This window comes from Hippopotamus amphibius, chromosome 14 (genome assembly GCF_030028045.1).
Source record: "Hippopotamus amphibius kiboko isolate mHipAmp2 chromosome 14, mHipAmp2.hap2, whole genome shotgun sequence".
In the NCBI taxonomy this organism is placed as follows: Eukaryota; Metazoa; Chordata; class Mammalia; order Artiodactyla; family Hippopotamidae; genus Hippopotamus; species Hippopotamus amphibius.
Window position 1 is genome coordinate 38163385 of NC_080199.1, and position 72089 is coordinate 38235473.

Genomic DNA, 72089 nt, shown 5'->3' on the forward strand with positions numbered 1-72089 from the left:
CATACCACAACTAGAGAGAAACCCATGCACCACAACAAAAGATCCCGCATGCTGCAACGAAGATCCCTTGTGCTGCAATGAAGATTCCTCCTGCCTCAATGAAGACCCAGTGCAGCCCCCCCAAAAAAAAAGTTAAAAAAATTTTTACTAGAAGAAAGTCCTTCAGAGAATTTCTCTAATTATGAACACTTATCACTAGTAATATTATTTACCTGTGAAATTTCCTTTCTTAATCTGCTATAGTATGTGAATTTCATTTTCACTTGAATCAAGGTGCATTCTTGAATTGTTTGGCTAAATTCTCATAGTGCATAAATATGCTTGTTCATTTTAAAAATCTTATTTACCAATTTTTAGTCTGATATATATATATAAACAAATGATAAATTTATATTAAAATACCACACCATTGTTATGGCTTTAAAACTTTTCCTTAATAATATTCTTGAGTTTTGGTTTTGCTTTGCATTTTATTAGGCTTGTTAGTAGATGCACCAAAGTTCAGAATTGTTTTTGATACACAGTCAATTCTCCCTTTTATCAGTATGAAGTAACTGTCTTCATTTCTAATAGTAATTTATACCTTAACATATATTTAGTTTGATGCTTGCCTGTATATATCATTTGCCTGATTCCATTTTCACATCCTTTTTTGTATTCCTTTGTGTTGTAGGAGTGTCCCTATGTATTATTTATGTTTATTATAACTATTATATTTATTTCTATTTCTCATCTGAAGTTTTTTCATTTAACTAAATTAACTTATTTTTCTTAATAATCATTGTATGCAGGCTTTTGAATGCAATGTAAGTACAAATTTCCTTTCTTATATGCGCCAAGGCTACTAAATGTACACTGGTAAATATTTAACAGCAACCTCTCAAAAAAAAAGAAAAAGAAAAAAATGAGAAAAGTAAAAAAAGAAAAGAAATTTCCCCAATTTGTAGTGTTTACCATTTATTGCAATGTAAACTCACCCACATGACTGATTTGAAACTGCTATCACTGAAATGTTGCATACTACTGACTCATAAGCCTGTATGGACCAGTATCTGTTTTGTCCACAACCATCTATCTAGTACATAGTACAGTAATGGACATAGAGTGAAAAATTGGTAAAAAATTTGTTGAACAATAGAAAAAAATTGTGGAATAATGTGAGAAGCAGGATAAAAGTGTAAAATTACTTACAAGTAGACATATTCCTTTGCATATCATCAAATTCCATTCCAAAGAAGAGAAGTGTCATTTTAAAGAATGCCAGTTGCAAAGTATCTAAAAATTTGTTTTAAAATTATTATATATTTACCCATTTAACATCTACTTATTCTTAGGACCGTGTATTATAATTCTGATATAATAAACATAAACTTTACCATCACATCGGTATGCTATCATTTAACCCCTTTTTAAACTATATGTACTGTGTGAGCTATGTTATCTCTCCAACCCTAAATTTTAATATCTGTAAAACAGGTTTTTTAACAACTACTCCATATATTTGTGACAGGGAGTAAGTGGATCAAAATGAAACTATACACACCTTACTTAGCATACTACAGATTCTCAAAGAAGTCCACTCTCTTTGTTTATTATTGCCAGCTAGTTTATGAATGTGTTGGAGTCAGCTTTAAGCATAATATAGAATGCATTCATTCAATCCTCATTAAGTTTTGAACATGTGCAAAGTACTGTGAGGCTGCTGTGATTTTGTTCCAGCAATAGTGTATCAGTTTTCTAACTGCATAATAATTCTGTGTAACAAACTATGTCAATACTCAGTGGCTCAAAACAATAAACATTTGAATCACAAAATTGCAGTTCAATAATTTAAGCTGGATTATCCTGGTCTTGGCAGTTCTCACTCATGTAAGGGAGCAGACTCGCTGTAGAATAGAGTTCTTGGCTCTGCTCTCATATCCTTCCAACTGGCTAGATATTTATGTTCTTATGTAAGGTAGCTGGAATCCAGTATGATCAAACTACTCTATTGGCTACTGCTCCATTGGTCAAAATAGACACAATTCCAAGTCCAGAGTCAGTGTGGGAGGGCACTAATGAAAGGCTTAGATGCAAGTAGATGTGAACAATTGTGGCCATTAATGCTATCTATATCCTGAATGGATTAAAAAATAAAGTCTTACTTATGACCTTTAGGGATTCAAATACCCTTAATACATGGGACATATGTGCAGATAATTAAAACACAAAGGGATGAAAAGAACATAAAAAGAGGGGAAAAATCACTCCACCCAGAAAGAATCAAGAAAACATTTTAAACAGGAATTGCAGCTTGATGTGAAAAGTGGAACAAGGGAAGAAACTCTCATTGGATGAAAATAATAAATTAACAAAATCATGAAGCAAGAAAGAGTATGGTATTTGGAGAAAGGAGTGGGAAGCATGGTTAAAGCGGATTTGTGTTAGAGTTTATAAAAACTATGGCTTCTATAAATGCTTTGGTTATGGTACCTATAAATGCCTTGTATCCAACCACAATTTATTGCTTTTTCTTTCAAGATAAATATAAATATGTAGGAAATATTTCAAGTACCTAAGATATTTGTAGAAGGTAAGAAAATGAACAAAAATAACATTTGGGAATGAACCCATAAACAAATTATTTATGACACATTAATAAATGCTTAAGATAATTATAAAGAAAATAGTATCATACAATTAATTCTATAAGATCTCAAACATAGTAGGTTGAAATGTACCTAGATATGCTATTTTCAGGGAATACTGAATAATTGATATCATATTTATGGTATCAAAATCAGGATAAGTTAGATCAAGATTAATTTTTGAGTGAAGTACTCAACGTAAAGATACATTAAGGACACATGATGTCTAGCTCTTTACCTCAACTCTCTGTTTTACTTTTGAATATAGATATAATATTAGAAAATTTGTTGAAATAATTTCTTATTTTATTTTAGTGCGTTCTTTAGAATAATTTTAAATGTTTTTCAGAAGTTCCATGAGATTGGTAAAATTTTCACCTAACAGATATTTTTCCTGTCACTGAGGCAATTTTTGTCTAATGGAGACAGGAGGAGTGAGGTACCAAAAGGTGTTATATCAATTTTTTTCCAAATTCATTCATATTGTCTGAAGTTTCTCACAAGTATTGAATTTATACACTTTACTTTTAAGTACACTCTAACGCAAGTTAGAAATTATCTTAAGGCTCAGGGTTTAACCTAAGCAAAATTATCAATCCTATTCTCTGATGGGACCCAAATGTAGTATTTCACTGTAATAGTAAATTTTATTTAGTCTTTATTTTACATTAATTAATTTCCCTCTTTAATATACAAATTAGTTTCTCCTGTGCAATGTATTCACATAAATAGTCACTGGTAAAGTAATAGATTTCTACCTGTAAAGTGATCACATTTTTATTAAGTCAGTGCTCTAGGGCAAAAGGAAGCAATATGAAGTTTTGGGGAATTAAATTCAAAACCATGTAGTAATAAAATTCAGTTGGAAGTACCACATTATTTGTGACAATATGAAGCATTAAGAGAAGCTTCATTCTGAAATATTAAATAATTGTTTTTCTTTATATTAATTTATTAGATCTACCTAAAATAGTATATGCATATTCTGGTGTGCATTTAGAGCACCCTAAATATATTCTCACAAAGCTAGGAACATTAGAGAGAGATGAAACATTATGATCAGGGATGATATTTCAGGATCAGTGAATAAATTCCATCAAACACCAGTCATTTATTTTTGAGTTACTTCATGTACCTTGACCTTGACTCTACACAGCTTCTTAGATCTGCTCGCATCTGTGACTTAAACCACAGTTTGCTCTAGCTAATACGTATTATTATTTTAAAGTTAGTCTTTTGCAGCATATTTTCTGCCTTCAATTCTATGTTGCAAATGAATCGGCCCTGTTTAAATAATCTTTGGAAGCAATTCTCAAATGTTTAGTCTGAGGACCTCTTTATACACTTAAAATTCATCAACGACCTTGAAGAACTTTTGTGTGTGTAATATATACATATATGTATATATGTATATATAAGCATATATATATTTCCCATAATAGAAATTAAAACTGAAGTTTAAAAATACATATTTATTATTTTAAAGAAAAACAAACCCACTAGATGTTAATATAAATAACATACTTTAATGAATAACAATATTTTCTAAAAAAGTTGGTGAAAAAAGTAGCATTCCTTGGCAAATCCCTTTTAAAATCAATCTTAATACAAGACAACTAGAATAGGCCTGTCCTTTTGCTTACAACTTATTGAGATTTCTCCCTCTTTCTTTTTCTTTCTTTCTTTTTTTTTGAGGTTTGAAGTATATGAAGAGAATCCAACCTCACACCAATATATATGAATATGGAGAAAGGAGACTTACTTTGTCTTTTCTGAAAATAGTAGATATTCTTATTTGATACTACACCAAACTACATCAAACTCCATAAATGGTAATTTATTAAAAGTTGATTATAACCTGGAATCTGAAATAATATTAATGAACTTTATATGCTTACATTGAAGTCTATGGGTCCGTTTTGTACTTGGGACAGATATTTGCTCAAGCATAATTTGTAAACTACGCTTTGGTGTTTTGGAAAATGTTGGTTTATAGAGTTACACATATCTTCCAAATGTTGAAACATCTCATAATATAATGTAGATAAATACTATTTATTAATAGCAATAGTAATAGCATCACTTCTGAATCTGGTAAGCTCTAGGTAACAGGTACAAGTTTCTCAAATTTCTACTTTCACTTAAAAACTTGAATTTTGTCATATGCAACAAATATCATCATTTGTTTGCCATTTGTTTTTGCTCATTGTCAAGAAACTATCAAATACCCAAGTGTGAATAGCCATAGATTCCTTCTCAGTTCCTCTTTCAATTAAAAATAATGTTCTATGATAAAAGTGGCTAGTTCAGGTAATAACTCAGGCAATTAAACAGGTGTTCTTTTCCTCAAAACAATAATCATACTTTGGAATGCAGTAAAAGTATTTTAAGTGTATTTTTCATTTTGTCACATGGAATATTAAAAATGTAATTCAAGGGCATTTAACAAAATTAAGAATATTTACTACTTTATTAAGAAATTGTTAGGTACAACAGGATTTTTCTTTCCTGCAAGTTTGTGGCAGTGAAGAAAAGAGTGAAGTACTTACTATTGGAGTTTGGTGCCACTGCCTTGATTCATACTAAGGGGCCAGCAATTTAATCCACCATTATTTTGACATAATCTACACAAATATCAACATGGTTAAAAGGCAAGTAACATTATACTATTATTACAAAAACATTTTTGACCTCCAAGTCTCCCTGAAAGGGTTTCAGATGTGTCCTCCTACACTCTCAGGTGTACCAGGAAGTCCACAGACCATACTTTAAAAAATGTTGATATATAATGGAAAATTATTTATTTGTGAGCACAGATTCAATAATGAAATCAACACTATCCCAAACTCAAATTCACTGCATAGTAAAGTTTTCAAATATGAAAAATGTATGAATCAATAACATTTTCTATCAATTCAAAAATTAAAATCATCAAGTAAATATACATTATTAAATATAGATTTAAAAAACAGCATAACCAAACTAATCCAACAAAATATCCATACATTTTGCAAACTCTTAATATTCAAAAATCATAAAAACTTAAGAAAAAGAGGAAAAACAAAATCTAATTTACCATCTCTGCAGGTGTGTTTTCATAAATTTGGACAATCTTCTTGGATCTCTAACATATATATAATACATGTAATATAAATATATGTATTATACATATAATTATAGATATAGACATAGATAAATAGAGTTCTCAGTCACATCATTGAGGAATTTGAATTCCAGTCAAATAAGATTTTTCTCTGAAGTTTGCGTTGAAATGCACATTGGAAAATAACAGTATTTCAGTTGGCTTTTATTGCTTCGAATTATCCCTTTTAAACCCAAGAAGTTTTTCAATATTCAAAATTTAGTGAACTTTTTTTTTCAGTTATCTCTTTCACTTATGATATTAAAGCTTTTGTCATATGTCTATTACCTTACCTCTCAAGACAAGTGTCAGTGATAGTATTTATTCTCCTTAGGAAGGTTCCCCATTCTCATGTCATTTTATTTATAATTTTGTGACTCTTTTATAAAATTATTTTACATGCTATCATTGATGGGGTGTCTTCATAAATTCCATTAATGATTAAAACATTATTTATTGAGTACACACTATATGTCAGGCACAGTGTAGGGACCAGGAGATCAAGTGGCAAACAGTTCAGTCATGGTCTCTCTTCTCACAGAATTTACAGTCTAGCATCAGAGAAAACCAAGTAACAGGTAAGTCTTTTTTGTATGAAGAGGTAAAGCCTAATTCTCTTCCCCTTGAGTTTGGCTGCATGAGTACTCATTTCCAAACGAGAATAAAGTACAGCTGACCCTTCAATAATGAGGGGGTTAGGTTCTCTGATCCTCTGCACAGTTGAAAATCTACATATAACTTCACAGTTTGGGCCTCAATATCTGCTGTACCACATCTGTGGATTCAACCAAACTTAGATTGTGTAGTCCTACAGTATGTAGGGTAATGTAAGTCAGGATGAAAAAGCAAATACCATATGATATCACTTATATGTGGAATCTAAACTATGACATAAATGAAACTATCTATGAGACAGAAACAGACTCATAGACACAGAGAATAGACTTGTGGTTGGCAAGGGGGTTGGGGCAGGGGAGGATTGGATTGGGAGTTTGGGACTAGCAGATGCAAACTATTATGTGTAGAATGGATGAACAACAAGGTCCTACTGTATAGCACAGGGAACAATATTCAATATCCTGTGGTAAATTATACTGGAAAGGAGTATGAAAAAAAGTATATATATATATATATATATATATATGTATATATTATATGTAAAAATCACTTTGCTGTACACAAGAAACTAATACAATGTTGTAAATTATCTATTAAGATAACAACAAAAACCCTAAAAAACAATTCTACGTATAGGTGGATCTGTGCAGTTCAAATCTCTGTTGTTCAAGGGTCAACCGTATAGGTGATGGTGTGAGACTTTGGAGAGTTGGTGATCAAAGGCCAAGCAGCTTCATTTTTGCTCTCTTTCTGGGCTTGATACCCTAGGGAAGCTAATGGCTAAATCAAGAGAACACTCAAGCAACCCAAGAGATCCATGTAGCAAGGACCTGAAGTCTCCCACCACCGACTCTGTGAGTAAGCCATTTTGGAAGCAGATGCTGCAGCCCCAGATTCTTTGAGCCAAAACTTTTAACTACTACCAAATTCCTGACCTACAGTAATTGTGAGATGATAACTGTTTGTTGTTTTAAGCCATTGAAATATGGAGGGTTTTTTTTGTTGTTGTTTTGCAAACAGTAGATAACTAATACACTATTATAGAGTGGATAAGTTCTGTTGGAAAGGTAAGCATTGGATGCAATGAGAGCTTGGAAATACAGCATCTACACCAGTCTAATAAGGTTTCCAACTGGAAGTAACGTTTAAGCTGAGACTTGCTGAAAGAACAGAAATTACACAGTATGACTGATTTTTCCCTTTTGCCTCAGGTTCTTATATGGCCCAGTTTATCCTGTGTCCAAAATTTTGATACATTTGTCATGGATTTTTGCATTAATTTTGATTTTTGAAAAGGCTTTATTTAAATATTATTAGTCTCAACTTTTGTTTTGGATTGCCATTAAGCTTTGTATCTGGGCAAGTGCTTTACTTGCCTCATTCTAGGCTCAGCAGCCCTGCTGGCAGCAGAGTAATGTTTCTGGCAATGAAAATGCATATGCAAAAATTGGGAAGCAAGAGAGAACATGGAGTTTGTAGTATTTTCCTAAGCAGTTATAACTACATATTTCAAAGGATTCCCTAAGTACTGGTGACATTCTGTTACCCTGAGGAATAGCTGGAATTATTACAATGTAGATGAAATAAAATTCCACATTAACCCTAGATTTGCTACTTCTAAATTTATGATCACTGACAAGTCTCTTAAGCAATTTGAGCCTCAGTTTTCTGCGAGGTGGGAGCCATAATGCCGGTGTCACAGGTTGTTATAACGTCGAAGTAGGATAATGAATATGATCCCACCTAGCTCATTAGAGCTAGGTCAGCATTTAATTGTTGACAGTTCATTTAGTGACTCTTGGTTTGACATTTTTTGCTATTATAATTGAAAGCTGGGTACAAACACTTTGTGTTGGAAAACATTTTGGTTCTTCTGTTACAGATTTTTCTAATCATGGTCTGTATTTTTTTGTGTACACAGACAATATTATAAAGCTATCTTGTAGCTTATTTCTATTTTAATATCTCACATAGTATTTTTAACATCTTAAGCAATAATATGAGAGGTAAAAAGTTAACACTGGTTTGTGCTTCTTGCACACCAAGCACAGTGCTTAGCACATTAAAGACACCCCTTTTCATTCTCACAAAAGAAATGCTATTATTAACCCAATTACACAGCTGTGAAAACTGAGATCCTGAGAGGTCAGTAAATCACCCAGGATTTGCAGCTGGGACATGATAGAACTTGGATTTGCATGCAGGCACTCTGAGGGGAGAAACTCTACCACTCTGGTCCACTGCCTCATAACATGTACCTGTTCAACCACTATTTCATCTGATTTAGAAAGCTCTTAATAGACAGACACTGATTTCGTCTAGAAAATGCCTATTTTTATTTACTTTTTAAAGTCAGTTTTTTTCACCATGTTAAATTTTCCTTTGTAATTCTATGTTAACTAATGTTTTGAAAAGTCTTTTTGGAAGTAATTTTATTATAGAGGCTTCAAAATTTCTAAATGTATGAAATTTACTGGTGTTCATTTAACATCATTATTCATTTACTTCAAAGAAATTGATTAGATGTGCAAGACGCATTTGCAAGTTTTAAGGTAGAATAAGTACCCTTTGGATATTTGCAAAAAAATAGATTTTAGAGGACAGCACACTGGCTGGTGTTTGGCTATTCTCTGTGGTAGGAGTTATTCTGTAACTGTATCATCTGACCATTCTCCTTAAAAGTAATTTTAGTAAACTTTTCTACATTGTAAGAGCAAAGATAATTAATTTTGATTTCTCATATTTTAAGATAACACTTTTTGTATCACTTCTACTTTTCTTTAGCCCACTTCTATTGTTATAAATATATAAATGTTTATATATTTATAAACATTTATATATTTCCATAGGTAATCTTTTCTTTATTGAAAATTTTTAAATTACAATTTTGTATTTAGAGCTTCTGCTTAAGTTAGCCAAAATCCATTAATTTTTCATTATATGCTATGTTGGAACCATATAATAATTTACATATTGCACTGAAATGCTGTCAAAGGAATATATCTTTGGTTTACAACATCCTTAACTATTGACCTGGCCTATATTCAGCTGGTGACCTAAGGTTGATGGCCTCCACACATTGTTACCAGAATAATTAATGATGAATATGTGAACATAAAGAAATTTTACAGATATTGACATTTCCTCATAATCAAGAGTGCTTGCTGTAATCATTGCTAGAGATATTTAGGGGAACTTCCTTAATCAAAGTCAGCATTTACTCTTATTTTTTATGATGTTGCTTTTCCTTAAACTTGGATCTAAATTATATTTAATAACTCTTAAACTCTTCAAAGGTATCCATAATAGCCATGTTTTCTTATTTATTATTTTTTATTTTCAATTGCTATCTGCAAGAAATTGTATTAACCAGGCTGTTTCAAAGTTTTCTATATTCCCATAAAAATTTAAATTTGTTATGTCTGTAACTAACTTTCTTAACAGATCCTATCAATTTTTCTTTCAATACACTGCATTTTCCCTAGAGCTGTAATGCCCTTTTGTGGAGTGGTAGCTAATACTGTACTATGCAGAATGAGAAGAACTGATTAATTGCTTTTAGAATAGTAAATGAAGCCTTTTAATTTAATGAATATTTCAACAGAATCAATTCACTTTGTCTCTCTGAAGGCAAAATCCCATAGGGAGAATTTCTTTGGGGTGACCTAGAGAGCAAATTGGAACCTCTGTGAGGTTGGCATACAACCATATGTTTTCACAAGCACTTATATTATCTGTATATTTCTAATAGATTACCCCTAACCTAAAATGCTTTCAGTTTCAAGAGTTTAGATTTACAAATTATCCTTGGGTATTGTGATTTGTGAGGCCAGGGCATAAGCTCTCTCTATCTGAGATTTGTCTGTTCTAAGTGTATTGCTGAAACTGGATTGCTTAAAAGGCAGGAGAGTGTAATGGATAGGATGGTAGGCTAAGAGCATGTGTGTGTGTGGTAAAGGGAATGAACTGCAGCTTAAATCCTGTGAGCTTGACATGTTACAACTCATTTATATGACATAGCCATTTGAATCTTTGAACTAGCTTGATCTTATAATTGTAGTCTTAGATTTTAAGCCAAACATCAAGGCATTTTCTTTCTACTTGCTTAAACATTTACTTATTCCTTTAACTTCGTCTGTCATGCCTACTTTCTATTCATTTGAAAATGTAGTAACCACAATTGATTATTAAGCAGCTTTCTATGAACTTTCTTTTTCTCTGATGGAAAATTGCATGATGATAATTGTTGATAATTATTTAATTTGAATAAAATATAATTTTCATGAATGTATGTACATAAATATATATTCAAGAGAATTTTAAGAGAGTAAAGTATCACCCTTAGAGGTAAGGTCAGTGTTTACTGGAAGTAGATGCACAATTGGTCTTTCTGATGCTCTCGGCAATTTAGTTTTGCTGATTTTTACAGAAACTCCAGACACACACCTTATAATTGCTTAATACAAATGTACTGAGAGTAAAGTATAACAATGTAAAAATTGTAAGATAATGGATGCTAGCATTCTGCTACTCGAAAACAAGCCTTTTATATCCACATCATGTTAAAATAGATTGTAATTTCTTCATTTGCATATATTTATTTTAATATTTGCTTATGATTATATCTCTTCTTTGACTGTCTGGTTTGAAATTAACCAATTCAATAAAGTGTTCTAAATATATTCATTAAATTCAAATCAATGGAGATTTATAAAATGTAGTGAAGTACTTAAATTAAGAGGACTAGCCAACAGGGTATAAACTTGAATGATAAAACACAGTAGAAAAAGAAATTGCAAAAATCACCTCCAGAAAACCTGTTTACACAAGTCAAACTGCAAAGATGTGAAAACTAGAAAGGAAGACATTATATACAACTAATAAGCTGTTTGAGTCTTCATACATTGGTTTCAATGAAATTGGGATATTATATCTTACTCCTAATATTTAGATATACGAAAGCTAGAACTTCAGAAGATATTTTCTTAAGGATAAGTACTGATATTTTTTCAATTTTTTGGACCCAGAACCTATATTTAGAAGTAATTTTATAATACATTTCAGTTTAGTATATTAAAAAAACTTTCCTATATTTGAAGCTTGAATGGGGTATTAGAGCCTGTATAGTTGGGTTCCCTTCATCTTCACTTTCCCTCCTAAAAAATCTTTGGGAGATTTCCCAGACTGTCCGTTCAGAACACCTGAAAAAAATTTACTGAATAGAGATAGAAAAAAATTAAAAGATCTAGTTAACATTGTTTACAAGTCAAGTTTACTTTCAACGTAGCAATTTGATGACATTAGGAAGTGTTTATTCTCTACTGAGTTGTTTTACATTTAACTTCATCTCAAAATCTCTCTAGATTCTTTCACTACACTTTCAAACACTCATTTTACAAGAGTCATCATTACCCATGAACTGTTCTAAGTTGGACAATTCATATTTTCTCTTTGGAAGGTAATTTGAACAGCTTGGATCAGAAGATTTATGGAGGACATGAATATACTAAGATACTGAAGAAGACTAATGCACCACATTTATGTAGTCTGAAGTTTATAGCTGTCCTCATTAAACAGCTGGCCGGAACTAAGCTGAAAGAGAGTTTGTGACTGCTGTGAAAATGTGTTTGACCCTTTAGGGTCAATCCCAAACCTGGTTGGGAAGCATCATTCTATGTCACTGTTTCTCATATTTAATAACACACAGAACTCAATTAAAAATGTTAGCTTCTGCAATGTTGACTCTTACTTTGGGCTGCTATAAGAAAATACCACAAATTGGGTAGTTTATAAGTAGAAAGGCTGGGAGGTGGGTGGGATGAACTGGGAGATTTAGATTGCAATATGTATACATTACTAATAAGAAAAAATATCAAATCATACACTTTAAATATATGTAGTCTATTGTATGTCAATTATCTCAATAAAAGTTCTTAAAAAACAAATAAAAGATAGCAAGGCTTTCCTTCTCTCTCATTTGCTGGTCTGTATAGCCAAAGGTATATTAATTTTGTTGATTATTTTGTTGTTTATTTTCAAATAAACAGCTTTGGGTTTTATTGATTCTCTTTTTTGCTTATCTCTTTGTCACTTATCCCTTTTTCTATTTAATTGATTTCCAGTGTTTATTATTTTCTTTTCTCATGCTTTAATCTTAAATTGCTCTTCTACTTCCAGACTCCTGAGGTATAAGCATAGATTTTTAGTTTTAGACTTTTTTCTTTCTAGTAAAAACATTTAAAATTGTAAACTACCACTTAAGAATTTCTTCAGCTTCATACCACAAATTTTGATACGTTCTGAATTTTTATATCATTTGAGATTTTGTCTAATTTTCCTTGGCCTTTTCTACTTGACTCATGAGTTATTTAGAAGGTCTTGATTAATTTCTTTTTTTATCCTTAGGAATTTTATTGAGATACAGTTGACATACAATAAACTGCATATACTTAAAGCGTAAAACTTGATTTTTTTTCTTAGTAGTAATGTATATATGGCAACCCCAATCTCCCAATTAATTCCCCCCAACCCCCCCCCCCACTTTCCCCACTTGGTGTCCATATGTTTGCTCTCTACATCTGTGTCTCTATTTCTGCCTTGCAAACCAGTTTATTTGTACCATTTTTCTATATTCTGCATATATGTGTTACTATATGATATTTGTTTTTCTCTTTCTGATTCACTTCATTCTATATGACAGTCTGTAGGTCCATCCATTTCTCTACAAAAGTCCGTTTTGTAGAAGGTCTTGATTAATTTCTAAATATTTAGAACTGTTTTCAAATTGTTGCTAATCTCAAAATTAATTCTGCTTTGCTCAAAGAACATATTCCACATTATTTCTATCTTTTTAAATGTATTAAAACTTATTTATGGACTAAAATATATTCTATATTGGTTAATATCTGATGTGCATTTAAAAGTAATGCATATCATGCAATTTATATGGCAGTTAGGTGAAGGCATATTGTATATTCCTCTAGATTTTTTTTGGCATAGTTTTTCTATCAATTACTGGACCAAGTGTGTTAAAATTTCCAACTCTAATTATGTATGTCTCCCTCAGTTCCATCAGTTTTTGTCTTATGTATTTTAAAGCTCAGATGTAAGATATATCTATATTTATAATTATCTTATCTTTGGGATATGTAGAAATTGTATCATGATTAAGTGTTACTGTCCCTAATAATATCCTTGAATTTACGTTTTACTTTTCTTTTTTTTTTTTTTTTGTGGGGGGAGGTGGTGGTGAAATAGAAAAGGATAGCTTTATTGCTATGCCAGCAAAGGGAGACACATCAGGCTTCTGCCTCAAAAAACTTTGCATCTCAACCCCAGATGGTTTGGTGAAGGGTTTTATAACAGTAGTTCAAAGGTAGGGTCTGACAAGATTAGGGTGTGAGCAGTGCTTACACTCCCTTAATCTCAGGTGGTCATCTCCTCTCAGGTGGTCTTCTAGTCTCTTAATCTTCATGAGCTTCTCTGGTCCCTTTAATCTTGCCTCAGGTGGTTTCTGGGCTGCTCCTCCCCAGATTAGCAACTGCTCAAATCAGAACTCAGGGAAGGTCATGGAGGCTGGAGTCTTGCTGATAGAAATGGTGGACAAAAGGAGGCCTCTGTGCCCAGGCTCCACTCAGTTTCAGTGCCTGGGTGTCCCATAGGGCCCCACTCTGTTCCACTCCCCCTTGTTCTTTAATACACCTCAGTCTTGAGGAGAACAGATGTTGGGCATGAAAGGGAATAATCAGAGAAAGGGAATAATCATTTTGGATAGAGATGTTAATCATAAACTCAGCAGAGGAAATAGGTTTTAAAGGGGATTGAGTTTTAATCCCCACTTCAGTTTTATCTTTCCCCAAATCTTTTAGGGATGGGGCGATGACCCCTCTGGCTACTTCCTGCTGAAAAGGGACATACTCCTGCCTAAATTTGGGGGAATAAATACTGAATTAAAAATATTTGAGTTCCAAGTCCTGGATCTGAGTCTTATATGATTAAAATCTCAATCCCTTGGTCTGCCATCTTGGTGCAACAGACCCAGTTAAAGATAAGAGGAGTGAGAGCTGGAATGTTCTACTTTTCTGATATCTATTTAACCACTCCACATTTTTTATGCTTTTTTTCTTTGTTTGGTATTTCCCCCCATTTACATTCAACTTACTTAAGTATGTATATACTTAAGAAGTGTATATCCTGTAAACAGTATATTATGTTCTTGCTTTTCTTAAACCTCATCTCAGCCTTTTGAGTGGAATGTCTAGTCCATTTACATTAATGCAATCAATGATACTGTTGTATTTATTTATATCTATCATTTTGATATTTGTTTTCCCTTTTGCCTTCAGTTTTTTTTATTGCTCCTCTGCTGCTTCTTTTTTAATTTATTTTGTGTTAATCAAAAAAATGTAATGTACATCTTTAATTCCTTATTGGCATTCTAGCTCTAGTGACTCAGATTCTGTTATCCTTTTCAAAGGATTCTCAATTTTTTGTTCTGGTAGGCTTTGACTTCCTAGACTCAGACTATAGACTATTTTTCTTCCACTGTTTATGGTAGGTGATCTGCCTGCTGCTTGTTTTAGACTATTATATTTTCATTCTGGCTCTCTAGAATTTTTCTCTGTAGCTGCAGAGTGTAGTGTTTAGCTAAGTATTTGGGTACTGTTTATACACAGTCTTTGGAGATTACCCTCTCTTTGGTCTCTTTGTTTCTATGCAATGCTTCACAAATTTCTAGCTACTTGCCTTCTTGTTCTGTCTTCTCTTACCTCAAAGAGTGAGAGTCTGGCTTCCTGCAGCTGAAGCTCTGCAGAGATTGGAAATGTACTCATTTAAAAAACAAAAAATATTAACAACAAATTAAAAAATCTCACTCAGTGAAGTTTTGTCTTGCAGAAATGCATTCTTCTTTGATCCCTGACTATGGAGGAAGGCCTTCATAGTTGATAGTGAAAATATTTCAAGCCTATCGTTACATGGAAAGGTGCTCTCTCTATTAAATATAAGTTTAGCTAAATACCATTTTCAGACATTCAAGATCTCAAAAAATATCCTTCCCATGCACCCCACCTTAGAAAGCTACTGAAAGAGGCATTCCCCCAAATGAGGAAGTAAATCAGGAGAAACAGTAAAAAGAGGATCTATTTCAAGAAAGTGGCAGAATAAGCACCACCCCACTCAAGATGATAATGAAGGAAGTATCTATACTGTATGCTGTGCATCAAAAATGGCAAAGAAGGCACATCTGTAAGAAAGAAAAAATGATGGACAACTTGAGGCATGTGAAGGAACTGATAAGATTTAGGCTATTAAGGAAAGTTTGGCTGTAAAATAGGTTTAAAATCTACACAAAATACAAAAGTTTCAGAGAAAAATTTCAGAGAAAACAAAAATGTGCAAGAAAGCTTATAGTAATCATTGTAAATATAAGACATTTGTGAATACAGGGTTACAGTTGCATTCCCAATAAATGATGATCTCATCAAACTTTTATATAATGATAATTGTAAAGACTGTAGAGGGATAGGGCTGCCAAACACAATACAGGATGCCCAGTTAAATTTGAATTTCACATAAACAACATTTTTTGTGTATAAATAAACAAGGTTTAAGATATTTCAGATTTATAGAATTTTCACACAAATTCTATTAAATGGGTTTCATTTTGCTCCTTTAGCAGATTGGAAAATAGAGTCAAATAATTTAAGTATCTTGTAGTTAAATAATCTGTAGGAGTCAAACATCTAGCCAGAGACAGATAGTTATACCCCAAAGTGTCTGACTCTACTTTGTTCTGTTATGCTAGTTTGTTCCCTCTGTTCTATTAAGGATGGTTGCTTTCAATCTAATCACCTTTTAATAAAAGTTTACTGCTGCATATCTCCTTTTGCTCAGTGGCAATTTTGTTAATTTCAGTACATTCAATACTATTTTTAATGAAAGTTTATCCTATGAAATTTTAAACAAAAATAAAAATATTTTAGTGGAAAAATACAAGTACATATAGTGAAATGTGTATTTAATGTTCAATGTTTGGTAACATCATCACCATCAGTTTAAGTACCCCGAGGAAGTACGGAGTTTTGGGCCAATCTCTTCCAATTATGTTTGTTTTGAATTTAACATTATTCTAAAAGTGGTTTCTTGGAGACGATTTTTTTCATATCTCCATTGAAATTTCCAAAGCTTTTAGCTTGCATAGGAGAGAATGTAGGAAGGTTAACTGCATATACATTTATCATTTTTAAAACAACATCACATCCTGCAAAAGACACATGGTGAAGTACCAAGTCCTACATACCATGAGATTATCCACTTCCAGGATGATAACCAAAAATGAATCAGTGTTGTATGTATGGTTTACATCTGCCTTTTAAGTATTAGGGAATACTTACTTCTCTCAACCACTCCTATTTACTTCATCTTTTCAGATGGGAAAACACTTTTCTCTGAATTGATGACTACTTATTTTTCAGCTAAAGTAAATACAGGTCTATATCTCTTTTCATTTGTGTGAGAAGCTGACACATTCTGTCACAACATTGCTTGAGTAAATGGGAAAGTGACAGCTTCCTGGCAAAATTTTAAAGAGATAAACATCTATTTTTGTTTAAACAGCCACTAAAAAATCAGATAGAAGCTTTCCATGTTGAAAGGATAAAGAATGCACAAGTGGTACAAAGTGGTAAATAAATGCATGCTGGAAAACTTCTGATGTTTGCCTCTATGTTTTTAACCACAGCTCAGTATTTTCTGGGATTAAAGAATAAGTCTTCAAAGAATAAATTCTATAAAGATGATAGAATTATCAACAAACTAAATTAACAGAATTTTTACAAATCAAAAAGCAATATTCATAGAAAAAATTTCTTGTAAATTGAAGTATCAAATTTTGCTTTTTCCTGCATTTGAAGTGTTCCAGTTTTAGTCAAATACTTTATTTCCAAAAGTCATATTATTTGGTTTAAAAACAAATTTTCTAAAATTAAGTACTTAGTTTTTACATATCACTTTTAAAATAACACATTTAAAAATATTTAATAGCTATTCTACAATTATATAAACATTACTACTTTCATCTGGCTTATTTATCTTAAAATCTGTTCATGTAGTATGTCAAATTGTTGCTCAAATAACAATGTTACTTATGAAATTTGTACTTTTCTTCTATTTGCCACTGTCTTTAAACACAGAGTTGTATGATTCATTATTAATGTATGTAAAATATGGTAAGTGAATATCTTATGCTAAATTTAATGTAAAGAATTTAGTAAATAAGAAAGCTTGTTTTAATTACTGAGACATAAGGCCACATGAATGTCAGAGGTAGGTATTTAATGTACCATTTTTTATTTTATGGCTCTCATATTTATAATTCCTATTGACATTAATCCCTTTAATATTACTGTATGACTTTCTTTGGAATTACCTGGGGCAAATAAACTGATGTTTAATCTTGTGAATTCTATGTTGTTCCAGTAACACTCAATGAGCCCAGCATTGAAACAATTATAATGTAGTTCTGCATTTCTGTCTCATCTCTTTCCACACCTTCCCAGCCAAACCACTTCACATTCCTTGGAAGATGAGAATGACAGGGGATTTTAATTTACTTTTCAGTTACAAATCAGGGGTCAAGGGCACTAAATGTTACTTGTAGAGACTGCTACTGATTAAGTAGAATCATATATTGATAACTGATAAGTTATATGATTAATACAGTGATTGGCAAGTAAGCAAACAATAATAAGGTTCAAACTATTCCTACAGTTCAGCCCAAAATGGATTTTTTGTAAAAGATAATTGAAGAAGAGTTACAGATTATCAAATGCAGTTGCTTTATCTCAGATAATTTTATTGAACTATCAGGTAAACTTGAAATACTTTATTCCTGTCTTCCAAAATAAAAGTTCTATAACATTTACAAACTTCCTTTGAATCTTACTGTTAGGAACCTTTGAGAACATGTGTTGTCAAAGTTTCTGTGAGAGAAAAAAAAATGTTATTAGTTTACATGTAAATAAGCATCTAAACTTGAACTTCATCTCAGACTTTATCACTTGCCTCTGCTCTGACAGTCTTTCTGATTTACATGCACAGGGAGAACTTGAGCATTCAGTCAAGATGTTCAGGAAAAAGCAGAAGTGAAAGAGCTAAAAATACTCTCCACTCTCTATGGTGACCAGAATCTCCAAAACTCAGACCTTGGTTAGTATCAAGCCACTCTGAAGCAAGAAGTGAGAGAAGTGGGTTGGGATTTAAATAAACAGTGTATTCATTTTACATTAATGTCTCTTGATTAACAGTAGAAGACATCACTCCTGAAAGCATCTGCAGTGTCAGTAATTCCATTAACAAAGAAGCCACTTTATTATCAACATACTGTAGATTCATTTTAATGTGTCATTTGCACTTCAAAGTCACATAACTTTTATTATGGTAAATCAATTAAAACTATTTCTCATGATAATTTATCTTCTACGGAGTTTATCATCTCAGAGAATGCAATATTTCCCAATTTAACTTCCAAGACAAAAGTGATGTAATTTGAATGCCTTTTACTGAGCTTATTAAGCATAAAGATCACAGAAATTTCAAACCCTGAAAGATAACTGTTTCATCTATGTGATAAAATGGAAGCCACATTTTTTTGTAGTGTATTATAGGTAGTGGAGACAGTATGCTAATTAGTAATATAACCTCATTTACTGATTTTCTATGTCTCCCATTTTAAAATATAATCTAGTAAGAGCAGATAGTTTCTCTCATATTACTTTTAAAGAGAACGTAAAGATTTATATAAAAAACATGTTATCAAAGAATTGCAAATGAACTAAATTTCAGGATGATGCAGTCACCTGTTTTGTTAGTTTTAATGACTTTGCAAGAACATGCTTCAAAGATTTACATCCATTTCTTATCTTTGAAAACTGCCAGTAATTTTTGACCTTTGCTGAATATTTCTAAAATAAACAGTTTTAATATCCATTTGCAGCCTGAAGATGTTTGTGTGGAAATGAGAAATTTTATACTTTTCTAAATTGAGTATTTAAACTTAGAGGGTATTTTCAAACATTTGCCATATTTTTTTCTTTATTGTCCAATTGAATTTAACTCAAAACTTCTGTCAGTAGAGACAAAAAAAATGTGTAATTACTTTATGAATGGCAATCAGAATGTGTAATATAAGTACTATATGAAGAAGTACAGGGTTGTTTAGTAATGCAATATTAGGTAAGTTTTGGTTTATTTTATGACAAAATTAAGCACTTTCAATGGAATTTTTTCTGAGATTATATTTTTTGGAAAACCTCATTAGAAATGTATGCAATACTCATTTTCCTATCAATATTTTTAATTTCTCAGTTTCTACATACTGAGAAATTTATTCCTAACAAACACATTTTTTTAATACATTCATTTAATTTTTGCAAGGAAATTGTTCCTGGTGTATAAAGGAGGATTAGGACTTAGAAATAATTGTTATTACACACTATCAGAACTAGTACCCTTGATTTCAGCACTAGTAACATAGAAATTGCAATCTAATATGAAAGAGATTTATGCTTCTAAAAATGACAAGAGAGTAAAATCAAGTTAATTATAATAAACTTACTTCCCCCCACCATCATAGCAGTACCTAAAGGATTTCCTGAGGATAATTGGGTCTTGGCAGAATAGTTCAAAAACTGGCTGGTGTTGTTGAAAATCATAAGGATTGAAGGTGGAGAGACTTAGTTTAAAACCCTGTGTATGTCATTTATTTCTATTACTTTAGAAATTTCACAGTATGCCATACCTATTTTGTTGTTGGTGGTGGCCATGGTAGTGGTCATGGTGGTGATAGTGAAGTGATATTAATACCAGTTATTGTAAGGATAGTATATATAAAGCATTTGGAATCCAGTAGCTGCATGCAAATCAAAGAAAACATTGCCAGCTGTGGCTCTGATCCCTTTATCCAGTCTACAGCACCAACCTAGAGGCTGTTTGCATTCCAGAACCTCATGGCTATGTATTCCAAATTGCAATTAGGTTTCTGCACCTAAGTGATCTTGAGTTTGATCAGCTCACCCATTTTTTTTCTCTTATTGCCTTATAGTGTGACTATAATAATGGACCTATACAGTTCAGAGGAAAGTTTGCAAATGAACTAAATTTCAAGATGATGCAGTCACGTTTTCTGAAAGTTTTAATAACTTCATAATGAATTGTTCTAGGACTTACATCCATCTCTTATCTTTGGAAACTGCCAGTACTTTTTCCCCCCTTCTTTATTGAATCTTTCTGAAATAAGTAATTTAATATCCATTTGTAGCCTGAAAATATTTGTGTGGAAATGAGAAATTTTATGCTTTTCTACACTGAGTCTAAATATTCTAAATAGGTATCCACACTTTTAGATTACATACCTCCAAAGTATTATGTGTGTATAGTAACATATGACATTTTTAGGAGAGCCCTCCCATATGTATGAGTTGGTAAGATGTCTTCCTAATAATAATGGCTTAATATTGTCAATGACTAATATCTTAAGAGAAAACACACACTTTGGGCAAAGCTATTACTGTCTATGGATGTAGACCTACTTTTCAGTTGGTATTCCTGATAATTTTGAATTATTTTGAGCAACTTGTTAGATATGGTTATGTCACAAATGCTTTTTCTCAGAATGAGACAGATGAAGAGAGCATTGGGCAGTAAGTTGTCAACTCTCCTGTGACCCCATTGCCCTCCTGTGCTTAAATCACTGGGACTATCATCAACCCATATCATGTAGAAAACTTGTTTAACCCAGTTGTCCCTTGTGCTTGGGTTAGTTCAGTTAAAACTGGATGATTAGTAGCAAATCCATTTAATCATAGAAATATCCATGAAATATGCTGCAGTACACCAAACCCATGAGCATAGTTCCTCTAACTCTTCTGCTTTGTGGAAATCCTTCTCTTCTCTCATAATTTCCATTATAAATGCAAAACTGACATGAAATAAGACCTGATAATGTTTGCCATGTCAATCAGTGCACTAAAACCTTAACACCTAAATGTGTTCATTAATTTTAAAATAAAAAGTTAAAAAAGAGAAATTTTAACATGTTCTTTATAGATTTGTCATTTGTCTTCTACAGTTCCTGGAATGTTTTAACTCTGATTTGAAACTAAAGCATCAGATGCTGCTATTAATCTGCTGTGATTCAGTTTTCTTCCTCCAGATACCAGAACATATTACAGGAATTCTTCCCTCTGGGAGAATGATCTTACTCCTTCACTATTTTTTTTAAGAAATTTTATTGAGATACAGTTGACATACAATAAACTGCATATACTAATGTGTACAATTTGATATTTTTTTCTTATTAGTAATGTATATATGGCAATCCCAATCTCCCAATTCATTCCCCACTACCCCCCCCATCCCGCTTTCCCCACTTGGTGTCCGTATGTTTATTCTCTACATCTGTGTCTGCATTTCCACCCTGCAAACCAGTTGATTTGTACTACCTTTCTATATTCCGCATATATGCACCAATATACAATATCTGTTTTTCTCTTTCCGACCCACCCCACTCTGCACGACAGTCTCTAGGTCCATCCATGTCTCTACAAATGTCCTTCACTATTAAACATGGTCAAGAGTCTTAGGATTTCAGCTTCCTGTGTTCAGCAATATCCATTCTCACTGTAACAATCTTCCAGAGAGTTTCCCAACTAGAGGATGTCTAAGTTAGAATTAGCTTCTATTTGGAACCTTAAAAATATCTTTTTCTCCCTTTGAGATCCACATCCAATGCTTTGACAAGTTTTGTTTTAAAACCAAGGAAAAGCAAACGTCTTTTATCTTCAGTTCCACGTCCATCCAGAACTGTGTGAAGACTCATTAAGCACCAAAATCATGCTTCTAGTGTTTTTTCCACTTCTCTCCTCAAGAGACTCCATTCTATAAACTCAATGCTTGTTTTTATTGTTGTTACTGTTCTAAGGAAAATCTTGTAAATGACTTTGAGATGCCAAATCTATTCTATCTTGTCATTCTAAGGTACTCTTTGTATGTCCTCCCTGAGGGAAAGTGCCTTCAGTGAGGACAAAGTTATATTTAGCATATTCTTAATAATCAAGGACAAGTGCAATTTCTAGGGGAATAGGATTCCAAAAAAAAAAAAATAAACAACAAAAATGTTTTAAAACACTTCTAATTATTTTTCTATTATCTGTTTCTTTCCCCTCTATTATGAAAATAGAAAATAATTGAAAAATTATTGAGAACAATTTCTCCCTTTCTTATTGACATATTCTGAAATTCTTGTTATCCTACAAAAATGTCACCATTAGTTTCTCTTTCTTGGGAGATGAAACTAACCACACATCTTAATAACATTAAGGACCAAGAGAATGTCTTTATTTATATGATTTTAATATTCAACTGTTAATTAATTATTGATAAATGATTGATATGACTATTACAGGAAACATGGCTATATTTATGTTACAGATAACTTTATTGTTTATCTCAGGAACTTCCTGAAAATCCATTTATCTAACAATAGAACTAGTCCTCATCAAGGATACTTACCAGAGCAATAGATTGTTCAAAGGAGTTCAGAGATAGAATGCTTCAAGCGTTCTTCAAAACACTTCATCAAAACCCCCTTACTTCATACTGTGCACAATCCTACCATCATCTAAAAAATATTTCCCAACTTTGATCAAACCCCTGAGTTAAAAGATCTACCTTATACTAGACCATAAATATCCTGCCCTTCTCTTCCCACTTCCAAAAAGGCACTAAAACTCTAAGTTAGCAGTTTCTTCTACTCTAGGAAGCAATGACATCAGCTTTCCTTTATTGATAAATTATTTGATGGGTTTTGTTTGTTTTTTAGGGATTTGTATTTTCACTTGCTCATCTGTCATCTGTTTAATTTGTTGTGATATTTTAAAAACAAGGGTATACATAATGTGTCTGTACATTCTAAAGAATAGTATTAATAATTAAATGTGCTTGTGCTTCCTGATTATTTATGGTGGGATGTGGCAGCCCAATGTTCCTGCTGAAAACAATTACAAAAACTGCTATTAATTGCAAAAACTTTAAAAGCATTGCAGAGAAATGAGGCTGGAGTACAAGATGGACTAACATTCCACAGAAGGGAGATTCATTCCAAAGGTAATGCACAGTTGCCTCTTCTGGCTTAAAATAAAAATTAAGGATAACCTGGTCCAGGTGGAAACTCTTTAGGGGAGAGTAAAACCAAGAAAATTTTTTGTGGTCACATGGCACTAGAGTGACAGACTAGAGAACCAAGTGTCCTCAAATGTCTGGTCTCTTCCTCCACAAGACATTTTATATATTCTAAGGCTATTCAGAGGGTTAAAATCCTAGGTAGAAAGAAAGCTTCTGAAAATTAGAGCAAAAATTTTATCAAGTTCACTGGCATTTAAAAAACAAAGATCCATGGTGAGGGATAGAGTTGGGGTGGGTGAAGACCTTCAACAAAAAAGAGATTAAAGTCTTATAAGGAGAGTTGAATGGACTCTGAGGTTCTTCATTAATATGATAAACATTAATTTTTTTTTGACCAAACTAAATATAAACTTTTTTGGGGTAGTTAAATGCAGTGGAGTTTTTTCCATCCCTTTCCTCCATAGTGTGTAAAGCTCACTGGCCTGGGAGCAGCCCCTAATCTGGCAACTTCTGGCCAGTGAAGAGGATTCAGAGAAAACAGTACAACTATCAATCATAAAAAGGAGGGATGACAAAGGAAAGCAATACAGCTATGGCCTAAATCATACATTCCTGTGCAAGCTGCTCTTGCCACATTTCCCTTGGTGGAACTTCCTGATTCTGGGTGTAGATGGAGACTAAGAATCTGGGCTTGGCCTCTAACAGATGACTGTTGTTGAAGAACACAGGAAATTGGCAGAGATTTTACATTCTATCTGGCTTACACAGGTGAAATGGGGCTGAAATATGTGGTTTATCTATACATTAACGTATTTGCAAAGTTTTGAAGTTGTATGGCACGAGAAAATGAAGAGCTAAACTAAAATCTTTTGAAAGACACAACTGAGTCCCTTATTGTTACAAAATCCTACTGCTCATCACATGACAGAACAATAACTTGAGAGATGAGGTTTTGGGGAAAGGAACAGCAATTTTATTAGGAAAGTCAGCAGACTGAGAAGATGTTGGACTAGTGTCCCAAAAAACCATCTTACCCCGAGTTAGAATTCAGGTTTCTTTTATACAAAAAGGGGAGGCAGTAGCTGATTGTTGCAGACTTCTAGGTGCCTGCCAGAACCCTGAGGGGATGTGATAATCCTTTGTTCTTACAGCTGCTCGCATAGATCTGGTCACAATATTCCTGTAAACCTCCAACAAGATAAATGTTATTTTTGTTCTGCATTTTTTTTTTTATCTCTATAGGAGTAATGGTCAAACCTGAGAGAAAGAGCCTTGAGAAAGGGCTATAATGTATATTTCAGGCTATAGGCAAAATGTTTTTTTTCTTTTTTTACAAATGCACAGAGCCAGCATGAATAAGCACATGCAACAGAGCACAAAGTTAGAGCTAAAGGAATAGATCCAATATGGAGTCAAGTTTTTTTCTTCTATTTTACATTATTGCCTTTCCAGGCTGAAGAAACTAAGAATGATCATGGTCTAGAAACAAGGATGAACTAATGATTGACTACGAAAACTGCAATCCAGTCCCAATCCAACAAAATTTTTGATTGAATTGAGGATTCAATTAAGATTTTAAAAAGTCTTAACCTAGAGGGATAAGAATGGACTGGACATTTCTTTGCTGATTTTAGTCTACTGCCTGAGCTACATGGGAGATTGAATTGGAGACTCTTTAAAAGAGCTCAATAGCTCAAATAGAAAAAAAAAAAAAAAAATCACCTGCATGGTAGTCATTGGAGATATTTGCCGGCTCACCCTTGAGTATAGGAGGACATATTTTAGAAAAATTCTATAATTTTAAACAAGTGAAAGCATAGTTAAATAGCTTCACCAAAAGTATCCATTTATCACCTTTTTTAAAGACCAGTTTTTGTTTACATATGTGAAATTTTTCAATGTGGGACTGTTTACTTTCTGCTTAAATGTTTCCTTTAGAATTTCCTTATTCCTTTATTTATTTTTCCTGGATGATAATATCTTCACTTCACCCTCATTCTTAAACAATGTTTTTACTGGGTATAAAATTCTGTGTTGATATTTATCTCTAACTTCTTTAAAGATATGAATTCCTTTTCTTCTCTCATTGTTGCTGATAAGATTTCAGCAACAAGTATAATCACCATTCCTTTCAGGTGGTTTGCTTTTTATTCTCTCTACTTTTAAGATATTCTATTTTTCTTCAGTGTCTTCACTGAAGATACTTTATCTAGGCATGAGTTTCTTTTTATATTTCATGCTTTAAAAAAGGTAGGTCTTCCATAGTTGATATCTTTTAACAATAATGGAAAGTTATCATCCATTGTCTCTGGATACTGGTATTTTCCTTCTTTGTGTTAGATGCTTTGGAATTTTTTACAGACCTCTTGATGTTTTAGTAAATGTTTAACAACTGGCTTTTCAAAATAAAAACCTTGATTGTAGCATCTGCAAATTTCCATGGTGTGAATATCCTCATCATGGTCAGTTTCAAGTTACCACAGTGATGCTCCTGAACCCAGAGTTGGAAAAATATGTGTACAATCAGCTTTCATAAGCTAATCAGAGTTGGTCCTAGCACACCATTGTGTGGACTTAGATATTCTCTCTTACTCTGTCTTCCATGTTACATATTTGATATTTATTCTTCCAAGTTTCTAACATTCTCCTTAGGTGTAGTTAATCTGCTTGCTAATGCAAGCCTAGAATTTTACATTTCAATTAAAAAATTATCCATTTTGAGGTTGTGTTGAATGTTTTTTAAATGTGCTAGTTTTCTGCTCTTATTGTTAAGATTTTATTATATTTATTTCAATAAATATATATGTTACATATAACTAATATATACATTTATAAAATTTTATTTTTGTCTAATAATTTCAGTAATAACATAGGTCTGTTTATCCTGCTTTTGACTCTGAGAGTCTTCTTTTCTCTCATATTTTGTGATTTTTGACTATGAACTAATCATTCCCCTTGAAACATTATTTTTGGAAACTTGAGTTGAAGTTAAATTTCCCCAAAAGGATATGCATTTACTTATACCAGTTACATTTCTAAATTCTCTCTCAAGGTTTTAGACTCATGTAGCTATTATAATTTCATAAAACAAATATGTATAAAAGCCAGCTTGTGGCTACAGATTTTCCAGAGTTTTGTCCCTTTCCACCTTGTTCCAGAATTAAAAATTGTGAATTCTTCTGCTGCTCTTTTTAGCAAAAATAGTTTTTATCTTTCATTAATCATTATTCAGGGATATAGCCCTCCAATGTCCTAGTTTTATACTGATGTCTCCTGTTAAGAATTTTCATGCTATGTGGGCCTAGGGATTTTTTTCTTGTTACTTACAGTCTTTAAAATAGTCTTCAAACAGAAGCTCAAGGTCTCCAGCATTTAGCAGATATCCTCAGCGTGAATCTTCAGATAAAAAATGGATTTGATTCTTTTTTGACTTGTAGGGTTCCGGGTTCCATGTCAAGTTCGCAATGAAATTTATTTATGTTTAACTACTTCTTACTACTCTTTCAGGATTTTATTTGTTTCAGTGTGGAAAGTAACATGAGATATCTAATCTCTCAAACTAGATTTCAAAACCTAAAGCTGAGTCACATTCAGTAAAAATCTAGAGAACAAAATACAACAGACTACATCAACACAAAGAAAAAAAAATGTACTTTTAATCTCAATCAATGCATTTTAAATTTTACCCCGATCTTTTTTAAGAAGCATTTTCAACTTCTCCATAATAATTCAAATTTAGTAAAATAACAGATTGTTAAATTAGACTCCATTTAGCTAATTAAATTTCCTTACCTCACTTGTTTTACACACAAAGGTTTTTCCAAGTATGCAGTGTAACAAGCCAGTCAAATTCCTGTTAGCTACAGATAAATGCATTTAACATGTATTAATCACATCAAAATAACTTCCAAAACAGAATTTTACATTTTAGTTAAAGTATTTAAGAACCATCTGTTTTGGGGTCCTTTTTCTGGTACCTAAATTTTATTTCTCTGTTGTCTATGATTTGTGGTAAACCAGGCTATGTCTCTACTTAATAAAAATAATTGTCTTCATTCATCAATAGATTTGGATTATAAAACATTTAAAATTGAACAATCACATTTTACTATTATGCTTTTATTGTGCTTCCAAAATCATCTACTAACACACTGGTAATTTTCTTCTTTAGATATAGGTTATAAGAATCAGGAGAGAAATGTTGGTCATTAATAATGTTACAGCAGACATCTTCAGCTCTCTGCCCTCTGGACATGTGGTTAGGATTGCATTTCCTTGTCTCCTTCCATGGATGGAGAATTTTACATAGTTTTGGTGAATGAATTTTGAGCAGACATAATATGTGTCACTTCTGAGACAGAGTTTTCATTTCCTGGTGTGAGAAACTCTCTCAGCTCCCAAGTAATTTTTTATTCTTGCCATGGCAACAAGCAAAGGGTGAAATAATAACTGCTTTGTCAGACTGAGTCATAGAATGATGTAGCATTAGAATGAAATAACCCCTTATTTTTGTTGTTTCTTTGGGATGACAGCATATCTGGCTGATACAGTGGGCATCACAGATTTTGAGATCAAATTGCAAATCAAACAAATGGTTTTACTATTTTTGTTTGTGGTAGGCAGAAAAATGTCCCTCCCTCCCCTCCCTCCCCCAGTGGCAAAAAAAAAAAAAAAATTGTTCATATCCAATTCCATGCAACCTCTGTATCTGGAAATTTAACCTTTTTAGGTTACATAGTAAATGGGAATTAAGGTAGCATAGGTGATTACTTTTGCTAATCCACTGACCTTAAAAAAATAGAATACCCTGAATTAACAAAGTGGGCCCAAGGCATTCTCAAAAATGGAATTTTTTAAAGTGGAAGAGTAAAGCAGAAGAGAATCAAAGAGAGTTGTGACCACAGGAGATGCAATGTTGGCTTTGAAGATGGAGGAAAGGCACTGCTGTCCAAGGAATTGCTGCTAGAAGCTGGAAAAATTGGGAAATGGAATCTCCTCTAGAGCTTCCAGAAAGGAAAGCAGATCTGTGGACATTTTGTGTTTAAGCCCTTGATACCTGAGATAGACTAGTGACCTCTAGACAGGTGAGATAACACATTTAAATTGGGGTTGTTACAAGCCACTTATTTTGTGGTGATTTGTGTATGTCTTTTCTTAAAATTTCCAGTTTTATTGATGTATAATTGACATATAACATTGTATAAGTTTAAGGTGTATAATGTGATGATTTGATATGCATACGTATTACAAAATGGTTAAAGTTTGTGGTGATTTATTACAGAGAAAACTAATGCAGTGGTATTTGTCAGTGTATTATGTGAAATGTATAGCGTCAGTGTTTGCCATGTTTCATCAGCATTACCTAGAAATGTATTAATAAACATTGAGCAACTATCTGATACAAGATTCAAAACACTTCACTAGAAATTCAAGGTGCAATAGTAAGACAGAAATGCTACTGACGCTCACTGAATACATAAGAACATAGAATTTCCAGCATATTAACTTTATTATTAACCATAAAAGCAAGTTCGTTGGATATAATACTTTATGTAAAAGAATGAAAGTAAGGTGCTCAAAATGTCACTTAATTTTGAAAATTTTGTTGATGTAGAGGAAGATTTACTGAAGCAAATCTGAGGATGTTGGGCAGAAGAATCTTTCAGTCACACTAAATTTCAATTGAAAAATTGACCTATTTGAATATCTTTCACTCTACTACGTTTTATTCTATGTTCAAGCCAGGTTCTCCCAATAAATGATGCTCCTTTGTGCCTCTTTACATGTACTATTCCTTTTGTGTGATGTGCTCTTACCTGTGCTTTTCACTTGGCAAACTCTTATGCATTCTTCTTTTTCATTTCCCTTCAGATTTTACTGCATCAAGGAAGCTTCCCTTATCCTCTTGTTAGCCTAGTTTATCCAGGTGTGTTTATGCTCCCAGTACTTCCAGGGCTTATTGCTATCATATTTTAAACATATTAAAATGAAAAATTTCATGAGACAGATGCAAAAGTAAGTGTGAGGCAGATATTTAGAATGTAAAAAGGAAATATCTGAGAACTAGTTCATAACTGTCAAATATAAATAACATATAACTTTTTTAAAGTATCCTAACATAGTGGAAAATATATTCGTATGACCAAGTGGGATAATTAGATACCAGAATTCCCTTGAGAGAGCAGTTGCCATTCTCTGAGGATGGAAGTTCCTGTCTCCCTAGCTCAAGAGCAGTGAGAAGTCGTGTGCCTACGCTGTGGCCAAATGAGTGGGTAGATGCTAAGTTAACCGAGAGTACATTTCTATCAAATGATGAGGCAAGGGATATGACTGTTTCCCAGGGGTCAGGAGGGCTGCTCTGGAGCCATTGCAGGTTCTTCCCATACGTGACAATATTTACTGTCTTTATGTCACACTCTCTTGACTATAGGATCCTGTACATATTGCACATTTATAGCTCTCACACATGGCTGGCATGTTGTGAATATGTAGCAAATTGGACACTGAGTGATGAATGAATATATGAGAAGTTGAGAGAGAGATTGATTTTTTATATTTATTTTTATTTATTTTTTTGTTGGCAGGAATTGTTTTTATTTTTTTAGCCCTTTATTGGAATATAATTTCTTTACACTGTTGTGCCAGTTTTTGCTATACAACAAAGTGAATGAGCTGCATCTACACCTAGATCCCCATATCCCCTCCCTCACTTGACTTCTTCCTGCCTTCCCTATCCCAGCCCTCTAAGTCATCACCCATCATCAAATTGATCTCCCTGTGTTATGCCACAGCTTCCCAGTAGGTATCTATTTCACATTTGGTAATGTATATATGTCAATTGTACTCTCTCACTTTGTCCCAGCTTCCTCTTCACCACCCCCTGCCATGTCCTCAAGTCTGTTCTCTACATCTGTGTCTTTATTTTTGCCCTGTCACTGGGTTCATCAGTACCATTTTTTTAGATTTAGATTCAGAGGAACAACAACCTAAAATAAGCTAATCCAAAAAAGGTGGTTTTAAAAAAAGGGCAAGGGTATTTGCAAAGCAATAATAGATAATAACTTTTTCTCTAATTTTCCTAATATTTACCTTATTTAGATAAGATATATTATTAGCTCTATCTTTCAGATTAGGTAATCAGCTCAGCAAGAAAGAACTAAATACATAGCCAGTAAGAATAGGGTTTTCTTTTCAAAATCTTTGCCTTTTCCTCTCTTATTACACAATGTTGACTTAAATTGTCGATTGAATTAAAATGATAAAAAGGTCACTATTTTGTATACATGGAAACACCAGATGAATTTTCATTGAAAATTTGCATTTTATCTTAATCATGATTATAATCAACCAATATGTTATAATCTATTGGTTGCAAGTTGAAACCAGTGAGCAAAAAAGTGAGAACTTAATTTACCAGTCATCACAAAAAATACACATCAATGATAAAATATCCCATTTCATGTATTGTTTCACATTTCTTTCATTAGTAACATTGCTAATTTAATAACCACCCCTTGACCATGCAGCTTTTCTTTATAGAATCTACTTTCATTACTAGTCACAGTTTTGCCAAGTAAGCTTCAGGGGGAAGTAATTAAATTTAATAGAAGCCACCTTCATTTTGAGTCTGCCGTCAATTTAAAGCCATGGGGAAAGGTAATTACATTTAATAGACACCATAGTTTCTAGACGAAGATGTACGGTATGTGACGTTAATCATTAGCCCAACAGTCTGAAAAGTAAAATCTTACTTAGAACAAACTCCCTACAAGTAAACTAGACCCTCCTTTTTCCTTTCAACTTAATAGAAGTAAAAAATGATGCTTATTTGGCTCTTAAATATGTTATTGAAATTTTACTCAGACGATTCAGTTCATTGATTTCAAGCAATGAAACGTAGGTAGAAGGCATTTATGAATCCGACAGCACTGTTATTAACTCTTAAGGAAATATATATTGATAATATTCTTTATTAAATATTCCTTAGGCTCAATAACATCTCTCTTTTTCTAATTGCTGAGGTTGGTGCAATAAACCACTGCTTTTTGAATTCATTCTTATATTAGTTTTTTTTTTTTTTATGTTGTGGTTTATGTAAATTAAAGATGTTTACTGAGTTTCAGTATATCAGAGTTTTAAATCAGTGAATGATCATAATAAATATGAAAGCAGAACATTCCTTTTTGGTAAACACATCTACAAGCCTGACTGCATTTCACTAAGCATTTTATAGGTTCATTATGCCATTTGGCTCACATTGAAGTCACCTTAGATTTAATTTTTATTTTTTCTTCATGGTGTATGAATAATTTTTGGCTTCTGTTTAGACATTTGATTTTAGAAATAGTTTTTGAATCAGGTTTAGATAATGAGCTCATATACAGTTCCCATAAAATCAAAGGAATTTCCCAAGGGTTCATGAAATTAAAAGTGCATATACAATTGGTAAAATTTACAACACTACTTTAGGAATCTAGGATTATTACCCTTCAGTGAAGTTTCTATTCAAAACTTTTTTACTTGTACATATTCTGGATAGCATACCCATACTATCCAGAGAGACAAGGAGAGAAGGAGAGTATGGATAAAAATGGATTGGAGACAACAAAAAATTTCTCAATCAAAAATGAAGTTGTTCCAAATAATATTTTGCCACTTAATCTAAAGGACAGTAATAATGGGAAATCTATATCTGTGACTAAAGTAAGACACAAAAGCATTTGTCTGTGAAGCTAAAAACACTATAGAAAGCATTTTGTAAGGAAATTTTAAGAAATTATGCATTTATCATTTGTGTTAAGAAATGAAAGCACAATGGTCTTTTTGTTTTTCTGTTTACTTCATTACTTTCCAGTGATACTTTAGCTAGCAATCTTTTAAGAAATATCATTGTTGAGTTTGTTCATTTTTCAAGTATATATTTAGGCTCTATTGGTTCACTTTCCTTAATAATATCATTCACAATTCTCAAGGGATACCTTGGTCTTTCTTCTCTAAGACTAAGAAGTACTTAGTTATTGGGGGCAGATTTAACTGGATTTTTTAAAGATTCATCATGAAGTTTAGTGAAATAAAAAGTCTAAACAGTTAATCACATTAGGTACATTGGTTGGGTGCCTAGTGACATTGCTCACATTTTTGAAGACAATTTGTTTAATTTTTTCAAAAATTTTAGATTTGCAGTAATTATTTATAGTTTATCTGAAAAAAAAAAAAAAAACCCTAAACAATTGAAAACAAACTCTATGGCTTTTTTTTTTTTTTTTTAATTTAAACATTGCTTACCTTACATGTTTGCAGCAGGCCAAAGAACAGTTAGAAATTTTTAATATTAGTAAAATTTTCTGCTTAGCAACTTTTCTAAAAGTCATGTCATATAGTCTATTTAAATGTAAAGAATTTTACACCACTAAAGTTTTTATAAACTTTAAAACTCTTCAGTATTAAAAAAAAAAAACCTTGCATAAATCAAGAATTTTGAAAGGATATTGAAAAATATAATTGCATATTTTTATTAAGTAAATCCACATTAACCACAAATGGACTAATCTAAGTGCACCTGTTTACACAGACTGCTCTAATGCTCAAGTATTAAAAAATAATACTCTTTGGTCAAATAATAAATAATTTAAAATGACCTTTTAAAACTTTGTCGACATTTTTTTTCTTTCTGATTTTGTTTTTGTCAAATACAGTATGTGAAGAGATACCATAACAGCTACTAAAGCAAATAAATAACCAAAAAAGCCAATTTGTAAGTCCCTTGCATTTTTGAAATCTCTTTGATTTAGAATAAGGATAACAAAACAGAGTAGCCCTACTAAAATTACACTACCATGATTTAGGAATAATATAGTAATATTTTTGAATAGTGTTGTTGATAATTATTTGTGGGTATTGATAGATGTTGCTTAAAAACTAACATTCAAATAAGGCACCTATTATTATCATATAATAATGATACATTTTACTTCTAATACATTGTGTAGATCCATATTACACCTAAAGACAGTACATCCAAGAATATATTATACATTTCTAAGTTATAGTGTATATTGGGGTGGAATAATAGAGAAGTATAAATTTACTAATGTGTATATCACACAAGTAGACAAACATTTATTGATGTTTCCTGCTAATGCTTCACTATTTCTCTGTAGAAACTTCCATATGAAATATTTTCTGCCTTTCTAAGAGTTCTGCTTACTATCATGAAATTATAATGTTTCATTAGTTAATATGTGGCTTCAACTGATACAACAAAGAGCTCTAAGAATATACAGCAATGTCAAATAAGACAGAGGCTTATTTCTCTGTTAAGTAACAGAGAGGAAGATGGGAAATTCCTGGCAAATAGGAGATTTTGCTCCACAAGTTTGCCCAGAGACCCAGGTTCTACTCATATTGTCCTCACGTCATTCTTGTGAGCAGCATTTCCCATTAGAAATGTAATGCAAGCCCTAAATGAAAACCAAAGAAATTTTAACATTTTCTAGTTTACATATTTTTAAAAATTAAAGAAAAAGAGATAAAATTAATTTAATAGTGTATCTTATTTATCTTAATATATTTAATACACTATAATTTCAACATGTAACAGATAAAAACTAGTTATTAAAGAGATACTTAACATTTTTTCCATCCAATATCTTCAAAACTGGGTATATATTGTGTCCTTACCCCTCAGGTCAATTTGGACTAGCCATTCAATTTGAATGGTCTGCTATACTGGACTGTGCAGCTAGAGAGTGCTGTACTCATCTGAGTGGTGTAAGTTGGCTCATAACCACTGTATTTAGTGCCATTCTGAGACCTGGGCAAGAGAGACTGCTTTCTCAGGTTCCATGCTTCAAAGGGTCCTGCCCTGGACCTCATCCTCTATGCTTCTCAGCATACAGAGGCAAACCCCAAAACAAGGGTAATATGCTGGCTTGAAATCTGTGCTCCTACTTTTAGACTACAGTCAGAGTACCAGGAACCTCAGAATTCCCTGTCCCCAAATCCCTTGCCTCCAGGTCAAGATGGGCTTCTGAAGGTTGACAAGACACCAGTATGGGCACCCATGAACCCAAAGGATGACTATTTGCTTAGAGTATAGATGGGGCTTGGACTTGTGATCAGAGATATCCATGCTTGTTTGCAGCTGATCTCACTGCACAGAATAGACTATAAGGCTGGAATAGAATGGTAATCAGTTATGGGCCTTGAGATAGGTGCCAGGTTTCTAATGTTCCCAAGTTCTCCCACAGAACTTAGATGAGTATGAAAATTTTGGATTTAAACCTGGCCTTCCAGGTTGTTAGGAAGGTGAAATTGTCAAGTTAGAAGGATAGAGCCCACTTTATGTAACTGTTATCTTGATATGTATCTTTTAGTTATATATGTGGTATGTGAATCTCCATATTCACTCTTACTTCAGTCCTCACAAATGTGAAGTGTTTGACTGCATCTGCATTCAGCATGTAAGAGAGGGAGAGGAAAAGACAAAAATGTATCCTTGATTATGTTAAGCATAATATTCAGAAATTCAGTTGGTATTATTACCGACTCACAATGCATGATAAGAGTATAATTACATAGATGCACTTTGTGCAAGAAACTACAAAATATAGTGTTGAGCAGAGAAGCCATTTGCCCAGTTAAATATTTGTAAATGTATCACTAAGTGTGTAAAAAGGCAACTGAATACAGGGGACAATTAGAAGTATCAGCCACAGCTCATCATTCACTTTACGCAGCACTGGGTAAACTGGGGTGGAAGAGGTATCTCCCATGGCTTCAGAGTTTAGAGTACAGTGTGGAACAACACAATTATATAAGCTGTTCTATTACAGTGTGATGAATTTTGTAATAGAGTTAACCTAATCCAAGGTGCTTCAAAGGGCCGATAAGTGTGGGAGCCAATATGTTTTCTAGTGGAGGGAAAAACTTGTCTAACCATACAATAACACATAAATGTATTCAGTGAGTACTTGATGGATGATTTACCTCTGAATAGACCCATTCACAAGCATGCCATCCCTCTTTGCTTTTACACTGAGTCATTTAATCCTAGATTCTCAGAACATGTAGAAAATTTAAGATATATCCATTCAACTTCTAAACCAAAACATAATTCTTCTTTATGTTATATGTCCATTAAATTCCTCAACTATTTTAAAAAAAAACACATTCTTTTTATTGATTATTCTAAGTCCCTAGGGCATTTTGTATGTTCTTCTAAAAGAGACACATGATATTGTGATAAACTTAGCTCTCTGCATATCTGTTTACTGTATGTTGTCTATCGGCATATATGCTAGGAAAATAAAGATGAATATGATATGGCTCTGGCCTCAAGAAAACAAAACTCACAAAGCAATGTTAGGAGCACCATTTCCTCTAATTCTTCAGGGAGCAACACGATGAGGGCTTGATGTCACCTACATGCGCAGGGCTGCAAACGGAGAGGAACCCCAAATTTAGGAAACTAAAGAGCTTATATGGGGTGGCTAGCTTATCAGATCCTGTGACCCTCAGGAGAGTGAGAGATCATTGCTCTGGAATTTAAAGAAATCATCTGTGGAGAGGGGAAGAGAACATACTTCCAGCTTTCCTTCACCACCCCGGAATGTAAAAAATGGGTTCGGGGGCAAGGATGCTTTAAATCCCTCCAGAGAAATACACAATATCTGACTTCTAAGGAATGCTTGCCATTCAATCATCCTCTAACCCAGGTACTGGTGCTCTTTGCTTGGAAAGTATTGACGGTGCAGAAATGTGAAAAATATTAGTTCCCCAACCTAGTCTTTAAAGGTTCTAAATTTTATTTTTTTGAACTTTCATAAAATGTTTTGTGTTTGTTTTCTGAAGCTCCAGAAATTACATCGAATTAATCATACATATTTGGGCTCTTAATTGATTAGAAAATATGTTCAAATTCTCCTATTTCTGGCTTAAAGATCTACAGTTCCTTCCTCTACTTTCCACTTAAAGTGGTATCCAAGGTGCTCTCTATTTTTATAGTACTCCCTCTTATTTTTGAGTTGTCAATATACAGGTAAAAAATAATTAGCTCATATCTACATACCTTTAACTTATCCTCAGAAAAATAAATGTATTAACTCACATGATATAGACAAGAGCTGGTATTAAAATCGATTCAGACTGTTGTAGCAACTGGTTTACTGGCATCAAAATTATCTAGTTAGATTCTTTTCAACTTATATACTTATAATCTTTCTTTGAGAGAGCGAGCAATTATAATTTATTCCTCTTTATATTATTTTTAAATTTACTTCCATTATTGCAAGAATGTTAAGCTCCTTATCATCTTTTTTTTTTAATCTTATTATGTTACACACTATTCTTCCCAATCTTAGGTTTTGATCTAAGTAGTTTACAACAGAGATGGATAATGCAAATAAATCAGTGGTACATTGCAATGTGATAAATGCTATTAAAACATGGAAAAGGGGCTTCCCTATCAGACTGCAAGGTCATGGGTGGCTTCCTAGAAAGGGTGATGCTTGAGTAGAAGTTAGAAGATAAATTAGGGTTTAACATTAGGACACAAAAACAATCCAACTAAGCTCTGTGCCACTGTATCACAAGGGTTGCCTTTCCTCTGGCTTCTACTAGCATGTTTCTCATTGTCACCTGAGGTTGCATCAGAATGACTTTTACTATCCATATTTCTACCAACATTCTGTTCATTATTATGTAGGTATTTTCTGAGAAGACTGAGGCTTTCTCTACTGTTCTCCGTTTTTCTTACTGAGCCCTCATCAGAATCACCCATTGTGGTCCATTCAAGGCCATGTGGCCTTTTTTCAGTAAGCATCTCAAAACTCTTCCAGCCTCTACCCATTATCATTTCTACATTTTTAGGTATTTGTTACAGCAACACCCCTACTTCTTAGTATCAATTTCTGTATAGTCCATTCAAGCTGCAATCACAGAATACTATTGACTGGGTGGCTTAAAAACAACACATTTATTTCTCATAGTTCTAGAGATTGGGAAGTACAAGACCAATGTGCCAGCAGAGGTAGTGTCTGCTGAGAGCCTGCTTCTTGGTTCATAGATCGCTGTTTTCTCACTGTGTCCTCATAGGGTAGATGAGGTGAGGGACCCCTCTGGAGTCTCCTTTCTAAGGTACTAATCCCATTCATGTGAGCTCTGCCCTTATGATCGACCTAATCACCTCCCAAAGGCCCTATCTCAAAATACCACCACACTGGGGATTACATTTGAGGGGCGCACAAGCATTGTCTAGAACAATGACAAATTAGGGTAGTTTTGAATTTAAATGAAGTTTTTTCATCAATTTTTACTTTTTTCTTTAAAAACCTCCTAACAATAGCAGAGTACAATAGGTACAATATTACAATTATATTGTATAGTTGTTGCCATGTATGGAATTAGTAAGTAATGCATTTTTAAAAATGAATGTATTATTGCATTATGATATCATGATTCTACATCTTAATTTTTATGTTTGGGTCAAGAGGTCATTACATGAACCATGGCTTAAAAATACAACGATTATTCAAAACAGACTCTAAATTGTATCTGGAAAACATAGTTATTACCAGACCCTGATACTGTAAAATGTCTCACATTAGTAGCATTTCCAATATATTAGTATTCCTTCCTTTATCAGTGTTCTTCATTGAATTGAATACTCCATACAAAGAGTATCATTTCTTTGCCATAGGCCAGTTTTTAAACTATGAGTCAAACTGAAGCACTCAGGGATATTTTAATATGTTACATTTCTAATTTAAAATAAATATGGAGCTATAAGCTGACTTTAAACTTCTTGCCATTTTAGTAGTTTAATAATACTAAATAATGCATTGTTTGTTTAGTTTTTTAACAAGTAATACTTGGCAATCTGGTTATTAATGAGTTTTTGAAACATTTTGGGATAAATTATGAAGGACAATTTCATCAATGTAAAATATGACTATGTGAAGACATCTTTTTCTTTTAATTTAAACTGAAAATATTTTTATTTAAAAATATCAATAAAGATTTAGAGATGATAAATAAACCCTCAGTTCACTCAAAAGTTAACATTTAATAAGCAAGAATCATAAATCTATCAATGCTACAAATCTCTTTTTGGAAAGCTTAGAAAGCATAGAATGTGTTTTCTTTCACCCATTCACCACTAGTGAATTAGAAAATGTGGTTGTGCAAATAGCTGCTAATTATGTTATTGAAACACCAGGGTTAGTAGGTATAACTTTGTCCACATCTGACCAAGTGAGGTGACATTGAGCATTTTTTTCTAAGAAACTTGTTAACTCAAATATGTATCATTTCACTTTGGGGAAAAATTCATTTCATATACATTTTAAAATTTCTTTCAGCAGGGAAGAAAAAGGGACCAGAACTCTATACAATCTTAAGACCACTTTTTAAAAAATTTCTAAATGATTCCATTTATAGAATAAACAAATGTATAATATTTATACATATGTATTTATAATTCAATCATCATCAGTGTGTCGCATATGAGATCTCATAAAATGGGTTTCCTTAGGTTAGGGATGTCTTTACATATGTTACATATGCTTTCATGTAGTTGAATATATGCCATTAATTTCTTAATAAAATGTTAGTTTTTATAGAAAGAGCTATATGTGCTTTGGAATTAAAAATTGTTTAAATAAGATTATTGTGAACCTTGCAAATTTTTGTTAAACAGATGAGTTTTGGGCAACTCCATTTACACTTGAAGGCCATTAAGACTTTATTTAACTATTTAAAGCTGTAGTAGTAGTAATAAACAAATAATCAATAGATTTTACTAAGTCTGAAGCACAGAATGCATAGATTAAAGCTCAACTATTTTCAGGGATACACTGTGGAAATCTGTGAAACTTTAGAATATGCATACTTTAATATGGAATGAATTAAAACAGTGTACTAACTGATATTCATAATAGCTGGAGGCAAATGAATATATTTATGTTTTGTAAAAAATATATATAATAGTAATAAAAACAACAACGAAAAGATCAACATATAGCCTTTGCATTGCAACTTCACCATCCTACACTAAAAGTGTCCCACCATGGACTTGTTTTGTTGAAGTTCCCAGTTAAGGATATGTTTTATTCTTGTAAATGAGTTGTTTGCAGGAAGATTCCTAATGGAATTCAGTCTTGTACTGCATAACACATCCGAGGATCTGTGTTTTTCCTACATTACAATACACACTGTCATGTCTAATTGCTTAATTATATTCTGACAGAATAGAATGTGGAGAGGGACAGGACCTGTTCAGTACATTCCTGCTAATGTCAGGAATCTTGTTTAGAAGTTAACATATCCTTCAATTCTGCAAGTATGAAATGTGTTGTGCTGATAAGGACTAAAAACTTTTTTTTAATAGAATTTGTACATGGGTATGTGGTGCTGATTTAAGGTACTGTGTCAAGAGAGAAAATGAATAAAAATAAAATGTTTTATTTTTCAAGAAGCAAGAAGAAAACACTTTTCAGCCTAAACAAAATCATTTTCTCAGCATGTTATGTACAAGTTTCCATTGAGAAAATGCAGACAAATTCCATCATTTTTAAAACCTGGACTTAAGTTTATTGAGGAAATCATACACATAGAATTGGAAAAAAATAAAAGATATGATACAAAAACTAAAAAAAAGCTAAATTGAGTCCATATCTAGAAATCTGTTATAGTAATAAAATATAGGTGTCAAGAATACCTTCAGTGAAGCAACACATTTACAGTCTTCTGCAAATACTTTGTTAAAAATCATTTGCCTGGATTTTCTGCGAGACAAAATGGTATAGAGGATAAATTCTTACACTAAGAGAACCTCAGTGGTTACTGGTTGTCCTTTATAAATATGTGGCCATCTTCCTTTATTTTCTGAAGTTGTTCTCATCTACAAGAAGGGGAAAGCTATTTTATAAGACTATCCAGAGGTGAACTAAGACTTTGTTGATTAGTGCTATTTAATTTGCCCTACATCACTATGTTGCAGGCATCATTGTAAGCCCCATTGTACATATACTGACATAGCCTTAAACAGATTAAGCCAATTATCCAAGGCTGCATAGCTAGTAAATGAAAAAGCAAGAGCTAAAATCAAGATGGGTTTGATTTCAAAACATGTGATTTCAAAATTCATTTTCCAACTCTTTACTGCTTTATCATTTCTCTTTATCTTCTAACATTCTGCTTTCTTTCTAGAGAAGATGATTACAGCCATTTTAGGTACATACATGGCTCGTTTCCTCTCAGATAACTTTTCTTCCTTGCAATGTTCTCTTTACCGGGATTTCTCTCCCCTGTCATTTCAAGTTGATAAATATATTTTTAATATCATAAGTTTCTTTTAATAGATAAAGGTATTACCTCTGATTTACTGTCTTCACTACTACGTATGATCACATGTAAAGAACATGTTATATAGGACTATATAGGAACACACACACAAGAATACACATATAAGAATACATATATAAATATACAACATAAAAGTTATTAAAATACATATAATTGAATGTATCCGTTCCAAATACAAATCATAAGTAAAAGAAAAATATCTCTTGATTTCCTTATCATACAGAAATGTTGAGAATTTAAATTTATTAAAATGAATATGTACATTCTACAACTTTGGTAAGATTAGATATATTTTTTAAATGTATGTATACATATCAAAATTTCAGCATACCCTGAAATATAACAGTGTGAAGGCTATGTAATACTAAATAGTCAGGAAGAAAGATGACAGAAGCTTAAAGTTTTACATATTTAAAACTTTAAATTTAGTTACATTATTTAGTTGCAATAGAAACAAAGTATTGACAAAACAAAAATAAAATTGCCTTCTCTGAAGGCAAATATTCTCTTCTGAAACTTCTAAATATTAGTCCCAATCAATATAGTTATAAGAATAAAATTTATGGATAGATTGTGAAGACATCCAACAATCCTTATTTATTACAGGATAACTTCTGTTGTATGCGTGTATATAAACATATATACACCTATTTGTGTATTTACAGATTATATGTATCCAAATTTATATACAAATGTACTTATACTTAAGGAGGAGATAGTGTGTTTGTGTGTATATATACACACATAGACATATGTGTGGGGGCACATGCAGTGTCCTACAGGTAGAAAAATTAGTTAAATGTATTTAGGCTAAATCCAATTCAGTGATTCACGTACATAGACATTGTTCATACTTAAGATGAAAATAATCCTCTGAGAATATTAGCAACTAGTTTTCAGGCCTTGGGCCAATTATGAAACCTCACTGTGCGTAATATTTTCCTTTGGTTCTATGGGGATGATGGTATCTATTTACTTCTATCTACTTACTGAGCATAAGAACCAAGGCTACTTCATGGGCATGCAACCAGTACCATTGGTCAAAAGGGCTTCACACCTAGGCTTTAATGTTCTGCATTTATGTCTTGAACTACTTAGTAATTTTATCTTTGAAATGGTGTTTTTTAAGTGAAGTAGGACAGTGGTGCATGGGGAAAGGTGGGAGTTGGAGCCAGGCATGGGGAACATCTCTTTCTCCTTCCAAATCTCCATAGTCTGGCTTGTATTTGTCTCTTTTGCCCAGCTGGAGGCACCCTTAGGATAAGCCAGGATATAAGAACTGGATCATTTCAATAATTCCATGTATGAGGGAAATACCCTGATATTTCCATTTAAAACTGTCATTGATCAATATAAAGATGAAAGCTAAAATCCATGTTAATAATTTAAATGTTTAATTGTTCTTTTCTTAGAACAATATTAAATAGCAAAAAACACCATAAGTTGAGGGAGGCAAGGGGGGGGGGGGTGAGGGAAGAATAGAGATACCAAGGACAAAAGGAAACAAGTTTTATAAGTACCTTTTGTGGTACTTTTCCCCTGTTTTTTGAACAACGGTCTGGGCATATTCATTTTTGGACAGTAGCCCAAAATGTATGTACCTGGATCTCATACAAATCCCCAAATACTATGTTTACATTATTATAAAGATTATTCTCCTTCTTTAAGGTTCATTATGTGGCAGATTTGTACAGTTACTATCAAAATATTCACAGTAAAATCAAATACATATTTTCTTATCTTATTTTTTCAGATTAAGAAAGCTTCCTTAGTTCTGTTTTAATGTTGTAAAAATTAATAAATGCATTATTATATACCCAAATATGTGGTTGAAGTAATAGGGTTTTCATTAATCTTTCTGATGAATGCTGAAAGTTGGTGATGAGAAAATAAAAGATAAATATGGAATAAAGCCATAACTATGCTATGCAAATTATGAATAGTAAATTGGACACATTGATTAGATTCTTAGAAGGTGTAATAGATTGAAAAAAGAAGTCTGTCAACTAAATTTTTGACAGGTGTCAAATACACAGAACTATTTTTTAAAATGAGATTAAGTAATTGACAGAGGGTGCTATGTGCACTTTTTATATTAAGTATAATTCAGTTTACTTTTACTGATATGAAGACTACTTTAGCAATTGATAGTTTTTGAAAAATAAATGACCTTAAGAACTCATTGATCTAGTTGTGGTGCAAATTCAGTACTATATTCAAGGTTTATTATAATGTAATATATATTTTGTAAAATCATAGTAGCATTTCATCCTTTATAAGACTAACACATTCCTTGCAGGCTGAGCATACGATGCCTTACTTCTGCCTCTCAGTGTGGCCGTTCAAAGGAATCAACAGTTTTGCTATTTAGAACTTTATTACTATAACAGAAAGATTTCTAGATATGGACTCAAAAGAGTGATGGGTTCAAGTCACAATCCAGAGTCTCACTATCTGAGTGACTTTGGGCAGGAAACTAGTATTACTGAAACTCAGTTTTGTGATCTGTGAAACAGGGATAATAACGCTTTCTGTGTCTCATGTCTAGGATGTGGGAATCTATAGGAGCAATGGTAAATATAAAAGTACTCTGTAAATACGGGGATATGTGTATAAAAACAGATGATTGAACCCGGTGTACCCCCAAAAAATAAAAAAATAAAAAAAATTAAAAAAATAAAAAAATAAAAGTACTCTGTAAATCTTGATGGACTGCGTAATTGAGAGTTTCACTAACATTAATGGAATTACTTCCACTATGGGTTGAATTTGCACTTACCCAGAAAATAACATTAGTAACCCTTTGTGTTTATGTAACAATTTAGTGTGTGCAAATCATTTTAGTTTCATTAGTTGTTCTTTTTGCCAATGGTATGTGAGCTGCAGAACCATTATCTATATTAGATCTATGAGCAAACTGAGACAGAGAGTTTAAATAATTGCCCAATATCATAGAATCATCAAGTTTGGTAAGTGAAAAAAAAAATTAGTGGTTATTTACTTTCTCATTTTCCATATGAGAAAACTGAAGCTCAGGAAAAAATGGTGAATTTTCCATGGTATGTTTAAAAGGACAATTATAATACTTTGTATGTTTCACCTGATAATTCCTTTTTCATTTTTATTTGAACTTTGCTCTTCCTATAATGGCAATAACAATTTCTTCAGTTGAAGCAAATTTTATCAGTCAACATACATAAACTTACATTTTGATAAAGCACAATATTAACATTCATAATTTTAAATATTGCACTCACTCACTTATTCCTTCAAAAATACATATGAAGTCATCCAGCATGTCAGGCATTGTCACTTGCTCACAAGAGGATTATTTCTCATTCTTTTTCTTAAGCCTAGTGTTTAAAGAATAAGATAGAAACCACTCCCCCCTAAAGTAAATGAAAAAATACAAGATGAATTGTTAATTATAAGAAGTACCACAAAGAAAACAAACCCGTTGTTGAGAATATAGAATAAATAGAAGAGGACAGAGCTGCTAATTAAAAGTGAGTGGTCAGATAATGCTGCTTTGATGAGGGGGCATTTGAATTGACTTGAGAGTTAACCATGACAAGTGAGTTTAAGGCAGGGAGACAGCAAACACAAAAGTAAGGAACTTTAATTGTATATGAAATGCAATGAAAATCTATTAAAAGCGTTTTAAAAAGGAATATATTATGGTGTATTGTACACATTTAAAGTATTACTTTAGCTTCAGTGTAGACAGTGATTGGAGGAGGTAATCGTGGAAGCAAATGAAATCTGAAACGATTACAGTACTTCGGATGAGAGAGGAAGGTGACTTGGACACAGGGCTGCTCTGTGAGATTGTGCTGTTTTTGCACTGTTCACCTACAGGTGGCGCCATTCCCATAGACTGAAAAATAACTAGTTCTCTATAGATGTGTATAGTGAAAAACTGTCAGACTGTAAAACGATCCTTCTTGGAGTGGGATGGTAGTAGTGGAGAAGGAGAAAATTGGCAGAATCAATACACAGAGAGAGTAAAATAAATTAAGTTTTTAATTATATGGGCATTGGTGGAGAGAAATGGGACAATTCATATTTTCATATTTTTTTATAGCTTGACAGATATTGATGCCATTACTTAATTCTTGACTGTTTCTATACTTTACTTTTTTACATGTACTGTTACATCATGAACAGTTGAATAATTTCTTAAATTCACTTACTAAAACGGCTTGTAAATATTTTGGATCCCCTGGACTAATATTTGCCCTATGGATATGTTGTGTGTTTGGTTTGTCAACATGAAAAAATTCTATAAAAGATTAGTTTAACAAATTGGAAACAATACAATCTTTCAAAAACTCAAGTCATACACAATAAGTGGTCAATAACTATTGATGGTGATGATATTATCTGCCCTTTGAAGAGCTGTTAATATACAATGCAAATCATGTGGTGGTGAAGTCGCTTGAATTGGATATTTAATAATATGATTAGACTACTTTGCTGCAAGATTGAAATTCTTGTCTGGCATTAACGCGGACTATAACATAGGCCTTGAAAAGAGTCACAGTTATACACAGTGCCTTTTTAAAAAATATGCTTTCATGTATTCAAGTATTTTGGCATTAGAATATTGATTTAACCTATTATTAAAATTACAAATGCTGCGATTTTAGACCGTCTCTACTTTCCTTCTGCCCAAGAAGTTACAACATGTTGATACTTTACAGAATTTTATTGTCTTGGTCTTAGAGGGCTTGTAGTTTAAAAACAAAACAAAACAAAATGAAAAAAATCCCTTTCATTGTAAGGAGAACTTTTAAGGCTTGAGAGGACTGGAAATTCATTCAGTATTTCAGTGCTGTCATTCTGTAATCTGTTGATTGGTGTTCATAATTCTTCACAGAGATATTGTAAAGATTAATGAAATAGAGTTTGTAAAGTATTTTATCTCTTCAAATGCAAGTTCTGTGAGCTGAACATTTAGAAGCCTCATTATGCAGGCTATAGTGTGCCAGAACTCTTAAACTGTTAGTAAAATCTTGTAAGTGTTGTGCTTTATCATTGCTGTCTTGATAATGCGGGGCTGCACCTATCATATCAGTTTCTGTCTCTTATGGACTGTTTAAGCTTATTCTATTGATACTTGTCTTTTATCAGCTTTACGGTCATTCTTTTAAATTTGGAAAGTATAGAATTTTCGCTTGATCTCTCTTATACTTTTGCCTAGTCATGTCCAGCTCTATGTAAGCACAACCCGTAATTACACAAAAAGTGATGCTATTTAAAGCCTAGCCTCTTTAAAATCAACCTCCCAAAGCTGTGCTCTACAGTATGATATGTTCTTCTCCCAAAAGAGCTTCAGGAAACTTTATTAAGATAGCTAACAGGTAGTGCCTCAGATCAACAGAACTTCCTGCATTTTTACCATAAAATATATATAACATCAATTCCAGAATGTAATTTCTTCTAGAAAAGACTTTAAATTCTAGAAGAAAGCAAAGATAAACTTGTTTTGAATTCAATATTAGCTCTCTCTCCCTTGGGGAAGAGAGAGGTGATGAGACATAGAGAGGTAAGAGAACTCTGGAGAAGCCAGGGGTGCTTAGGTGGTTGGAAGGGAGTCCTCATTCATGGTCCTTCAGAGGGCTCTGGGAACAGTCATGCTCAGGAAGGGAAGATAGCTCAGGGCATATCAAAAGGAAAAACTGTTTCCTGTCACTTATAGCATTTCTTTCAAGGAGAAAACTTGAACTATTTTAGCTCAATAATGTAAAAAAGCATCATCATACTTAATAAAAAGGATCTGTGCAAAGTTTTTCTTAATTTTCTGACTGGCTATAAGCTTGCCAAATTATTTTGTAAGTAAGAATTTCTGATCTAAGTATGTAAAAACAAGTACATTACTGAACTGAAGGAGACAAGGTAGTGAAGATGAATGGATGAAATAAGAACAAAGGTAAAAATAGGAATAAAATCTGAAAAATATCTAATCATAATTTTAGTATTCGTTAAGAATATCTAGTGCCTTTTTTCACTCAAATATTTGTGTTTAATCAAGATGTAATATTTTTAACACATGAATGTTGTCATTTTAATCAGAAAGTGATTAATTGCTCATATCAAACTACATTACTTGTCGTTAGGTGATTGCCTTTTAAATAATAAAAGTGAGACTACATTTCTACAGTACATTATCTAGATATTATAAGCTAGTTACTATATATTTGTACATGACTAGATGGTCTATTGAAAGGAAAGCAATTCAGAGACATGATTTTTAGTGTACATTTATGTAAATGTTATCTGAAAGAAATATTTTTATAAATCCCTATTTCAAATTACAAAAACTCTTAACTACCATTGACAGAATCTTTACATGGCCTATAATCCTTAGGTTTAGTTAAATAAGACTCAGTGTAAATGAATCACATTCTTATACCCTATCAATACATTAAAGATTTGTGCATTTTACAGTATATCTCTTGCTGAATTTCTTACTTATGTCTATCATTTTTGCTATATATTTGAAATGCATTTTATGATAATATAAATTCATTTGATTTTTGACAAATTTCCTATAAATCATAAAATACATTTATCATGACAGCAATATTTTAAGTGACCTTATATATCAGGTATTCCATTGCTACTTTCCAGAAGTTTCCTACTTGTACAAGTAAGAAATAATTCAAGGACTAAAGAAACTGAGTGCTGTTTTATGAATCTCTGAATAGTAAAACTAGTGGAGAGCTCTGTCTTTAAATAGGATTATTGGTAGCAAAATTTGATGATGTATCAAAAGATCATTTTAAAAAGCCTGTGATAATGTAAATCCTTGTAAACTTGCAAAGATTAAAAATTAACTTGCAACTAGTTGAATTATTTGGTATTTTATAGGCAGTACTGAAAATTCACAACACAATAAAAAGTTGTACTCTACCAAAATTCTGTGTTCAAGCCTATCAGAAAGGGGAAAAGTGCCACCTATTGATCAGAGTATGGAAATTATTTGTTGGTCTTTGAACTTTTAGCTTTGTGAACTGTGTTAGAGTAAAAGAATTTACTCAGTTAAAGACTTTATCTCCTCAGTATAAAATTCTTTAAGTCCCTTTTATTCTGGAAGAATATGATCTTTCCATTTAAGTATATATTCAATATATCTCAAAACCTAGTTTCAACTGTCTTTTTCATCATATTGTCTTTATGAGCAGCAAATCCCAGCCCTCTCAGCAGTATGTTTGATGGGTTGTCTCAGAAATAATGGAACATAAACATATTTCCTTTTCATTCAACAATGAACTTTGTAAGTAGAACAAAATGAGTCTTCATAAGCCTGGGAAACTGGTGTTTAAGAAATCAGAATTTAATTACAGGGCCAGATATGGTCAAATAGGAATTGCTTGACATGACATCATGCATGTAGCTTAATCAATGTGTTTAATGTATGTAATTATAGTCATTCGTTACATATTTAACTTTAAAATCTGAGGACTTTATAATGAATAGTTAATTCACTGAGTGACATTTCAACAAATTGTATTAAAATTCATGGAGCACGTAGACAGAGTGAAAAGGTAACTGTTATTATTTTAAAATAAGATTTTATGTCTTCATAGAATTGAGAAAGATTGACCTTCACATGAGATATCTCCGTACTTCTATTACATCCCCATTATCAATAGAATACTGTTTTTAATCTATACAAGAATGTCTTTTATCCTTTCAATGCATGGGAGATTATTAGGCTTAAATCCTGAACTTATCTACAGGCAGAAACTGCCCTCAATCTCTGGAGTTATAGGAAAGCAATTCTGAGTAACATTTTAGAATACTTCTTGCTCAGCAAAATGTTAGCCATGTAAAATCACTTAGCCTTCAAAAAAGAAACAATACTGTCAAGCAGTTGAAGGAACTATATAACTGTAAATAACAGCTAATTAGGTTAAAATGTGCTCAAATTTCTCCTAAACATTACTTCAAATATACAATATTCATTCAGAATGAAGAAATCCAATGTCCAAATGCCCTTATTTTCTAAAGATGATATATAACATTTATCATTTGACTATCTGTTTTACTAAATAATTCTAATGCCTCCATTTTACTAGCCTCCCTGTGAAACTTTACAGGTTATCTTTGTTCTTTTCCAGATCAATAAAGTAACAGCAGATAACTATTAATATATTTCTTTGCATCTGCACAGTGAAAACTTTAAATATTAAAACGAAATATTGCAGCCCATATATCATCTGCTCTTACAAGACAGGAATGACAGTATTAAGATGCACATTCAGGATAGCAGTCTTTCTACTTTGAACGCTGTCAAGAACAAAGTGCTTTACAGACTTAAAATAAATCTAGGTACTAATCCATTGAATTTCTGACAACAGGAGCCCAAGGTTTCCATGCACTTAGCTGAGTACTGCATAAGAGCTTGTGCATTATTTATGGCCACTAATGGTGTTGCAATGCGCTTTGTGTGAAGCAGTGACAGTGCAATCGGCTAAGATAGCTGCTGCTGTGGACAAAGCCATACATTTTCTTGAGCTTGAATTTTTGACAGAATACTCTATTAATGCCAATTCTGCTTAAGTAAATGCTGAGCAGGGGTCAGTTGTTCCTTTTTCCCCCCTTCTCTTATTATTTAAGAAAACAGTGCCATAAAATTGAAAATGATGTTCTGAGGTTTGCTGAATTTTTCAGTACAACAGTAGCTGATAAAGGTCACTCTACTTTTTAGTCTACTTTTATGATTTCATGTGATGGTCCACAGACTCAATAGGAAAGCTCTTAGCACTAGGAAAGGGAGGTGCTATTAATTCCAGTTTCAGTGCCATTATACTCTTCAGTGGATCAATAGAATTAAATGAGCTGAGATATTAGGAAAATATTGAAAAAGCAGGAGGGTTGTATTGTTTGACCAGGGTTGGGATGAGTTGGAAATAAAGAACCATCTACAGCAACTGTCAATAAATCATGAAAACTATATTCTGAACCAAATGGAATATAGCATGAAGCCTCACGCCTTAAATGCCCATAATATCTTTGTCGTGGTTTTTTTAATTAAGTATTTTATTTGAAATATCCACTGCAGTTATCTTTTATGAATCAAGCAATTTTTTTAAAAAAGCGTTGCACTCACAAAGGGAATATTTCTGAAATGATATCTAGATGAGGACAGTTCTGTTCACAGTTTCAAAAGAAATATTTTGATATGTGGAGCACATCAAAAAAGAAGGAAACTATTTCAGATTTTAAAAATGAAAATCAAGATTCTATTTTTTTGAATATATGTATTTATCTGGATGGACAACTTTTTGGATTATAGATACATGTTCAATTTTCCCTTTATTGTGGTAAGGTTTTGCTGTTTAAGCTGTAAGAATTCAATACAGTCTAGTCTTCTTTACAGCAAAAATAACTTAAAAGTGTTTCATCTTAGGCAATAAGAGATGAATATTAGATTGTACATTAATATATAATTGTTTACTCTCTGAACAAATAAAAGCAGAAAAGGCTCACCAATCCCTAAAAGGGTGAAATTCTAAGCACAAAGTGGTCACAAACCTGTGTTTACTTCTTTGGTTATTAAGCCTTGCTGGAACTTGCCACATTTAAAAATCATCTTACAGTGATAAATTTAAGGTATTATAATATCTTCATTTTCAAACTAATATCAACAAAATACTCCACTTGAGAAAAATATTTTCTTAATGTGTGTTTATACCAGGTACTGAAAACTGCTCATCTCAAGATATATTCATCTTGCTTACTGCAAGACTACATTACTTCCGTCTTGTGGTTAGGTGTGCAATTTCTAGATAAAGGAATGTGAGAATAAGTGGTTTGTAGCATTTCTAGGCCGAGACATTTAAGGTGTGGCTGTGCCTTCCTCTGAATGGATGCAGGTGACATCCATCCATTAGGGAGAGTAAACTATATAACAAAAGAAATAAAGACACTGGAATCTCTGTAAGGGATCACTACAAATTGAGAATGTGTTTGTACTATTATGAAAGCAACAATGATCATCAATTGTGTTTGAGTCACTCTACCTGTTCAGTCAACTTACTACCACTGCTTAGGCTTCCCAAAATAATAGAGCCAACATTAAGTAAAGGTCAGTGATTGTTGACATATAATGGTTGTGAAAGAAGATGTTACAAAATATAGAACTCAAAAATTGTTTTTCACTGCTCTTAGAATTTTTCAGATTGCCATATATAGTAATCTACTCCATGATCAGTTTTGCTTTTCATGACCTTGGAGATGAAGGACATCTCACAAAATGTCAAAAAATAAGATAGCCCAAATAATGTGTTTACTTTGACATATCCTCATTCAGGCCATGCATATACACATAGCTAGTAGCATGAAATACAATTGGAAGATTATTTAATTTGATTGTCCTAAAAAAAAGAACCCAATATTTTTATTTTAATCAACTATTTTTTTGAAATAGGAATCATGGTTCTGACCCTTGAAAACAAGGGAAAATTTGATTTCTCTGAGAACCAACCTTTGCATTTTGAGCACGAGATTGTATATTGACAAGGTTGAATAAGGATTTTGGGTTTCATTTGTTATGCCTGACTTCATGTAGATGCATTCTAATCTCTACTGGTTTTTTGATAAAGATTCTTAAAGTTGATAAAGAGAAATTGGTTAGGGTAAATGATCTCAGAACTTGGCAATAACTCTCTCATAGATCCATCTTATACTGAAAACCGAATTTTAAGAGGGCAGACTGAACTTTTAAGAGAAAAATCAATTAGAAAACTTAAAGAAGAATCATTATTTAAAACAAATTAATTTTCCTTTTCAGTTTTAAGTAATTGTATGGAAGTAAAACACATCATTTCCCTCTCCCTAGCCTCTTCTCTCAAGCTCTAGAATGTTCATAGTATGTTCATATCCTTGATATGAGTTCATATACACTGTTAAACAAATGGTAGAATTAATCATTAATATGTATCTATATAATGTATCAGATGTTATAGATTTATAAGGTTTTCAAAGTTTTAGGAGTAAGAATGTAATACATATTTGCAAAATTAGTAAATGAGTTAATAAGTAAAATAATGTTGGTGTCAGCAAGTGTAAATGGGTCCAAAGAGATTGTTGTTTCCCATGAACTATTTTTAACCCTTGAACTTCCATATCTCAAAGCACAGGAGCAGCTTAACAAATTATTACTATTTATTAATAACTAATTGTTATTAGATGAAATACATTTCAAACAGCAACATTTTTCAATCTAAAACTCTACAATTGAGTAAAAGCATACAATTGATTCAAGCATTCCTGTTCCTCTTCCAACTGTTATTATGGTACACCAAAAGTCAGCCGTAAGACTGAAATATTATTTTTACTCTCCTTTATTTTAATTGAATTTCTCAGCTTATAAACACCTTTGACAGATTCAAAAGAAATAGAAAATTGAGGAAAATTGAGTCCCGAGAAGAGTTACAATCTGCTTTGTGATCCAATTTGTGGGTGGGAAAAGCAAACTCTGATTATCATAAATTAAAAGCCAGACTTGTTGGAAGTATACTAGACTATTTTACAGATACAGGAAGAGTTGAGCAGCTGAGGTTTAAGAAGTGAAAGAGGCAGGAATGAGCAGGGTTTCAGCAACAAAAATGCATGGAGATCTTTCCAAAACTGTGTTGCTGGTTATATCCATTAGTGGTTCCTGAATTCTGCTTAGTGGGCCATTATCAGTACTTAAAATAATATATTACAACTGTATGTCTTCTTTGGAGACATGTCTATTTAGGTCTTCTGCCCCTATTTTGATTGAGTTGTTTTGTTTTGATGATATTAAACCGCGTGAGCTATTTGTAAATTTTGGAGACTAATCCCTTGTCGGTCACATCTCCAAAGACATACAGAGGGACAAGAGGCACATGAAAGATATTTGACATCACTAATTATTAGAGAAATGCAAATCAAAACTACAATGAGATATCACTTTACACCAGTCAAAATGGCCATCATCAAAAAACCCACAAAAAATAAATGCTGGAGAGGGTGTGACGAGAAGGGAACCCTCCTACACTGTTGGTGGGAATGTAAATTGGTACAGCCACTATGGAGAACAGCATGGAGGTTCCTTAAAATCTAAAAATAGAGCTTTTATGTGACCCTGCAATCCCACTCCTGGGCATATTTCTGGAGAAAAACATGGTCTGAAAGAATACATGTTCATTGTAGCACTGTTTAAAATAGCTAAGAGATGGAAACAACCTAAGTGTCCATTGACAGAAACAGAGGAATGGATAAAGAATATATGGTACAAATAAACAGTGGAATATTACTCAGCCATTAAAAAGAATGAAATAATGCCATTTACAGCAACATGGACCTAGAGATTGTCCTACTGAGTGAAGTAAGTCAGACAGAAAAAGCTAAATGTCCTATGATATCGCTTAGGTATGGAATCTAAAAAGAAATGATACAAATGAACTTATTTACAAAAGAGAAACAGACTGACAGACTTATAAAATGAACTGATGGTTACCAGAGGGAAAGGGTGGGGGGAAGGGATGGTTAAGGAGTTTGGGATAGACATGTGCACACTGTTATATTTAAAAAGGGTAACCAACAACATGTCCTTACCTATTGTATAGCACAGGGAATTCTCCTCAATGTTATGTGGCAGCCTGGATGGGAGGGGAGTTTGGGGGAGAATGGATACATGCATATGTATGGCTGAGTTGTGTTGCCATGCACCTGGAACTATCACAACATTGTTAATCAGCTATACTCCAGCATAAATTAAAAAGTTTAAAAAATAATATAATACAATAGAAAATAGGAAAACATATAATAACCAGGATAATCACTTTTCTGTAAAACCTGTCTTTCTTTTATTTATTTATTTATTTATTTATTTTTATTATTTTTTGGGGGGGTACACCAAGTTCAATCATCTGTTTTTATACACATATCCCCATATTCCCTCCATCCCTCAACTCCCCCCCGCCGTGTTATATATCTCTTACTGTAGTCCCAGTCAAAAAAATTTAAAAGACTGATGCTAGAAAGCACTGTATTTGACTTAACTATATTTGAAATATCAAATTTCAAGGAATAATATTTGATTAGTTTATCCTAGGCAAAATATCCACTCAAATGTATTCATTCAGCTATGACTAGAAATGCAAAATCCAATAATATGGACATGGGCATGGCCCCTGAGTGTCCAAACAGGAAAGGTAGATTTTCTATGACAACTAATTTACTAATTTGTTACATTAATGGATTTATTTTTCTGAAGCACAATGAAAAGTTTTATTATTAGGATCTGTAATCTCATTCAAATACCAAATCTGTGAAATAAAATATGTTCTGTTCAAATGTGTATTTAAGAATTAGAAACATAGAACTGTGGGTATCTGGCAGTGGTTACAGTGACTTCTTTTAAAGTTGTTGAACTTACTTACAAAACAGAAATAGACTCACAGACATAGAAAACAAACTTATGGTTACCAAAGATGAAAGGTGGGGAGAGGGATAAATTAGAGGCTTGGAATTAAAATATACACATTATTATGTATCAAATAGATAACCAACAAAGACCTACTGTATAGCAAAGGGAACTGTACTCAATGTCTGTAATACCCTATAATGGAAAAGAATCTAAAAAAGAATATGTATAGATATATAGAAAATGGAATACATACATATATATAAAACAGAATCATTTTGATGTACACCTGAAGTTAACACAACTTGTAAATCAGCTATATTTCAAAAAAAATTTTTAAAGTTGCTAAAGCACAACTTTCTTGTATTAAGTAAAATCAATGAAAAAATGTAAATGCATAGTCTCTATTCTGTTTTTTTTGAGTTGTTTTATCATTTGGCACAAGCCATAAAAATATCCTTCCACAAACTATCTAAATGTATTGTCAAAACCTCAGTGTTTCCTCTTCTATAAATCTGTATGTTGGAAATAAATTGTTATTGGTTCTGAGTGATTTGTTTCTCTCTAGTACTTTATAATTGTAAATGTATATTTTTGAAATTGGTAATTTCAGATAATTTTGCATGTAGCTACTACTATTATTTATTTATTATATATTCAATATCCTTATTACATACTTTTTTCTAAAATCAATTCTTAAACATTCATATAAGAGCAAACATCTCAACATTCCTCCATTGGCAGTTTCTTTCATAAGTAGAATTCCATGTTTTTGTCTTTGGCTACATGTGAATTAATGTGGTTATTTTTCAGAAATAATCTCTACCTATGGGAAATTTTGTACTGATTGGAGAATTTTGCACGAATTTCATAGAAGGATATCTTCTGATAGTATGATATAGAAGATAACATGCTGGTATTTTTAAGAATTATTTTGAATTAATTCTAGTTTACCTCCTGTGATTAACACACTTATAAAGTCTGTTTAAAACATCATATGCAATTCATTTTGTAAAGTTTGGCTCTAAATTCATCTTTTCCTCCTATGGATCACATATTCCCATTTTGATCAAAATTGGACAATGTACTTTTATTTCATTTTTTCTATATACATAGTGTCTGCAAATGCACATGTTTTATCATTCACAAATCCTCCACTCCTGATTTCTACCTACTTACCACACTGTTCCTCCCACACCCACCATATCCCTTTCCTCCAAACTCCCCCAAGCCCACCCCATTCCAGCTGAAATAAAAGCACAAGGGTATTTCACAACCATAAACAGGAATACACCTGAGAGTCAATAAAATCTGAAACCAGACTCTTGGGTGTCAACAAAAGACTTTCCATTCCCTTCACCTCCCTTTCTCTCCCTGCATTTTCCTACACAGATAAGGGTAGGAAATTTGCATGCATTTCTCAGCTTCAGAGTTTCTTTTCTGTGATACTCACATAGTCCTTTCTTGGTCCAGAATCCAGTCTACACAGGATCTTATTGTCCCACATTGGGTCAGATACTCAAACATGGATCAAATAATTGTAGCTAGTATCAGGTTCAGGAAGCTGTTTGTTATAATCACTATTTTGGTATTATATGGCAGAAAATTATTTGATCTTGTATGTTGAGAACACATACAGGTTTAGAATGTGCCTGAGTTCAAAACATCTAGAAACTTGTGGTTGGAGAGAAGGAGTAAAAGCAAACTAAGTAGAGTGATGGTAAAGTGATTCTTATCTACTGGAAAATAATCAATAAAGTCTTCATTAAATCAGAGTCATATCAGTATTGGTTAACTCCATATGATGGAATAAACTAACATTATCAAAAAATATATTGTGGAAGAATGCATAAAAATATAGAAAGTTTAAATGACAGAAATTCAAATGAAAAAATCAACATGGTAGAGCATGACATATTTTTATTGAAGTATAATTTATATAAAACATAAAAGTTTCAGGTTTATAATGTAATGGATCAATATTTGAAAATTGAAATCTGAAATCATAAATTTCAGAATGATCACCACAATAAGTCTAGTTAACATCTATCACCATACGTAGTTACATAGTTATAACATTTTTTTTTCTTGTGATGAGGACTCTTAAGATTTATTCTCTTAGCAACTTTCAAATATGTAGCCAATGTGGTATGCCTTATATTCCCATGACCTATTTATTTTATAACCAGAAGTTTGTGCCTTTGAGTCTCTTCATCCATTTCATCCATGCTGCACTCTGCTGCCTCTGGAAACCACCAATCTTTTCCCTGTATCTATGAACTTTTTTTTTAATTCCACATATAAGTGAGAGCATATGGTATTTGTCTTTCTTTGACTTATTTCACTTAGCATAATGCCCTCAAGGTCCCTTCATATTGATGCAAATGGCAACATTTCATTCTTATTTTATGTCTGAATAGTATTCCATTGTGTGTGTACATATATACATATATATATATGTAGACCACATGTTTTTATCCATTTATTTATGTCTTCATGAACACTTACGTTTTTTCCATATCTTTGCTTTATTGTAAATAATGCTGCAATGGACACGAGGGTGCATATATATGTTTTCAAATTAGAGTTATTATTTTCTTTGGATAAATACCCAGAGGTGGAATTGTGGTATTTCTATTTTTATTTTTTTGAGGAATCTACATACTGTTTTCCATAGTGGCTGCACCGGTTTACATTCCCATCAACAGTGCACAAATGTTCCCTTTTCTCCACATCCTCACCAACACTCATCATATCTCACCTTTTTGATAATAAACATTCTAACAGTTGTGAGGTAATATCTCATTGTGGTATTTGATTTGCATTTCCCTCATGATTAGTGATGTTGAACACTTTTTCAAGTACCTATTGGCCATATGGAGATCTTCTTTGGAAAAATCTATTCAGATCCTCTGCCTATTTTTCAATTATATATATATATATATATATATATATATATATATATATATATAGCTATTGAGCTGTATAAGTCTTTTATATATTTTGGATATTAACTCCTAATCAGATATATGCTAAGCAAATATTTTCTCCCATTAAGTAGGTTGCCTTTTCATTTTGTTGATAATTTCCTTTGCTGTACAGCAGCTTTTTAGTTTAATGTAGTTCCACCTGTTTATTTTTGCTTCTGTTCTCTTTGTTTCTGGAGTCAGATCCAAAAAAATTATTGCTAAGACCTAAGTCAAGGAGCTTACTGCTTGTTTCTTTCTAGGAGTTTTATGATTTCAGGGCTTACATTCAAGTATTTAATCAATTTTGAGTTAATATTTGTGAATGGTATAAGATAGTTGTGTAGTTTCATTATTTTACATATGGCTGTCCAGTTTTCCTAACATCATTTATTGAAGAGGCTCTCCTTTCCCCATTGTATGTTCTTGCTTCCTTTGTTGTAATAAACCCATAGGTATATGGTTTTATTTATGAGGTCTCTATTCTGTTCCATTAATCTCACTGTTTTTGTGTGAGTAACATACTGTTTTGATTACTATAGCTTTTTTTAATATAGTTTGAAATCATGAAGCATGATGCCTCCAGCTTTGATCTTCTTTCTCAAGATTACTTTGGTTGTTCAGGGTCTTTGTGGTTCCATACAAATTTTAGGGTTGTTTGTTCCATTTCTGTGAAAAATGCCATTTTTATTTTGATAAGGATTGCACTGAATCTGTAGACTGCTTTGGGTAGTATGGATATTTTAACAATGTTAATTCTTCCAATCCCAGAGCATGGAGTATCATCCCACTTTTTGTGTGTTTTCTTCAGTTTATTTCATCAATGTCTTAGAGTTTAAATGTACAGGTCTTTTACCTTCTTAGTTACATTTATTCCTAGATAGTTTATCTTTTTTGATACAATTGTAAGTGAGAATGTTTTCTTAATTTCTATTTTGGCTAGTTCATTATGAGTATATAGAGACACAACAGATTTTTGTATATTGATTTTGTATTCTGCAACTTTATGGAACTTACTAGTTCTAACAGTTTTTTGTGTGGAATCTTTAGGGTTTTCTATACACATTGATAATATGTCATCTGCAAACAGTGACAGTTTTACTTCCCCCTTTCCAGCTTGGCTGCCTTGTAATTTCTTCTTCTCCTTCTCCTCCTCCTCCTCCTCCTCCTTCTCCTTCTTCTTCTTCTCCTTCTCCTCCTTCTCCTTCTCCTTCTCCTACTCCTTCTCCCTCCCCCCCTCCCCCCTCCTCCTCCTCCTCCTTCTCTTTCTTCTTCTTCTTCTTTTTTTTTGCCTAATTGCTCTGGCTAAGACTTCCAATACTATGTTGAATAATGTGGCAAAAGTGGGCATCCTTTTCTTTTTCCTGGTCTTAGGGGAAATTTCAGCTTTTCACTATTGAGTATGGTGTTGGCTGTGAGCTTATCATATATCGCCCTTTTAATGTGGAGGTGTGTTTTCTCTTATACCCACTTTGTTGAGAGTATATTAATCATAAATGGATATTGATTTTTGTCAAATACTTTTTTTGCATCTATTGAGATGATCATGTGGGTTTTATCCTTTATTACTTTAATGTTGTGAATCATGTTGCTTGATACACATGGATGTTGAGCCATCCTAGTATCCTTGGAATAAATTCCACTTAATCATGGTATATGATTCTTTTAATGTATTGTTGAATTATTTTGTTAATATTTTGTTGAAGATTTTTGCATCTATGTTTATGAGGTATATTGGACTGTAATTTTCTTATAGTGTCCTTGTTTGTTTCTGGTATCAAGGTAATATTAGCTTCATAAAATGAGTTTGGAAGTGTTCTCTCCTCTTCTATTTTTGGGATAATTTTGGAAAGATTGGTAGTAATTCTATGACTGTTTGGTGGAATTCACCAGTGATGCTTTCTGATTCAGGACTTTTGTTTTGTGGGAGGTTTTTGAGTACTGATTCAATCTTCTTTTATAATTTATTTATTTATTTATTATTTTTTGGGGGGTACACCAAGTTCAATCATCTGTTTTTATACACATATCCCCGTATCAATCTTCTTACTAGTAATACATAGTAATATAAACTGTTGTGCAGAAATGTGACTAATATATACATATAATTATTACTTCAAAATGTTATTATGTTTAAAACTTATTTTGGTTATGCCTATTTCAACCCAATTTTTTACAATAAACACATTTTTATAGTAAGAAAGTTAACTTTATTAAAATTATATTTAAAAATTAAAATATAGTTTATACATAAAAGTATGCATATATATATATATATGAGAATATATATATATCTGTTTGTGTATGTGTGTATACATAGCTGGAGTAGTTCTTAGAAATCAACTAATTCAAAGCTCTAAGTGGAGAAATTAAAAGAATTTCTTGAGGCCATGCAACGCAAAGTTGACAGACCCAATAATAAAATAGCCCCTTTTCAATTCTACCACATGAATAAAGTACATTTTAATTAATTTTGCATATGTATATATATATTTCATACAAAATGAGGCTGCTGGGTACTTGAGGGTAAGAACTGAAATAATTTTTTAAACAAATGGTAAGTATAATAATATTTTACTTTTTAAAACTTAGATCTCATTGCTAATTGCTTTCAAGGTTTGCTGTATACCGAATGGCTGCAAATCCAGTTTGTCCACATAGCACTCCTCTAGAGTTTGTAAAAATCAATTAGAAGACCTGCCAATCAGAATGATCAGTAGATAAATTCAAACCCAAAATAATAACAACATGATGATATTATTTCAAAACCACATAACAATGTTTTCTATTCTAAATATTCAACTTAAGAATCTTGGAATGAATTCACAGTTGAATCAGATTCCTAGTAAAATTTTCAATGCAATTCATAGGAATGTATTTATTGCTGCAACTGAGATATAACTTCAGTGTAATATACATAGGTCTGGGGATAAAATGTAGATTTGGAATTATAACTTAATAAAACCTGTTCATATAAACCTATATCTCTAGTAAATACAAAACAGATGTGCTAATGTGTCCTAAGGTAAATGCATAATGGACAAAGATAATATTTTCTCCACAATAACATTTTATTTCTTTCACCTGTTCATCTTTTATGCACCTGTGTCTTTTTGGCAGCTTGCTCAGTTTGAATTCGGGAAACATAAGTATCAACAAAGTACTACTACTATTTTCTCTTGTGTGTTTTAAATTGTTCATAAAATGTTTACATAGATTGTGTATGTCCTTATTATTATATTGAGAGTCAAGCTTCTAGTTATATGTAGTTTTCCTTGACTTTCTCAATTTTTCATCAAAATGAAGGAAGAAAGTTGTCAAAATACTCTAAAATGAGCTGGCATATTTTTAACATTTGTCAAATACTTTGCTTTTGGTGACTTTGCTTTTTTTTTAGGATTTGTTCCACACTTTTAATCTTGCTTGACTTCTGCAACTATGATTTCAGGGGACCTCTTTTGTTCATAGGAACGGCAAGAACACATGTTTTTCTATTGATTTGAAATCTTGTTATTCACTATCACAATTGTTATGCTGATGTATAAGTAATATTTTCTGTCCAGCAGCCTGAGTTCTAGTTATTGAATTCTTAAAGAAAGGAAAAGTTTGGAAATATATAGTATTTTCTCTAGTCACCATAAATTATGTCCACTCAAGTCTAGATTAAATGTTTCTCCTGGGCCCTACCTATTTCTTATTTACTGTTGTTTCCTGAACTTTTAATATTAACATCTGAACTACAAATGATAATAAACCTGTGCACATATAAACTATATTAACCATTTATTTTCATATATATGTCATATATAATTTGAATCCTAGAAAGTAAATAAAACTACCAAATTAAACTACCAAAAAACAAGGCACAAAGTAAGCTTCTAAATAGAGCAAAATAACATGTTGTTTATCATGGAAAAAAGATGGCAGAAGGTAACTTTATTGTTATATTCTATTATAAAATAGTATGTTGTGTGACACATCCATAAGCCATTTTCACATGGAATATGGAAGGAATGGAATTACATGATACTACATGTGAAATGACTTCACTAATAATAACACATTAAGTAAAGTATATAGAGGAAGACAACTTTTCTCTTTTAAAAAAAGTCTTTGGACAGCCTAAATGTAACGTGGCCAAAAAAAAATAGGGATAATACCCATATAATTTTCCAGGTTTCTTTTATCCCTTTTAAAGTTAATGATTCCTCAAGTCCAAATGGGTCATCACAAACTATATGAACACATGCACCCACCATGTATTCAATAATAAAGTTCTTAAGATTATTGTCTTTACTTCTTCATAAATCCTCATTATGAAATGCAAATTTAAAATTTTAAATAAGAGCCCATTTTAAAAAGTACTTTAGGGAATTTCCCTGGTGGTAAAGTGGATGAGACTCCATGCTTCCAATGCAGGGGACCTGGGTTTGATCTCTGGTCGAGGAACTAGATCCTGCTTGCATGCCACAACTAAGAGTTCACATGCTGCAACTAAGAGTCTGCATGACACAACTGAGAAGACTGCATGCTGCAACAAAGAAGTCCACATGCTGCAACGAATATCCTGTGGGCTGCAATGAAGAACTGGCACAGCCAAAATAAATAAATAGATAAATAATAAATAAAATATTAAAATGTACTTTAAAATGCACTATGTCATTTACATGGGAGTGCTTCAGGCTTTACTAAATTTTGGCAAATTTAGAAGGAGAAAAATGACAGTGTCAAAAATGACAATCCTTAGTTTGTTAATGGAAAATTAATAATTTTTTACTTGATAATGCCCTATCATCTTGAAATGTTGAGAGTATTTTACTACAATAAATCATATGTGGTCCTTTCACTCAATTTTCTATTTTTAATGTTGCAGAGGCAGTAGAATATTCTCACTTACTCCAATGGTTATTTTACTTATTAGAATAGGTATATAGCCCAACTTTTTATTGCTCTAGATCAGTGCTGTCCAATATAATACATGTAGCTGTTTGCATTAAAATTAAACTCCAGTAGGATTGAAAAGTAATTTCTTCAGTCTTACTTGAAACATTTCAAGTTCTCAATAGCCACATGCGGCTAGTGGTTACCATATCAGACAGTGCCAAAATTTTCTATCACTTGCAACGTTTTATTGGACAGCACTGATGTACTTCAGGACAAGTTTTACACCTTCCATTTCATGCCTCATGTTGAAAAGAAGCAATTATAAAATTGTTTAGGGTATGAAAATTTAACATGGATTATTGCACGTTTATAATATACATAACTTTGGTAATTTGCTATATATAAAACTCACTTTCAATCTCCTACAAAATGAGACTAATAAAAGTAATATGTCCTCCTTGGATTATTACTAAGTTTGTGTAATATAATCTATACAAAATGTATAAGACATGGTCAGTCATCCAGTAGCATGCAGTCAGTTTTAGTTATTAAAATGTTTATTGTAATAATCAGTAGTTCTGTCCGATGATGGGAACGTCAATGGTTTATATAAATTCATTATTATATTATCATATATTTTCTGCTTTATTCTGTTCTCAAATTATGTTTTTACTTCTTTGGAACACATCAACAAGTGCTGTGAGGGAAAGAACATTTTTTCATTTCAGCCCATTTTCAAATCTGAACAATATTATTCATATGTAAACCCATGGAGAGCATTTAAGCAAGAATAAGCTAGTCAGAAAATTGAAACTAGTATTATAGTATCATGGAATTATTAGTTGGTCTCCAGATTATTCAACAGAAGTTGTAGAAAGTAGGTGAGGGATTTCTAAACAAACAACCTCACAGTTAATGTGAAGTCATCTTAATCATGTACCTACTCAGCCCTTTACACCAGTGGCCTTTGATACACTGCACTTACCATGAATGTACAATATATTTCCCTTGTATAATAATTTCTTGCATACTCACTTAGGCATCAGAGCTTAGCAGCAGATGTGTTGCTCTTTTCATGTTGAATCTTTTACTGCTTTTCCAAAGGCAACAGTAGATTGGTTGTCTGTGAATGTACTGAGTGCAATTTTCTATTTTGTTCAAAAGCACACCACTCTAACTATAGAAACTAGAATGAAGTGTTTGCTTTTACTTCATTAAATTCTACTGAATTATTTAGCAATTTAGGATGTACTTTGTCTATGTGGAAAGGATAAGTCTAGAAAGCTAATCTTATTCAGTTAGAGTAAGTATTAAATACTGGAGTTTGAATCATTCTACCATATTTAACTTACTGCCCAAAAGTGCCAGTTCTGAAATGACAGTATGTCATATATGAAGACCTGGTTTAGGAGGCTCTCTGCTATGCATTTTTCAATGTAATTAATGAAAACAATCTAATTTAAAGAAAAGTTTGTTGGGATTAATATATATACACTACTATATATAAAATAGATAACCAACAAGGACCTACTGTAGAGCAAAGAGAACTAAACTCAATATTTTGTAATAGCCTATAAGGGAAAATAATCTATAAAAGAGTCTATCTATCTATCTATCTATCTATCTATCTATCTATCTATCATCTATCTATCTATCTATCATCTTTCTATCTACCTCTCTATTGTATAACTGAATCACTGTGCTGTATATCTAAAACTAGCATGACATTGTAAATCAATTATACCTCAATTAAGAAAGTAAATAGGGAGAAAAGATGGTGGCAAAGTAGAGAGACGTGGAGTGTATCCCTCTCCACAGATGCATTGGGAGTGCACGGAAGGACGCAGTGGTTCCCACAGAGAGCCAGCTGAACACCAGCAGACGGCCTCGGACACCGGAGGGGACTACGGGGAGCCCGACATAGCCAGTGGGAAGGCATCTACGAGGGCTCAAAGAGGGTGAAGCGGCGGAGCTGTGGCGGACGGGAGGGAGTGAGAGACATGCAGAGGGTCCGCAGCGCAGCTCAGCGTTCCTGGATCGAGACATCGATCCGCTGCTGAACGGAGGGTCTGGGGGCGGGAGCGTGGGAACCGGAGAGCTGGTTCAGGGTGAGAAACATTGTTGCCGGTGGGGTGACGGACCGAGAGGACAGGAGGGGGGGTCCGTGGAGAGGAGTGCCCATCCCTGAGAGCTGCCCGGCCATGATGGCGGCTGGAGGCTGCAGGCTCACGGGCTGGGGGGAGGAGCTGCACGCATAGCCTCTTTCTCTCTTTCTGCACCTCTGCAACAGGCAGTGGAGAGATGCCCATGGGCCACCTAAGGCGCTCAGGGATAACAAGCACCCTCAGGCACTCGGGCGGGGCTAGATTAAAACCCCTTGCAATGCCAGCAGCAGGGAGGCTGCAGAGAAAAAAAAAACAACAACAACAACAGCAACAACAAAAAAAATCCGAGAGAGGCCCAACTCTAAGACTTTCTGTTTACGCCTGAGCCACCAGCGTCCCTCTGCAACAGGCACCTCCAAGCCTGACTGAAACAACAGTGCGCCACTGCTCACTCACTCCCAGGAGAAGGAGCCACTATCGTACCCTCTCCCTCCCCACACACCGACGCTTACAGACGAACAATAAAGGAACCTCTGCTGGTCACAGAATAATGCAAAAAAACCCAAGGCAAGGAGAAGGACACTTACAGCTAAGATGCTAAGGAAACAGAAATAGTAGTATCAATACCTATTGAACTGGTCCATTCTGGGATCAGTTCTGGATTTTTTTTTTTTTCTTTTCCTCTCTCTCTCTGTTTTTTTTTTTTTTTTTCCTTTATTAAATATGATCTTAGCCCTAAGGGATCTACAAGTTTTATAACATAATTTTTTGATGATATTTTTTCTTTTTTTTTTTTTTCTTTTTTTTTTTTTTTGCCTTTTTATATACTTCTATATCTAGCTAAGTTTTTGGTAGTACGGACAATATATCTCTCATACTTTCCTTTCATCCCTATCTTTTATACATTTCTATTCCTTTCTTTTTATTTGCATATTTCCAACCACATTACACTCTTCTGTTCCCCTTTCTTCCAGCCTTTTTAAGTTTATTTTATCTTATACTTATAAGCAACACTATCGGTCTGCTCAGACTCCTTGCTCTATTCTCCAGATGAGGCACTGCCGTGGTATTTAATATTAGGCTTTTCTCTTTATCTTAGTTCTTAGTACAATTGTCTAATTACATTCTGAGAATCTCCATTCTCTCTGGTGGTACTCTGGCTCTTTTCTATATTTGATCCTAGCTTACAAAATCTCCCTGAATTAATGTTTGTATGTGTAAGGTGTTATTTGTTTGTTTGTTTGCTTTTGCTTTTGTCTCTGACTTGTTCTGTTTCACTTGTCAATTTCTGTTGGGTTTCTCTTTGACTATCTGATAGCACACTGGGGTTCTGTCAGGTCTTTCTAGAGCCTTATGTCCTAACGGATTCAGTAATTCTGTGTCTTATACATGTATGTGTTTCCTAGACTTAATATTTGTTTAATCCAATACTTGGACATTAGTCTGAGGCTTGGACAGTCTTCTATAAACACCTTTATCGCCAGGACAAGCAACCCCAAAAGTTTGGACAACCATGAGGAAACAAAGAAACACCATGCAGGCAAAGGAGCAGGAAAAAAACCCACAAGACCAAATAAATGAGGAGGAAATAGGAAAAAGGCCTGAAAAAGAATTTAGAGTAATGATAGTAAAACTGATACAAAATCTCGATAACAAAATAGAGAAAATACAAGAAACAGTTCATAAGAACTCAGAAAAACAAACAGCAATGGATAACAAAATAACTGAAATTAAAAATACTCTAGATGCTATAACCAGCAGAATGACTGAGGCAGAAGAACGAATAAGTGAGTTGGAAGATAGAATGGGGGAAATAAACACCACAGAGCAGGAAAAAGAAAAAAGAATAAAAAGATTAGAAGACAGTCTCAGAGACCTCAGTGATAACATTAAGCATACCAACATTCGAATTATAGGCATCCCAGAAGAAGAAGAAAACAAGAAAGGGTCTGAGAAAATATTTGAAGAGGTTATAGTGGAAAACTTCCCCAACATGGGAAAGGAAATAATGAACCAAGTCCAAGAAGCACAGAGAGTCCCATACAGAATAAACCCAAGGAGAAATACACCAAGACACATATTAATCAAACTAATGACAATTCAACACAAAGAAAAAATATTAAAAGCAGCAAGAGAAAAGCAACAAACAACATATAAGGGAAAACCCATAAGGACAACAGCTGACCTTTCTACAGAAACTCTGAGGGCCAGAAGGGAATGGCAGGATATCCTGAAAGTCCTGAAAGAGAGAAACCTACAGCCAAGAATACTCTACCCAGCAAGAATCTCATTCAGATTTGAGGGAGAAATCAAAAGCTTTCCAGACAAGCAAAAGTGAAGAGAATTCAGCACCACCAAACCAGCCTTACAACAAGTGCTAAAGGAACTTCTCTAAGGAGGAAACACAAGAAAAGGAAAACACCTACAAATACAAACCCCAAACAATTAAGAAAATGGTAATTGGAACACACATATCAATAATCACTTTAAATGTCAATGGATTAAATTCTCCAACCAAAAGACACAGACTGGCTGAATGGATACAAAAACAAGACCCTTCTATATGTTGCCTACAAGAAACCCACTTCAGACCAAGGGATACATATAGACTGAAAGTCAAGGGATGGAAAAAGATATTCCATGCAAATGGAAGTCAAAAGAAAGCTGGAGTAGCAATACTCATATCAGGCAAATTAGACTTGAAAGTAAAGACTATTACAAGAGACAAGGAAGGACACTACATAATGATCAAGGGATCCATTCAAGAAGAGCATATCACAATGGTAAATATCTATGCCCCCAATATAGGAGCACCTCAATACATAAGGCAAATGCTAACAGCCCTAAAAGGGGACATCGACAGTAACACAATAATAGTGGGAGACTTGAACACCCCACTTACATCAATGGACAGATCATCCAAACAGAAAATAAATAAAGACACACAAGCTTTAAATGACACATTAGACCATCTCGACTTAATGGATATTTATAGGACATTCCATCCAAAAATGACAGACTACACTTTCTTCTCAAGTGCACATGGAACATTTTCCAGGATAGATCACATCTTGGGTCACAAATCAAACCTCAGCAAATTCAAGAAAATTGAAATCATATCAAGCATCTTCTCAGACCACAACGCCATGAGACTAGATATCAATTACAGGAAAAAAACTGCAAAAAATACAAACACAAGGAGGCTAAACAATTCACTCCCAAACAACCAAGGAATCACTAAAGAAATCAAAGAGGAAATCAAAAAATATCTAGAAAAAAATGACAACAAAAACACAACAAACCAAAACCTATGGGACACAGCAAAAGCAGTTCTAAGAGGGAAGTTTATAGCAATACAGTCCTACCTTAAGAAACAAGAAAATGATCAAATAAACAATCTAACCTTGCACCTAAAACAACTAGAGAAAGAAGAACAAAGAAACCCCAAAGTGAGCAGAAGGAAAGAAATCGTAAAGATCAGAGCAGAAATAAATGAAAAAGAAAGGAAAGAAACCATAAGAAAAATAAATAAAACTAAAAGCTGGTTCTTTGAGAAGATTAACAAAATTGATAAACCATTAGCCAGACTCCTCAAGAAAAAAAGGGAGAAGATGCAAATCAACAGAATTAGAAATGAAAAAGGAGAAGTCACAACGGACACCTCAGAAATACAAAACATCATGAGAGACTACTACAAGCAACTCTATGCCAATAAATTGCATAACCTGGAAGAAATGGATAAATTCTTAGAAAAATACAATCTTCCAAGACTGAACCAGGAAGAAATAGAAACCATGAACAGTCCAATCACAAGTACGGAAATTGAGGCAGTGATTAAAAATCTCCCAACACACAAAAGCCCAGGACCAGATGGGTTCACGGGTGAATTCTATCAAACATTTCGAGAAGAGTTAACACCTATCCTTCTCAAACTCTTCCAAAATATTGCAGAAGGCGGAACACTCCCAAACTCATTCTACGAGGCTACCATCACCCTGATCCCAAAACAGGCAAAGATGTCACAAAAAAAGAAAACTACAGACCAATATCACTGATGAATATAGATGCAAAAATCCTCCACAAAATACTAGCTCACAGACTCCAACAGCACATTAAAACAATCATACACCATGATCAAGTGGGGTTTATCCCTGGGATGCAAGGATTCTTCCATATACACAAATCAATCAACGTGATACATCATATCAACAAATTGAAGGACAGAAACCATATGATTATTTCAACAGATGCAGAAAAAGCTTTTGACAAAGTTCAACATCCATTTATGATAAAAGCTCTCCAGAAAACGGACATAGAAGGAAATTACCTCAACATAATAAAAGCCATATATGAAAAACCAAAAGCCAACATCGTTCTCAACGGAGAAAAACTGGAAGAATTCCTTCTAAGAACAGGAACAAGACAAGAGTGTCCACTCTCACCATTATTATTCAACATAGTTTTGGAAGTTTTAGCCACAGCAATCAGAGAAGAAAAAGAAATAAAAGGAATCCAAATTGGAAAAGAAGAAGTCAAATTGTCACTCTTTACAGATGACATGCTATTATATATAGAAAACCCTAAAGACTCTACCAGAAAACTGCTAGCACTCATTGATGAGTTTAGTAAAGTAGCAGGATACAAAATGAATGCACAGAAATCTCTTGCATTCCTATACACGAACAACGGAAGAGCAGAAAGAGAAATTAAGGAAACTCTGCCATTCACCATTGCAACAAAAAGAATAAAATACCTAGGAATATACCTGCCTAAGGAGGCAAAAGATCTGTATGCAGAAAACTTTAAGACATTGATGAAAGAAATCAAAGACGACACAAACAGATGGAGGGACATAGCGTGTTCCTGGATTGGAAGAATCAACATCGTGAAAATGTCTGTACTAGCCAAAGCAATTTACAGATTCAATGCAATCCCGATCAAATTACCAATGGCATTTTTCACAGAACTAGAGCAAGAAATCTTACGATTTGTATGGAAACACAAAAGACCCTGAATAGCCAAAGCAATCTTGAGAAGGAAAAATGGAGTTGGTGGAATCAGGCTTCCTGACTTCAAACTATACTACAAGGCCATAGTGATCAAGACAGTATGGTACTGGCACAAAAATAGAAAGGAAGATCAATGGAATAGAATTGAGAACTCAGAAGTAAGCCCAAACACATATGGGCACCTTATCTTTGACAAAGGAGGCACGAATATACAATTGAAAAAAGGCAGCCTCTTCAATAAGTGGTGCTGGGAAAATTGGACAGAAACATGGATAAGAATGAAATTAGAACACTTCTAACACCATACACAAAAATAAACTCCAAATGGATTAAAGACCTACAGGTAAGGCCAGACACTATCAAACTCCTCGAGGAAAACATAGGCAGAACACTCTATGACATCCGTCAAAGCAACATCCTTTTTGACCCACCTCCTAGAATCATGGAAATAAAATCAAGAATAAACAAATGGGACCTCATGAAGCTTAAAAGCTTTTGCACAGCGAAAGAAACCATAAACAAGACTAAAAGGCAACCCTCAGAGTGGGAAAAAGTAATTGCCTATGAAACATCGAACAAAGGATTAACCTCCAAAATATACAAGCAGCTCATGAAGCTTCATACCAAAAAAGCAAATAACCCAATCCACAAATGGGCAGAAGACCTAAATAGACATTTCTCCAAAGAAGACATACAGATGGCCAACACACACATGAAAAGATGCTCAACATCACTCATCATCAGAGAAATGCAAGTCAAAGCCACAATGAGGTATCACCTCACACTAGTCAGAATGGCCATCATCACAAAATCTGGAAACCACAAATGTTGGAGAGGGTGTGGAGAAAAGGGAACCCTCCTTCACTGTTGGTGGGACTGTAAGTTGGTACAGCCACTATGGAAAACAATTTGGAGGTTCCTTAAAAAACTACAAATAGAACTACCATATGATCCAGTAATCCCACTCCTGGGCATATACCCAAAGAAAACCATAATCCCAAAAGAATCTTGTACCATAATATTTATTGCAGCACTATTTACAATAGCCAGGACATGGAAGCAACCTAAATGCCCATCAACAAATGAATGGATACAGAAGATGTGGCATATATATACAATGGAATATGACTCAGCTATAAAAAGGGATGAGATGGAGCTATATGTCATGAGGTGGATAGAACTACAATCTGTCATACAGAGTGAAGTAAGTCAGAAAGAGAAGGACAAATATTGTATGCTAACTCACATATACGGAATCTAAAAATGGTACTGATGAACTCAGTGACAAGGACAAGGATGCAGATACAGAGAATGGATTGGAGAACTCGAGGTATGGGAGGGGGCAGAGGGTGAAGGGGAAACTGAGACAAAGCGAGAGAGTAGCACAGACATATATATACTACCAACTGTAAAATAGTCAGTGGGAAGTTGTTGTATAACAAAGGGAGTCCAACTCGAGGATGGAAGATGCCTTAGAGGACTGGGACGGGGAGGGTGGGGGGACTCGAGGGGGGGGAGTCGGGAAGGGAAGGGAATGCGGGGATATGTGTATAAAAACAGATGATTGAACCTGGTGTACCCCCCCCCAAAAAAAAAGAAAAAAAGCACATGCTTTTTTTAAGGGTATCAGGCAGTAATGGGTTCGTGCTCCAGTTTTTATCTCTTTTTAGATCTGTGATCTGCAGCAAGTTAGTCAGCCTCTTTAAGCCTTAATTTCCTAATTTGTAAAACGGGTATAATAAATTATCACAGCATCAAAAAAAATAAAAAAATAAAAAGTAAATAAATTTTAAAAAGTAAAGAACAGTTGTTAGAACAAGAAGACATTTTCAAAAAGCATGTTTAATCATCCTGTTATGATATTATTTGCAATATATATACATATATACATGTCACAAACTTTCACTTCAATTATATATCTAAATTCTATTATCTGGATCCAATTAAAATATATGTTTATTCTTTATTTCTATGGTATATATTTCTTTTCATTTGTTGAATATTGTCTCAAAATTACTTCTGACTCTCTCGAGTTAAGCTGAAGATATTGATTTCTTTTGTTCCCCTCAGGCTCCCATGATAGAATCTTGGCCTAGAAATAAACAGAGATGGGTTTGAGTCCCAGACCTTACCCTCTAAGCCATTCAAGGGTCTCAGTTTCTTCATCTAAGATTCTTTCCAGAAATATCAATATATAAACATGTGATCATCCTTCCAGCTTGGTGACTGGAACTAATTAGCCTCTTTGCATTTGCCAATTAAAGATTTTTATATTCATTTATGAGGAAATATTTCTTTTCCTTTCTCTCTGGATTTAATTTTTTGATAAGATATGGCAATATTGAAATTACATTAGTATAGTTTATATTGATACTGAATGCTTTAAAGTCAATCCTTTCAGTAGGAAATTTGCTAATATCACATAATATGGATGCAACGATAATCCAGAGTTAGTTTTCAAATTCTGATAGGATTTTAGTCCAGGATTGTGATAATCATATAATAATCTTTTACTCAAGATAACTTTTCCAATTAAGTTTTACAAATAATCCAGATTTTTTTTCCATGGGAGAGAAAATTTAGTTAACTATAACATGGATCAAGATGTACTATTTGTCAAAATATTTTCCTTTTACCTTTTGGCTATTTATACCCATTCACTTTGTACCACTTGTTAGCTCTAGATTTCATAGCTGACATTGTTTTCTAATTAAAAAAAAGAAGAGCAAGTTGCTTGGAGATCATATGTAACTTTAAACCATGTAAACCATCAATTCAAAATCTA